Source organism: Triturus cristatus, chromosome 9, assembly GCF_964204655.1.
Source record: "Triturus cristatus chromosome 9, aTriCri1.1, whole genome shotgun sequence".
NCBI lineage: Eukaryota > Metazoa > Chordata > Amphibia > Caudata > Salamandridae > Triturus > Triturus cristatus.
Window position 1 is genome coordinate 818002820 of NC_140592.1, and position 72089 is coordinate 818074908.

Consider the following 72089-nt stretch of genomic DNA (forward strand, 5'->3'; position numbering starts at 1 on the left):
CAAATCTATCCTCTAAACTACATATAAAATATACCAGGCAGCTTAGAAACTACAATATGGTACACCAAAATAATTTAAATATTTTTTCAATATTATTATTATATCAGTGAATAAATAATCCTAGTGTTTGCATTACTCACTGAGATCCTAAAAATATTAAAAGAGAATTTAAAAATAATATTTTACACTATTTAAAAAATAAAACTAACGAAAAAAATAACGACACACATAATTTAAAAATGCGTCACATATTTTCAAGAAACCAACATAATAAATATATTAACATTCTTTTTTTTTAATATATCACATTTCCTGCCCACAGTAAATTAATAAAATAAACTTAAAATTCTGTTGCTGCAGAACTCTATCCAAATCCACATAGTTTAAAAAAGTACTCCACCAAAAAGTAGTTAAAACAATAGTAAAATGTCCCCAAAAATTGCAAAAATGTAGGTTAAAAAAAGCAATCCCTCACAGTAATCCACAATCTGATTGTTCCATAAAAAAAACAAAAATATATAACAAAAAAGAACCACTCAAGGAAATCTAAATATAAAAAATTATTTATAAAGAAAGAATTCAGATTACCTTAAAAATAAAAGGGGCATACGACTTCCCTTAAAAATGTCCAGGAAACGGAAACCTGCATCAAATAGATAAAACACCCTCCAGCACAAAACACTACATTACCAAATTTATACATACATAATATTAAACAACACAAAAATAGTTAGCAATACATATACTACACATAACTTATATAACAAAACACTCTACTACTTAAAACACATTGGTCTTCATTACGAGTTTGGCGGTCCTGAGACCTACCAAACCTGCGGTTGCGTTCTGACCGCCATGACTTCGGTGGTCTGATGCCGTATTACGAGGGGTTGGTCGGAGAGCAACCAGCCCGTTACAATCCTGAATCCCGGGGTGCCGGTGGTGTGTAAGTGGGGAGGAATGGAGGCGTTGCCAATGACCAGCATCGCTGTCCATATTACGAGTAGCCATTCCGCAAGCCTTTTCATTGCGGTGATCCCACCATGAAGTAGCTGGTGAAAAGTCAAGGAGGGGCCCCCAAATAGTGCCCCCAGGCACCATAGCCCATTGTAAAACGTGCCTGGGAGCACATGTTGTGCCTACTATGCCTGCACTCTCATGTGTGCACTGTGTGTCATGCACAACATGGTGCATGCCAACAGAGTGCACATGACAGTGCAGGTGCTGCTGTGCAGGTGCATTGGTCTCAGGTTCACTCAGCGAGCCGAAACATGCACACTACGCAAGACTGCAGCCAGCATATCGCTGGCCCTGAGGTAATTTTATATGATGGCGATCGACAGACAGCCGGCGCTGCGGTCCTCAGGCGAACGCGGAATCAGCGGTCCGGAGGTAGGATGCCGATTTCATAATTAGGAACATAGCAAAACAACGCAACACCAAATAGCATCAAAAAGACAATAAAACACATAAACGTAGCAATCATGCTACACACATCATGTATACAACCTTCCTACATCTCCGCTACCGTTCAAATACCTTAGCATAGGTAAAAGAATGTACTTACCTTTACCGATTAAGAGCAGCACCCAACTGCGGCTTCTTTCTTCCACGCACAACCCAATAATAACACCTATAGACTGCTAAATTTAGAGAGCAGCAGAAAAAATGTCTGCCTAATAAAAGTTAAATAAAAAGATTATCTCCCGATAGGATTGAATGGGAAAAAGAGCAAAAATGTTATAACAAGTTAATAAAATGTTTACAAATGGTAAAAAATATTAGACATGTACAACAATGTTCCAAAATTTATTATGAAAATTGTAAAGTATATCTTAAATAATATTATACCATTTATAAATGTATTAATATATATTGATAATGTTTGTGTTAAATAACACTAAGCAAAATATGTTTGTAAAAAATATGGAAAGTGTTTACATTATTTACAAAAATATAAAAATGTATATAATTTAAAATGTATTTAAAAACTTTTCTGTACCTGTTAAGCAACTATTAAAAATGTGATATATATGAAATAAAAATGTGTCAATTTTTGTTTCTAATAAATATGTATCAATATTATAAAAAATTAGCAATTAGTGTTTTTTTCTTCAAAATAAAATTATGAAAAAATGATATGTGTATTGTGTTCTTCTAATACTTATTAATGTAAAAATAATGACTTAGGAATGTTACACTATTTTACTATACCAATGCAAATACTACTTTTACAAAGTATTTACTACTTCAAACATAACACATACTAGTCCAGCTTCACTACATAGTAAACATACCTATAAGATTAAATATTTAAAATCCACTATTCCCACTCCAATACAACTTACCTTAAGGAAGGTTTTGGACACTTAAAGGGTCACATTTACTATTCTCACTCCACTTAAGTCAGGGAAGGTACTGGACACTAAAGAAGCAACATTGAGGATTCACACTATAATAAAAGGTATCTCAGGGAAAGTTTTGGACACTAAAAGGGTTAAATATACTACTCCCACTCCAATATAAAATAAGTCAAGAAAGGTGTTGGACACTAAAGGGGCAACATTTACTATTCACACTCTAAACTAACTTAACTAAGGGTAAGTGCTGGACACTAAAGAGGCAACATTGACAATTCACACTGCAATAAAATGTATCTCAGGGAAAGTTTTGGACACTAAAAGGGTTAAATATACTACTCCCACTCTGATATAAAATAAGTCAGGAAAGGTGTTGGACACTAAAGGGGCAACATTTACTATTCCCACTTCAACATAACTTAACTCAGGCCAGGTGCTAGACACTAAAGAAGCAACATTAACCATGCCCACTGCAATAAAACTGATCTCAAGGAAGGTGGACACTAAAAGGTTTTGCACATGTTGAAAGTTGCATGGATAGTCCTGAACCATGAGATTGTGAGATTCTCACAAGTCTCCTTTCTGTTAATTTTGCCTTTTTTGAAGCCTCTACGAAGTGGGCTTTTTCTGTTGCTTTAGAGGAGAAAGTGACTAGTTATATGCAAGACATTACTTTTTCTAGGCTATCTTTTCATTGGTAGAAATTCATGTGCTTTGATTTCGACTTATCAATGCCTCATGCCATTACTTTTGATCTTGTATTATTCATTTGCACTTAATTTCTTTTCCAACACTCCACATTCTTGGACAGCAGTTTCCTGAGGCGTTCTGGTGTTTTTTCAACCAGGAGAGAGTGATCTGCATAAAGCATAACTGCTGCTTCATACCAATCCGTTTAGAAAGGCCTTTCTCTGCATCTTTGAGATATGCTGATAGGTCGCCATTTGCCTTGATGGAGGAGAACATGGCGGCTGCCGGTTGAGCTGGCCGCTGCGCGTCAGAGGAAAGTTCTCGCACCGATGCCGCAAGTACAAACATTTTGGAGCAGCAGACCTTAACCCCCCTCATCCTTCTTTGGGGGATGTGCTGCGGGACCGCGGTACTTCCCGGAGCCTTGGCGGTCTCTGGAGCTGGGTCTCGCTGGCAGGAGGCAGCCCTGGAGCACAGGAGGAGCCACAGAGCAGAAGCGCGCTGTCTCCTCCGGGGCGTTAGAGGCAGTGGCAGCACAAGCTCAGTCTGCCCAGCAGAGGAAGACTCAACCCTGCATACAAGTCTGTGAGGAGGCAAGACGGAGGGGAAGGAGACACCCCAGTATATCCTCAAGACTCTCTGCTCCAGACAGCCTTATTTGACCCACCAAAAAAGGGTAAAGGGGTATATTTAAACCCCCAGTTGGCGGGAGTAAGCGGGGCATAACAAGGGGGAAAGGTGCCAAAAGCAGAGGTGGGGGAGGGTATCTCCATCCCTCTCACAGAACCCCATGCAAGACTCAGGGAAAGGAGTAGTTTCACATACATTTCTGCAGTGCGAAGTGAAGGGCCACAGCAGCAGGAGAGGAGGGGAAGCAATAAGCTAGAAAAAGCGGACAAATTTAAAATTACTCCCTCTCTAAGGTAATATTTAAAGGTTCAGCCTTTGTAGTAGACGTTGCTAAGCAAGCAGAGGTACTTAGAAGAGGGGATCTAGCACATCCTAACACCATGGCAGAAAAAGAGTCTGCCCCCGTGTAAATTCCACCGATAGCCAGGGGAAATCATTCCCTGAAGTGAGGGATAAAAACAGCACCCCAGTGGGCTCCAGCGGATACCATCAGACCGGGGAATCAGTGAGAGAGCTAAGCACAGATGGTTTAACCCCGAATGACCCCATAAAGAATCCACTTGTACCCATGTAAGTCATGTTCCATACCCTCTCAGAAGAAATAAAAAGGGCTTTGCAGTTTCTGAAAATAACCAAGGAGAGATCAGGGTGTTCTATGAGTCATTAGAGAAAAAAATCAATCTTCTGAGTTTGAAGACTGAAACGCTTGAGAGTTCAGTGGGTGAACTAAAAGCCGAAATGAGCACCGCAAAAGCAGAAATACAGGACCTAAAAAAATAGCAGTTCGGGAGAAACTAGAACAACTGGAGAATACTTCTAGGAGGACATCAGACACACAGGGATCCTTTTAGAAGAAACCCCAATAAAACTAAACCTAGGAAAATCCTTTTGAACTTCCACACATACTTGTTAAAAGATAAAATTCGGAACATCTCCTTGAAAATGAAGTCACTGAAGGGTAAAGATTTCTCCTTTGAAATTAGATCGGACCTTGCTAGAGCGACCTTGGACAGACAATGGGAGCTGGGAAAAAAGCTGGATGAATTAAAAAAACTAGGGGCAGTGGCCCAACTTAAATTCCCTGCATCCCTGAAAGTCATACACAAGAATAAGATGCACAATGTGCAGTCTAAACAAGAGGCAGAAGAGCTTTTAGAGAGCATTAGGAAGGGAGAGAAATACATCTACAGCCTCTTAGCTAGCATTAGAGCGTTTTCTCGCCGATCCGAAGCTGCTCCTAAATAAAAGATAAAAAAATATATAAATAAAAAGAAAAAAAATCCTTCCTAGGATTCTACGGCCAACAGGGGGTGGCAGGGGACGTAAGTCAAATAAATGTACACAATGGTCTTCTAATACAGTAGAGCGGTAGCAGACGTTACATGTGGGAGGGTGTCAGTGGTGGGGTGCCTCTGATTGCAGCAACCAGGACTTTCATCTAGTCCTGGAAAATGGCAGGTTGGGTTCTCCAGGGTGGAGGGTGGAGGGAGGAGAGCACTTGGTGGGGAGCATATGGGAAAAAACAAACCAATATACCTCTTTCACCTCAGTTAAACATCTTTAAAAAAAAATGCAGCAGCCTGGTTTCTATGGCTCCGAATTCCTTTATGCCCCCATAATGATACAGTTCCTATCGTAGAATGTTAACGGGTTACGCGTTAAAAGAAGAAGAACTAACTGGCACATGTATCAATGACAAATTTGTCGATTCCTTATTTGCGAGAAATAAGGAATCGCAAATAAGGAATCGCAAAAATCGATGCATCAAAAAAATAGCTAATTATTAGCGAATCGCAATAAATCGCTATCGCAAATAGCGAGATCTCAATTTGCGACCTCGCTATTAGCGATTTCGCTAATTGCGAAATCGCTAATAGCGGAGTCGCACATTTGATGCATCTTGATGACATCACTACCAGGAAGTCAGCAGCCCAAGCCTCATTCAGTGCTCAGTCATAGTGAGAGGAGGGAGCTGACTGCAGGAGCTGAACAGGAGTGAAAGTAACATTTGGAACAACACCTTTCCATTTCACAAAAAGGATACAGCTACAGAAGAGAACAGCCAAAGTGCCAGGAAGAGGAAAAATAAGTTTTCTGACAAGGAAATAGACACACTAATCGAGGGTGTGGTAAACAGCCATGACAAGCTGTTTGGAAAATTGTCTTTGAAAGTTGCAGGGCAGGAAAAACGCAAAATATGGATCCGGATCCAAAATAAAGTGAACGCTGTTGGGGTCATACACCGTACCATGGACGATTTAAAAAAAAGATGGTGCGACTTGCGCAGTCGTGCAAAGGAACGCATTGCCGACCGGCTTAAGGAAGCCAAGAAAACAGGAGGGGGAACCCTGACACAGACTGCCAACACACCCATGGAGGACATGGTGGAGTCGACACTCCACCCTGAAGCTGTTGTTGGGGTGACGCAGCTAGACACCTCTGGAGTGGCAAAGACATCTGAAGGTAAGGTGCATGCATGTGGCCAAATGTCATTAAATTGAAAGGTATTACATTAGCTCAGTACAGCACACATGTCCATATTGAAAATCCAGTACATATTTTGGTTAAAAATTCAAAGGGCATTATGGGAGATGCAGGCAGGTCAGACAGGTAGTATGACAAACACACAAATAGGAATAAACTCAAAATTAGTGTAACAGCAAAATATTTATTTATAGGAAAATCATGATTTCTGTGACATGACATCACTAACAGAAATTAATGCTGTTTTGCACTGTTTAACTCACAGATGCAGAACGTGAAGATGCAGAGGACAGTGACCTCCTTGACACCCCGGAAACTAGCACAGTAGAAGCGACGGAAACACCTGTGGTGCCACAAAATCAGTCACGTGCCTCTACCACACGCAGGGCAACTGTCCCACCACTGGTGACAATGAGAACTGAGGACAAGGCACATGTAACACCAGTGGTCAGCCAGGCGCAAGAGACACCCATGCCGACTCCTCAAACACAGCTCCGCATCAGCAATCCCCGAGGCCGGCGGCGTAGAGTGAAGTCACTAATCACACAGCTGGAGGACCAACCTAATGATGCCTGGGTGGTCTTAAGGGACAGATGCTCCGGGTGCAGCGCCTGCAGGCGAAAAACACACATTTAGTGCAGGCACAAATAGGAAAGATGGCAGCCAATTTAGCAGTACTGACGGATTGCGTGAAAGAACTGACCAGGGTGATGCAGGAGGGACATGTGTCACAGACAAGACACCATCGCCAACTGATGCAGCGCATGAACATGTATGCAAAATCAAATAATAGGGTGGCCACAGCCACTGCACTGCTGGCACGTAGGTCTGTGACCATGCAAACTGAGATGTCCCATTGGAGTGGGGATGTGGCAAAGGCACCGGGCCAGGTGACCAATGCAGTGGAAATGATGCAAGCTGCCACAATGGAGTCAAATACTGTCACGCTGGAAGAGTGTAGTGAGGAGGCCTCAAGCATGAACAGTCTGTCTCTGCCTGCAGGAAGGCGCAAGACATGCAGCAGTACCCTCTCTGCTGCCAACATGGGGGATGAAGATGCAGCATCTGAAAAGCATCTGGGTGTGCGTGGGAGGAAGCGATAGACTGCCATTCAGATATGGTGAGGTAACCATTGATGGACACAACAATTTTGACTGACTTTCAAGTCATGATTTAATTTAAAGACATTTATGTACATTACTGCTATTCCTGTGCTACTGGGCACATAAGCTGTGTGCTTCAACATCCAAGTCATTATTTTTTAAGATAAACATACTTTGAAAGCAATATCCGTGTTTTGTCTCATCATTACTCACCTCAGAAATAATTTTGTGTTATTTCCATGCGTCTTCTGCGGCCTTCTGCTGCGCTTGCCCCATGTCCTGCACGGCGGTGTGGCCCTTGCTGGTTGTAATCTTCCGAGTCGCTTTCAGCCACCTCAATTGCTATGCATCCCTTTGTGGCAATATTGCGTAGCATGGCACATGCTGCTACTATCTTGCAGCATTGTTCAGGGTTGTATTGCAAGGTGCCACCGGTTTTATGGAGGCATCTGAAGCGGCTCTTCAACAGCCCAAAAGTGCGCTCTATGATGTTCCTTGTCGGTATATGCCCAGCATTATACCTCTGTTCATTGGCAGTTGTAGGATTGAGGTGCAGCGTCATTAGGTAATTACGCAAGGCGTATGCACTGGCACCTACATGGAAGTAAGCGAAGAGTCAGTGGCAGTATTAGATTTGCATACGTCCAATGTCTGTGAGCATTAATAACACATGTTTACCTAGCAGATGTCCCTCCACAAATTCACCCCTGACAAGACGAGTGTGTATTCCACTCTGGCGAAATATATAGGAATCATGTGCACTCCCTGGGTATTGCGCCACAATGTCAGTTATTATGTTATTGGCATTGCATACTACTTGTATGTTAAGGGAATGGTAACATTTTCTATTCCTATATATGTATTCATTTCCTGCAAGGGGGGCATATTGCCACATGGGTGCAATCAATGCAACCTAAGACTTGTGGGAAGCTGGCTATCTGGTAGAATTCCTGTTTAGTCTCGATGAGGTCATGTGCGGTTGTGGGGAAGCTAATGTGTGAGTTGATCCGGGACATCATGGCATCAAGGAATGCTTTGAAGATTCTTGAAGGTGAGCTTTGAAACACACCTCCAGCTACTGCTATGACCCCCTGGAAACTGCCTGACACCAGTAGGTGCAGGCAGCATAGGACCTGTACATATGTGGGTATGGCTTTGGTCCTACGTGTCTGTCGCTGCAGAATGGCATCCAATTCATTGATTAAATCATGGATCATATCTGCATTGAGCCTATACTTGTCGTATATCTCATCTTCTGTCTGTCCTAGCAAAGTAATGCGGACTCTGAAGATGCGCTCCTGGATTCTCCTCCTTCTGGGTGCTGCTGCCTGGAGCCTCATCCTCCTCGCCATCAGGTAAATCCCCGCCATTTTGAAATGTTTGGCCTCATTCTGTGTGTGTTTAAGTATGTTTCTGTTGACTTTCAGCTGTATCTGATTTGCACTAATTATTACCAACTGGTTGTGATCCTTCTCATTTTGCACTTGCAAATTTGCAATTTTCTACAATATCGCAAATTGCGATTTTTCCTGCATTGAATTTGCGATTCTTTAATTGCGATACGCAGTTTGGTAGACGCAATTAGAGAATCGCAAATTTATTATCAGAATAATTTGAGATTCTTTAACTTTGTGTAAACATTGGTTTTCGCTATATTTGCGTTAATGCATTGCTGCAGGGTGTTTTGCAGTCGCAAATGGTCTATTTTTGCGATTCGCAATTAATGCGATTTTTTTTTACGGTTGATGCATGTGCCTATAAGATCCTGCAATACCTTAATGACTCCCCTGCACAAATAATCATTTTAGAAGAGACCCACCTGACAAAAAACAGTGTGAAGCAATCTTTGAGAATTTAAAATGGGTGGATTATATGATGTGCACTGACCACAGTGCTAACATTAGGGGAGTGGCAATATGTGTAAAGAAGTAGGTTTGGGCACATATAATCGATTCAGTAGTCGACACCAGCGGAAGATGGTTATTGTAAAAATTTCACTCTTGGGAAAACTTTTCACTTCAGTAGGATACTACGGACCAAACTGCAATGACCCTGCACCTTTAAATCCACTAGATTAGCCAGACCCGGTAATATTGGCAGGTGATTTTAATATTGTACTAGTTAATATTGTACTAGTTCCAAAATTAGGCAGCAGCTACATCTAACTCATGTGCATTTCTACACTCAATGATGAAGCAACTGGGGTTGAGCGATATATGGAGGGAAAGATCTGGTCGTCAACTGGGTGTATCCTATTATAATCAGAAATACGGTCAAAAGTCTAGAATAGACTATGTCTTAGTAAGCCTTGGCCTCAGGGAAAAACCCGGGATATTGGGTATTTGACGGCTCATCTGTCAGACCAATTAGGGGTGAACTTAGACCTTGACTTAAAAAGTAAGATGGCAGAGACAGTCTGGTCTCTTGACGAGACATTTCTACAGGAGGCAGAAGAAATTAACTATCTATCTTCAGAGGAAATCTAAAACCTTAACGTTGGAACTGCTTCTATCCCAGTAGTTTGGGATACCTTGAAAGCGTTTCTAAGGGGAAAAATCTCTGGCAGATTATGTTTTAGAAACAGGAGGTACAGGGAGGAGCTTGCTAGAATAGAAGCAAATATGAAAACTATTGAGGTAGATATGGAGCATACTAAGGAATTGGAGAAGAGACAGGAGTACAGGGACAAACTTAAGGAATCAAAAGAACAGCTCAACTCTATTCTACAAACGAGGGTAGTCAAGAGATGGGAAGTGGGTAAGCTGGCTCATTTTGAGTATGGTGAAGGGACAGGGAGAGTGCTTGCCTGGAAGGGAAAAACAGACAAGATCTGAGAAATCTTAGATGAGGAGAGTAAGGTTAAACTGACTACTGAAGCAGGAATAAGGGGTGCCTGCTATGACTACTTCAAGAAATTATATACAGAGGATAGTAAGGTGAATAAACAGCAAATTGTGGAATGGCTGTGTTTGACCACGATCAAACCCTTGACAGCATCACAACAATATATCTTAGAGCAGGAAATATCACAGGAAGAGGTTAAGGGGGTTATATGCTCAAGTAAAGGAGGGAAGGCGGCCGGCCCGGATGGACTGCCAAATGAGTTATACAAAAACGTGGGCGAGGGATTAACTCCAGTTATTACCTTACTCTTTAAAGAGATCTTAAGGAAAGGGGTAAAAATCCCGAACTCCTGGGGCGAGGCTACGATCATCCTAATAATAAAACCTGGGAAAAATCTAGAAAAATGTGAGTCATAAAGACCCAATTTTCTGCTCAACACAGACTATAAGCTTTTCACAAACATTTTAGCGGAAAGGTTGGGCAGAGTAGCTGGTGACATACTACATTCCGATCAGAAGGGGTTTGTTAAAGGTAGAAGTTTGCACAAACTCACATATGATCTTATTGGGGCAATAGACCTAGCTTCAACATTCTCGCTCCCTCTGGCAGTGATGACGTTGGACGCCACAAAGGCGTTTGATAGAGTCAACTGGTTATTTCTGGCGGCTGTACTGGAAAAATACAACATTGGCACGATTTTCAGCAGAGCCATTCAGCTGATCTATCGAAACCCCACTGCAAAAATGTTGGTTAATGGAAATCTAACGAAACCTTTCAAAATTACCTGAGGTACTAGACAGGGTTGTCCCTTATCCCTTCTTCTCTTTGACCTCTATATAGAGCCTTTCACTCAGAAGCTCAGAGCGGAGGTAAATATTCCATCTTTTGAGCAAGAAGGGTGGGAAAGGAAGAAGGCCCTATATGCAGATGACATACTGATCTTTTCATCAGATCTCATACCCACGCTTCCAGCTGTTCTACAACAAGCAGGAGAGTTTGGAAAGGTCTTGGGGTATGAAGTGAACGCAGGGAAGACGGAGGTTATGACTTGGAACTTAGAGGCAACTCTATATCAAACCTCAAAAGAGATGAGATATCTGGGGGTAAAAATAGTACACAAGACTGATAAAATTGCTAGAGTCAACGTGACTAGTGTCACAAGTGAGTGTCGGCGACTTATGAAGAGTTGGGTCCACGCCCCCCTGTCGATCTTTGGGAGGGTAAATTTGATTAAAATGATAATCCTACCAAAAAATCACTTTCATCTTTAATACTATCCCTCTTCATTTCGAGAAGCCCCTCATTGATAAACTCCAGCAGGCCATAAATTCCTAGAATCGCTTGGAAGAAACTAAGATGTAGGAGGGAGAAGAGGGTTATCCCTGCCAGATCTACAGTATTACGCATGGGCATTCCAGCGGACTCACTCCAGAATACTGTTAAAATCTCCTGACGTGTCTGGGGTAGGGTCCATGTTCTCAGCTATGCTGAAGGGGGCTAAAATGGACAAAGATGCCTTCATGTTTAAATACAGGGACCCCAAGTTCTTTAAAAAAGTAAGACTAAAGGTGTTACAGGCTGCAGCTAGAACTTGGGCTAGTATCAGAAGACTGACAGGACTTAATTATTATTCCAGTCTTGCCCCCTTATGGGACTCCCCAAGAATACCGGACTGTATGAAAGACAAATTAGGACAGCCATTAAGAAACGCATGGCTCAGCGTTTGGTGAGACCTCCCCCAAGAGGGCAGAATCCAACCATGGCCAACATTACAGGCCATTCTGGAGGAAGAGCTCTCCAGATTTAAATATATCCAGCTAAAAAGCTGGGCCCAGAAGAAGTTGAAGTGTCCATTAGGTGGGGGGAACTCCTTAGAAGAACACTTGGTGGTAAAACCGGTAGGGAAAAAATAAGTTTCCTGGTGGTACTGGGAGATTGAAGAAACAATAGATGGAGACTTCAGACTGGCCGAAGGACCATGAGGTTCCTGCCTTCCGGGAGTTTGCTGGGAAGATCTATGGCAAGTATCAATGAACACATTATTTCTGACAGTAAAGCCAGCTTGGCTAAGGAGGAATCACTTGTTTTCCATCCACAGGGCTTACCTAACTCCTCAAAAGCTGTCGAAGATAACAACCGGACCTCTGGTAAAATGCAAAAAGTGTGGACTGGAGAGAGCTTCCGATATCCACATGTTCCAGGAATGCCCAGACATTTTGGAGTTTTGGACAAAGGTTGGTTTAACTATCTCCACTATCTTGGGGGCTCAAGTCATGGTAAGACTCTCTATGATTATTTTCTGTATATCGAGCCTTTCTCTTCTACGCTATATTATTAGGAAGAAGGGAAATCTGTCGCAGATGGGTGGAGTGCTGCCCCCCCCCCAACATTCAGACTGGCTGGAATCTGTTATCTCAACATCAAAGTTGGATTTGAGGGTGGCTCAATCAAAGAGGAAGACTGCCCTCTGGAACCTTCTAAAAAGATGGTTGGACTCGGACGCTAGGCAGAAAAACAGCCCCTTCCCCCTCCAGATATAAGAAAAACTTTTGCCCTATGATTATACCCCTCTGGATCTCTCTACACTGCGATGGTCCCCATCCCCATTTTGACATCATGGGACATCTAAGCAGTTACCGATGTATATCGGATGAAACTTGGAGAGTGACCTTTTTCCCGTTATTGGGGTAATACCCTCCAACTCGCAGGTCTACCTGCAGGGGGAAAGACTGTACGTCTTTCCATACCTGCTCCCAGGGTGTGATGGGTATCGACGTTTGGAATGGATATTGCGGGCAAAGGTGAATGAGGACAAAAAACAAAAGTGATATGCTGATAAGTCATTCAAGTATATATTCAAGAGAATAGAGGGCAAGAGAAAATCTTGTTTCACTCCTCTCCTGGTTGGAATTATTTTTAATAAAGCTACCTGTTATCCATCATATTTGCCAAAACCCTCCAGGTTTTTACAGTTTTATGATTTGAAAAAAATATGCAAAAGTCGCATGCTTGCAAAAATTACATGATATTTACACAAGCATGTACAAAATCTGATCGAGCTTCTTGGCTTGACCTTGCTCTACTGTCCCTGTGTTGCTGTTGGGTCAATAAACACAACTGATGTCTTCCTATGGGCCCAAGTCTTTCACCATCCTGTTCCCTCCCTCGTTGTTTGTCTTCTGCCTTCCCCTGTGACAGTCATCTTTTTGTCTGCCCTCCCCACATGGTGCTCATTTTCCTGCAAACCCTCCCTGGAACTTCTTTTCCAGCATTGCCTCCATGTAGCAGTCGTACTCGTTCCCACCCTAACCCCAAGACACTTTGGGCCTGATTATGATAGCGGGCAGTCGGACCAACACCCGCTATCATGGCGGTCAGGAGACTGCCTGACAAGCAGGTGCCGATCTGGCTGCGCAATTAAGATGCGACCACCGGGCTGGCAGTTGTCAAGTGCTCCTTTACATGGTGGCTTGTGCTGCAGCCCAGGAATAGGGTGACAGCACAAGCAGGTGTGTAAAGGACCACTTCCAGCACATCCATGCACCGTGTTCCATGCACCATATGGTGCATGGCACATGGTGCATGGAGGTGCGTGGGTTTGGGCAACTTTACAGTGGCCAACGATGGAATAGGGCCCTGCTTGGGGACCCCAAAATCCGTTTCCGACAGCCTTTTCATGGCAATGTTCCGCCAGAGGTGCAACTGGAGCCAAATTTCGGAAGGGGTTGATAAACCTTTCGGGGGTGGCTAATTCTTCCAGCCATAGGCAGAATGGAGATGCAGGGGCTCTAAGAGGGAGTGAAAAAAACAACAAAACCTCGTTAGTAAGTGAATGGTCTTTTAAAGACCTGTGAAGTACTCGGGTGCGGCTGTGTGTGGGCCCGGGAAGCTGTCCAGCCAGGCCTGACACACACGACGGGTGGGCTGAAGCCTGTTGAGCCCAATGGACTGCTTATTTTTTTACCGTCTGGGCCATCAAAATAATGAGCTGGCAACCCAAACCATAGGACTGAAAGTTTGTTGCAGGATCAGCATATTATTTATTTCCTCCACCCTCGATCCCTGATTAATGCCATAATAGCAATAGTTTAAGTTATATCTTAAGCCATACGCCGCCGTCAATAACATGCTGAGTTACTTCAAGTGTCTGGGAATGCACCCTGCATTCAGACAACTCACTCCTTATTCTCGCCCTTCACTTGCACGCTCACCCTGCACTCACAGCGATCACAATGCACTCACACTGATCACCATGCACTCACACCATTCACCCGCTCACCCTGCGCTCACAGTGATCACTCTGCACTCACAATGCACTTGCGCTGTTCACCCTATACCTTACCCTGCAGTCACACGAGCACACAACTCACCCTGCACTCATGTGACACTTCACTCACCTGTCCACCTCTTGCTCATTCTGCAACTCACTCAAACAAGCTCATCACTAACCATGCATTAATTCATCCCACTTTGCACTTAGATTCGCACCCAAATTCATATGGTCACCTCACTCACCCTGCAGTCACTCCTCTTACCCTACTCTCACACTGTTGCATCGCTCACCATGCACTCACATGGGCATTCCTGTCATCCACACAGTGCAGAGGGTTAATGTGCCTGCTCCAAAGGACATGTATCATGTAGATCACAGAACTGATTGTGAGTAACATATGAGTAGTGCTATAAAAAAATGAAATGTTTGTCAGAAAGGTGTTATAGAGAGATGAGGCGCATTGTTGGTGAGTGGTGTTGAGGGAATTCATGGAGAAGGAGAAAATGAGGGGAGCACCAAAAAAGACTGTTGAAATGTTTGTCAGAAAGATGTTATAGAGAGATGATGCGCATTGTTGGTGAGTGGTGGTGAGGGAATTCATGGTCGGAGGAAATGGGCGGTACCCAAAAAGACTGTTGCACCATGTGCGGCTAGTGCTAGGGCCAGCCCTGGCTGGGAGTGTTATGCCCGACCCACCACTCCGAAGTTCAGGTCTAGTGGCTCCCCTGATTCTGCCTATTGTTATTATTTACATTTGTAGTCCGCTACTGTTACCAAAAGGTTCCTGGGGCTAATAACCATCTGCTGCCTGAAGGCAAATGAGAAACACATTCCCAAAACTCCAGCTTTTGTAAAGGATACTAGACATATTATTAATCTATTGGAAAACACGCCTTTTTGCACAGATACTCAGTATATGGTCACTATGGACATAGAGGCCTTATACAGTAATATTCCCATTGGAGGAGCCATCGCAGCCGTGCACTGGTTCATTAAGGCTTACAACATTGAATGTCCTTCTGTTTTTGTGTTGGAATGCCTTAAAATTGTGTTAGAGGATAATGTGTTTGAATTTAATCAACAACTGTATAAACAGAACCAAGGCGTCAGTATGGGGGCGTCTTGTGCCCCAACTGTGGCGAACATTTACATGACCTTTTTTGAAAAGAATTACATCTACAACGAAATAGCACCATTTTATGAATCAGTAACCAAATGGTCGAGATTTATTGATGATGTCTTTTTTATTTGGTCAGACACATATGAGAAATTGCTTGAATTCATTGAGTGGATTAATTTATGTGACGAGAATATTAGCTTTACTAATAACATTAGTTCCGAACAAGTAGAATATCTGGACATCCTCATTAAGCATCAGATGGGAGTTTTAACAGTCGTGTTGTTCACCAAAACCACTGCCAGGAACACACTACTGCATTACGACAGTTATCACCCCAAGAGCCAAAAGGATAATATACCGTTTGGCGAATTCTTGCGCCTTAGACGAAATTGTACGAATATCAGTGATTTTGATGAGAAATCGGAGGTCCTGAAGAAAAAATTTCATGCCAGAGGTTATCCGAACAAAATTGTATGGGATGCCTATAAACGGGCACGCTACTATGATAGGCAGCATTTACTAACAAATATAAAAACCAAAACAAATCCACCCCTGGTCTTTGCAACACGGCATTCTATGTTGAATGCCAGAATACGTCAAGCAGTATGCTCTAGCTGGCATATATTAAATGTGGAAAAATCCAAAGAAGGGGAAATAATACCTAAACCGCTATTTGCATACAGGCGCAATAAAAGCTTGAGAGACCACATAGTACATTCAAGGATGAAAAATGAGACTACCTTTATCCAAACCAATCTGGAAGGCTCTAAAAAAGTGGTGGGAAACTTTAAGTGCACCACGTGTAAATCTTGCTCAATGGCCATTGAAGCATTGACATTCACTTTCAATGGCGTCAATATTTCTCCCAAGACATTTAACAACTGTAAATCGACAAATGTCATTTACTTGATTATATGTCCATGCCACATGGGATATGTGGGAGAAACAGGGAGAGCCTTTAATGTCAGACTAACAGAGCACAGATCTGCAATCAGAACGCAGAAAACATCGGCACCCATGGTGCAGCATTTTTTAGATCTGGGACATACACCAGATGACATCCAGTGGTATATTTTGGAAAAGATTTGGCCTCGAGCAGGTGTACAGATGGATAAAATCAGAAAAATGAGAGAAGTCTACTGGATGTTTATCCTTAATACAGCTACATCTGGGCTGAACCAAGAAATACCTTGGGATCAAGCTATTAAAAATAATGGATAAACCATATTTGTGACAGAGGTTAGTCCAGTTAAATCTCAACCGGATCTCATGTTGTGCCAAATAAATCGAAAAGAATAGGGAATGGACATAAAACTACCGATTAATAAAATACTGATTTCTCATCTAGTGGTAATATGTCCAAGGAGGTTCGAACATAATCAGCAAATACAGATTAGGTAATAAAAGATAGCAGTCGACAAACCATCAAGAGGATAAAACTGTGAGATTTAGGTTTTAGCTCCATTTATACGTAGAGGGGTTTTACTACCAGCCTTTCTGGACTTATCAGTAGGTAGATCTCGTCATTGTAGTGAATACACGTCACCGACAGTCAGAGTCTATATATAACAAAAACCTATCCATCACCCGTGAGGACAAAGATCAAATTGGGGGTATTCTTGAATGTTCTAAACTAAATATGTAACAGCCGTTATTTGGACGTTTACCAGAATAGATTGGAATAGCAACGAGATAAACTAATCATTCAAACATGGCGCGAGTCCAGCAATCATTATCGGGTATGCCACAAGTCCTATATCTATGCGAGTGATTAAGTGCGTCTAGGAAACGCACGTCCAAACGGCGTACGTAAATAGACCAAAAATGGCCGCGAGCCTGATTACTGCCGAACCAAACGAGGACGCGGAGCACAAGTGAGAGGAGGTAAATGTAGCTTAAGGTTCAAATTATGAGAAGGAAAGATACTAATTAGAGATAAAACTGTATACAGACTCAGGCAGATTTGCAAGCTAAATTAACTTTGGGATACAAGCCGTGTTGACCAGAAGTCTTAAGGAGTGTAAGCCATCATGACACTCGCCTCACAGAAGACTCATATTCCGGTCAATTAGAGATAGGGCGGGTTTTCTATCATATCTCCAGCTACTTGAATCATGGGGAGCACTTTTAAATAGACGTTCAACCTGGTGTGGTTATATTTAGCAAGAATTGACATACATCTATTTATGCCACCAACCAGGAGAACTGAATAGATCGCGAGACGCGGAAGAAAATATATCGCCAGGACAGACGATAAAAAGAAAAAGATTTATCATGAATAGAACAAAAAGATAAGAGCGATCAAGGTATGTGTATTCAATACATACGGGCGAATGAACATGACTATAGCTGAGAATTAGCATTATGTGAGAACAAAAACAATTGACAAATTATAAATGCACAAATGAATTACTTTGTAACAGTGTATACTATATAACCAGCTAGATCTGATATTAATCAAATAGATATATAGTTAACTTGCTAATCATCAACATCAGCTTAGCAAACATCAATAAGTTTATGAACAAGGGTTCTTTTCTATATAGATTTATTAAAAGTAGAGCCTTTACAATATATTCGCTTATATATCTAAACCCGTAGATCTGATCCCTCCCGTGAAGACAGAAAAGAAGGTGTAATCCTCTGCCATATATATTTTTTATTGGAAGTCACATTGATATCCAGAAGAGTACATTTTGAGCAAGTGAGTACTTGAGATATCTTATGGAAGAATGATTATTATCTATAATACAAGCACATGTTAATAATAACAGATCAGGACCGTATATTTACCGGCCTTTAGTTTGTGAGACATACATGTATCTTTCTTGTCCTCAGAGTAGAAATATCATATATCATCTTTCTAAAGAAGAATACAATCTGGGTTCAACTCACTAACCGAGGTCAAGAACGAGAACAGCCAATTGAAAAAGGGTTAGTATAAATTCGTTTTGAATAGATTAACTGATATAAGTGGGCTAGTGATAGAGTATAGATGACACGTATTTGCCTCACATAGGTCCACAAATTCGCTACAATGATACATCCCATACAGTAGAAGAGTACTTATTTCATCGTAAGAATTAGAAGGGCATGTCATTCTCCTGTTAAATTTGATCCTAGGTTATCAGCCTATTGGCCATTTGGAGAAAGGTTACAGCAGATTGAAAGCGACCCCTTCTTAACGGACAATAGGGTTGTTATATTCCACAACTTCATTTAAGGAGTGTTTAGCTCAGTCGACTTTGGAGACTTTGTGCAAAAGTAGGTCGCACACTGCTCGTCACACCAGCAAGTTGCCCCAAAGGACTGTGGGAAATGTAGTGGCGACGGCGGGTACGCCTATGCCACGATGTGTAAATAGAACAGTATGTGTTGCGTTAGCCATCCCTGGACACGTGTTTCGAGGTAGTTGCCTCTCGTCAGCAGGGAGCAGGTCAGTGTAAGGGGGGGCCGTGTGGACTGCCAAAATGTAATTAAAAACAGGTCAAGTACCTCTCCTGGCGCGCAGGTGCAGATCCAAGGCTCGTCAGCCCGTTGGCTCAAGGGAGCCGTAATAAATTGTGCAAAAGTAGGTCGCACACTGCTCGTCACACCAGCAAGTTGCCCCAAAGGACTGTGGGAAATGTAGTGGCGACGGCGGGTACGCCTATGCCACGATGTGTAAATAGAACAGTATGTGTTGCGTTAGCCATCCCTGGACACGTGTTTCGAGGTAGTTGCCTCTCGTCAGCAGGGAGCAGGTCAGTGTAAGGGGGGGCCGTGTGGACTGCCAAAATGTAATTAAAAACAGGTCAAGTACCTCTCCTGGCGCGCAGGTGCAGATCCAAGGCTCGTCAGCCCGTTGGCTCAAGGGAGCCGTAATAAATTGTGCAAAAGTAGGTCGCACACTGCTCGTCACACCAGCAAGTTGCCCCAAAGGACTGTGGGAAATGTAGTGGCGACGGCGGGTACATCCCATACAGTAGAAGAGTACTTATTTCATCGTAAGAATTAGAAGGGCATGTCATTCTCCTGTTAAATTTGATCCTAGGTTATCAGCCTATTGGCCATTTGGAGAAAGGTTACAGCAGATTGAAAGCGACCCCTTCTTAACGGACAATAGGGTTGTTATATTCCACAACTTCATTTAAGGAGTGTTTAGCTCAGTCGACTTTGGAGACTTTGGATTGGATCCGACAATTCATATGAATTTATACACAATGTAATTTTTGTAAATGAATAATTATTGCTATATTGACTCCCAAAAACAATTTTTTAGATTGGTTTTTAATTGGTATATGTTTTTTTTGTTATTATTTTCCACATATAGTGTAAAACTCAGAGCGGGTTCCTGACGAAGGCCTAGCCGAAACGCGTTGTGTCAATCGACCGCCTATGTGCTCATTTATCATCAATAGAGTAAAAATCTGTTAAAAATATGTTTTCACTGCTTTTTGAATATTGTTACTGTCTATTGAATGTTTAAGGAAAAACAATTATAGTAAAAGAAATGAGAAATTATTGTGATATCATAAGCAGGCAATGCAAATTTATCATGAAAAACTAATCATAGTTTAATCAGAACCCACATACAGTATATTGGAATTAACTTGTATGTATATTAGTAACATGATGACATATTGATATATTGCTGCCCACAAATATATATGTTGATATAAAGAAAATAATTCATTGTAAAAAAATAAATTGAAAACGAAAACAAAAAAAAATATATTTATATTTTGTATTAATTAAAGAGATATATCATGAACTTATTAGCCTGTTTGTTTTTCCATATGTAGATATATGTGTGTTAGGCATGTATGCTAACTGTTAGTAAAATTGGAGATAGCTTTGTCCAATTGGGAGTCAATTTGCAACTAGTGTTTACCTGACACTGTGCCCGGTGTTCACTTTTTCCTTTATTGGCAAATGAGAAACACACAGAAGGGGAAGGAGAACCAGCCAAATGGGGTAACCCACAGAGCATAGAGCCAGGTTTTCAGATGTTCCTAAAGGATAATAGATTCTTGGTGGAGCGAAGCAGAGGAGGGTGCACGTTCCATAGCTGTGCGGCCTGCACCAAAACAGCAAGACAGAAAGTGTGTGCCTTCCTGAATTAGGGAACAATAAGCAGATTGGCACAGGTCGAGAGGAGCATACAGGTCCGACCCATATGCTCGGTGAGGAGAGATGAGAGGATGAGAGAGGACAGCAAGGGAGTGAGAGAATTCGATTGAAGAGGTCAGGGATGAGGAGAAATATGAAGTGCCGAAAGGAAGTGTGGAAACGCAGGAAGTGAGTGTGAGCGAAAGGTGAGGGCTACTGTTAAACTGTATGAGAAGATAGCTGAGAGATGATCTGTAACCTAAAAAGATAATTTGATGCGACCTGGGTGAGGGACAGTAGCAATAGGGGAAGAGAGTGAGTATTGGGGTGGGTGCTGAGCAGTGTTAATTTGTAATAAAACATATGCCAGTGCCCTCACCAGTAGGCCACTGCAACTTTAACCACCCACCCATTGCCTTGCCTGCACGGCCAATGACAATACCTATGCAACTACCAACCATAACACTTGTACAAGTGTGACTATTCAAACTATTTCAAGCCCCCAAAGCTATAAGAATGGCATGGGTGTCAGGAGTTTATAGTTTTTAATGTATATTGAATTAATAAACAGCTTTTCTGCTCATCTCTAAATTACACAGACAGAGCCACTATGTGGAAGTCGGTAATAGTGCCAGTATGCACAGTTAGGTGCCAGTGAGGAGCACCGGACACCACCTGCTCAAATTAGGCACGGGTGCTGAGGTAACAACGGAGAGGTACGTTGGTTCAAGAAGGACCACAAGACTGCCAGGGTTTTAAGGGACCTCTGCTGCTCCGGGCCAGGGCCAGGTGACCGTCTAATGTGGCAGCACGTGTTTCTGCAGAGTGGAATGCCCTTCACAAAGGTTGACTAGACATCTTTCTGATGTTAATTGCTGTATTTTGGTTATAAACTGGTACTGATAGGGTGAAATCTTTCATCAGTTTTACTGTGTGTAAAAAATGTCAAACTGATGAAACAATGCTATCCCAAAAGACACTGCATAACATAACATTATTTACATTTTCTTCCCACACAATTTAGTCAAGCCTGTCGCGTAATTTGTTCCTCATCTGCCTCATAATTCTAGTAGCCCTGCCTACAGGTTTAGAATTTTTTTTTCAGGAGGGGTCCTTACACCTGAAAATGTTGACAGGGGGGTCTCGGCATCCAAACGTTTGAAGACCTCTGCTGTAGAGTTTGCAGATTTATGCTGCTATTTGTGGGTTCATAGATGAATTCTTCAATTTAGATTAGAGTCTCTCCCTATTTATCAGGTAAAAGACAGAAGAATAGTCTAAGAAGGCAAAATAGATGTTTGGCTTTTCTGAATGGTGTTTTTGATTAGGGTTTGCTGAAGCATAAAAGCTTGGTCCATTGTTCAGTGGCCTGCTTTAAAGTCTCCTTTGAGCTGGGATAATGCCTTCTCTTCCCCTGCCCAAATGAGTGGGTGATTTAGGATTACTCATTTTTAAATTATTTCCTCAAAGTCAATCAGGTTGATTTAGCACTAGGGCTTTGTATCTTTGAGGTCTCCATTTCTTATAGATTGTAAATATGACACATGTTAGCAGTGATTGAAGAATCTTGTCATGGTCAGCGCACACTCTTAATACTGATTGTAGCACTGGAACAGTTTGGGGCCAAGTTCATTTTTCAGTCTTCAGTACTTTAATGACAGACTCTATTTGATTTTGAAGGGGAATGACTTAGCATTTCTTCTTTTAAGTCCCTTGCGTTGTTAACTGTTAACAGGGAATTATTGTTCTTTCTCCTGCCCACTTCATAGTTTGGAAAAGGGCATTCATAAATGTTGGGGCCATACTTGTTCTATGATGTTATAAAGTGAGGTTTGTTTGGCTGAGATGTATCCTAGTTTATGAGACTCCAAAGGGTCTGCAAGTCTTAGTTATGTGCCATTTCTTTCTGCTGGAGCAATCTTCTTTGGAGGTCTGTTGTTTTTTTCTTGTTGGCTAATGTTTCATATTGGTTCTTTAGTGCTTTCTTGCTTTGGATTTCTTGCAAGGTGCAGAATGTTTTTATAACCGTTACCACTTTTGTTGTTGCCCTATAGATTTAACCATGCAAGCTCCCAGGCTTCCCATCTGCACATGAGTTGTTTCCTCATGCCTCATTTTGGGCCAATGGAAGTTCAATGTGCCAGTGTTTCTGTTAGCACTTATAGGGTTCCAGAATCTCAACCACTCTCTTACAGTTACAGGTGCTTCTCTTATTTCTTTGGTCCAGAATCGATATTCTCAACCCACCAATTCCAAAAACATTTTGATGACAAGAAGAGAAGGTTTGCCCTTGTTTATATCCCAGGCAAACCTTTATAGCTGTCCATCAAGGATCTCTGTATGTCTGGTCATTGACTCATACCCCCAAGATATAGAGAACGCTTACTGGTATTTACAGTCTTTAGTCTGATTGCATTATGGCTGTCATTGCTTCAAAGACTTAAATCACATCCAAAATTCCATAGCTCTCTGCCCAGTCCAGTATCTCCAGGTACTACATTCACCTAACCACCACAGTCTAGTAGATTGGAGCAACTGCCCAAATATGAGATTAGCATTGTCCCGAATTCTGATATTTAATGGAGGGAGTTCCACTACCTCATTGATCAGAAGAGTTACAGGGCTGAAATAGAAACCTGTGAGCCTCTGAATCCAGTCTTTGCACCAAGGGTGTTCCAACAGTTGTTCCCGCTTAAGGTAGACTATAAGACAGGGCCTTGGTGGGGACTTCCCCTGACAGGCATGATAGGGCCCCCATTGAAAAATGTCACAGGAGCAGTGCTTTCCCAGGGACACTAGACCCACTTTGCGCATGATTGTGTTAAATACATGTCATCTTAGGCAGGGAGCTTTGACTGTGATGCAGCAAGTACATGCTAATACCTGTGCTTTTTGTGTCTAATGGTGTGTGACTATTCTCTTTGACCACAGCCCTAGAATATAATTGCAGTATTCATTGCCTTCTGGAAGGTTTCAACTTTGTGGCTATCACTTTGGAATGAGTGCAACATGGTGGCTTGGTTCGTCCACCATGTCAGAGAAGCCGATCATATGGTAAGAATGACCATGGCTACACCATCCCAGCTACGCTCACAGTACACCACAAAAGACCATCATTATGCTGTGTTAACATTACACCAGTGGTGATCCCCATGATGCCAGTTATCTATCAAAAAGTATTACCATTATTCCAGGTCCCACATTATGCCAGTGGGGGGTACATCATGCCAGAGATACTCATATATTTCCAAACAAGACTGCGGTTGTGCGCACAGCCCACATTATTCCAATATTGAGCTTCCTTATGTGTGGTATGCCCACAACCTTCCGAAAAAGACTACGATTATGCCATGGCCTACATTTTTTCAATGGTACACCTCATTTTTCCAGTGATAGTCGTACTCATCCAGGATTTGATAACACTATACCATGAGTGGTCCAAACATACCCTGTTCACCAAGCCTTGGTCCATCTGCTCTATTTTGAATCAAGTGGACTGTAAGTTTTCCAGGAGCAGTGGTCCATTTGCTCTGCAGTCAGAAAACGTAGTGCAATTGCCCCACTGGATAGAGGCTGTCGGAGTAAGGATATCAGACTGCTTGCTCTATTTAGAGTGGCTATATGATTACCGTTTTTTCTGTCTTTTCCCACCATGGAAAACTTTGTTGTCATGAACATACAAAAAATAATGCCCCCTCCCCCCCTACTGTGAAAGAAAACTCCCGGCATGTTAGGGTCACCGCTGGTGCAGTAATCATTGCGGGTTAGTTCCTGGATCTGATTCTTAGTGCTCACCTACAATATATAGCTCTCTAAATTAATTTGCTTTCATGATTGAGGCTACCTAGTATGACTGTCACCTCACTGTATACTTTGTGAGAGTTTGAGACTTGGGCCCTTATTACTTTGGCGGTGCTCCAGCGGTGCTGCCACCATGCCGTCTGCTGGAGGACGCCAAAGTCGAGGTGCGCCTGCCTGTCGGATTACGAGTTAAATCTTGGTCAGGCGGGAGGTGCTGCAGTGGGATTAGAGTGGTGGGTTGTTCGGCTCATAGGAGAGCCTTATATGAAGCCCACCATTGTGAGAGCGCTGACTGCACCTTCCTGCACAGTGTGGCATGCATGCTGCTGGTAGTAAAAATACAGGAGGGAACAACATGTGCTCCGGCATGCATCACCAGGCCCAGGAGTGGCTTCTTTGTTGCCCCTCTGCTACACTTTTCATGGCGGGCTCACCGCCATGAAAGGGGCGGCAGACAGGTAACTCATAATATGCTTGGCAGTGCCGCAGCAGCACCACCAACATATTTCAGCACCCTAACCACTGGGCGACTGCCTCGGGATCCTGGATCCCATGTGAACACAGAGGTCCTCTGGCGGTCTGACCGCCCAACTCATAATACAGAAGGCAGTCCCACAGTGTGGCGGTGGTCAGACCGCCATCGCAAGTACAGTACATCGCATGTCACTGAGATACAAATCTTGCTAGATACACATAATTTGGATGCGCTCTGTTTGACGAAGACCTGGATGGATGCCAGGTCAGACCTAGAACTGGGTTTGGCATGCCTAATTGGGTATAAAGTGTGTCATAAGCCTAGGCCCAGTGGCAGAGGTGGAGGGGTTGGGATCAACTATAAGGAACATTGGGATATCACACCTTTGGATATTGATGAAGTAGTGGGTATAGAAATGTTGGGATTCTTTGTAAAAGATCCTGCAGGCCATATTTTAACAGGCATGGTCTGCTATAGACCTCCAGGGGCAGTCAGCTGACAATTTCAACAATGTCTGGTGGAAGTATTTAATAATATGGCACTCACCCACACCAGACTACTGATCCTAGGAGATTTTAATCTCTGGACAAATGGGAAAATGGACGGAGGGTTTAATAATATTCTTCAGTCCTGCGCAAACTTGAACCTGCTGCAATGGGTCACTGAACCAACCCATGAGGGAGGGTTTATACTGGATTTGGGGCCATATGTATCAAGCAAAATTGCGATCGCAAACGCCGAAATTCGCTGAATTTCGGCGTTTGAGATCGCAATTTTGCTAAGTGGTATGTATGAAAGCAAATCTGCGTGCAAAATAAGGAATCGCAAATTTGCGATGCCTTATTTTGCAATTGCATTTAAGGAATTGCAAATTTTGCGATTCCTTAAATGCAATGTAAGAAGCACCAAAAAAGTGCAATTTGGCCTTAAGGAATCGCAAATTACCACCAACTACAGGGTGGTGGTAATCTGCGATTTCTTTCAAAAATGCACATTTTTGCATTTTTCAAAGTGGCATGTGGCGCACACACATGCCCTTAGGGCATGTATGTGTGCCACATGTGCACCCATGCTCATTTCAGGGGTGCAAGAGGGTGTCCTTTTGACACCCTGGCACACTTGAAATTGCATGCTCAATTTGCGATTCTCTAATTGAGAATCGCAAATTGAGAATGTCTTCCCATTCATTCCTATGGGCCTCTAGGCCCATAGGAATGAATGGGGAGGTAGTCCTTAATTGCGAATTGCAATTTGCAATTTGCAATTAAGGAATATGTAGGATTCGCAAAATGTATTGCAAATCCTACATACATAGCGTTTTGCGGTTCTCAAATAGCGATTCCTAGGAATTCGCTATTTGAGAATCGCAAAACCTAACATTGATACATATGGCCCTTGGTCTTTTCAGGGGAAGATTCAATTATAATGGATAGCGTTCTACCAGTGGGATGGTCAGACCACTATTTGGTCAAGTTTAGAATGACACACACCAGGTTGAACGGGCCTACTCCTAAGGGAGAAAGAAGTTTTCTGGGGAGGGATTGGAAGGGACTTTTGAGGGGAGCAAGTATATCCCCCATCTTTCACCTGGAGAACATCTTCGACCCAAGTAAACAGGTGAACGACAAATATAACAGCCCTGTGTGGGTATATAAATGGAAAGTTAGAGCAGGTTGCCCCTCTTAAAAACATTAGGCTATTGGGAAAACCGTCCACTTTATGGTATAATGAAAATTTAAGGAACCATAAGCTGATCTGCAAACAAGCAGAGAGACAAAGGAGGAAGAAATATGCAGAGGAGGAAAAAGCTATTTGGAAGGAGAAAATAGCCATTTACAAAAGAGCAATTGTTACGGTTAAAGCGGAATATTTTGCTAACGTAATTTTGAAATCAGCCAATAGCACTAAAAGAGTTTTAAAAATAGTAAAAGATATGGTCAGCTCTGAATGTACAAAAAACAAGATTGCGCCCACACTATGTGCTATGTGACAACTTGTCATCCTTCTTTTTAGAGAAAATAAGTAATATTATTGAAGGGATGAGGGTCAAGGACTCATCCGGTACTTTGACGTGGGATGACAGACAAATACCATTGACCACTAGGAGTAGGGACAGTGGGACGATGCCATTGAAGCAGGAAGCCACCCTGGACCACTTTGAACTGCCCTCGGATGAGGAATTTAACAGGGTGGCCTCAGGAGTTTTGTCTTGCTAGCCTCTGGACCCCCTCCCTCATAAAATATGGAGGGAATTAGGACCAGAACTCTTCCTGGTGCTCCGTAAGCTGTGTGATCAATCCTTTGATAGTTGGTTGGTTCCATTTAGCTGGGAGCTAGCGATAATAACTCCCCTCCTGAAAAAAATAACTGTAGATCCTAAATGTCCAAAAAGTTACAGGCCCATATCTTTGCTCCCGTACCCAATGAAGATCGTGGAGCGCCTGGTGAGCAGGTCGCTTTCCCAATTCCTGGAGGTAAATAACAAGCTGGAAGATGAGTAATTTGGGTTCCCCCAGGTCATGGGACGGAAACTGCTCTGGACGATCTACGAATGTGTGCAGACAGGGGACAATTGGCTAGTTTAATCTTGCTGGACCTGTCTGCCGCTTTCGATACAGTTAACCATGAGATCCTCTTGGAAAGGTTGGAAGAAATGGGGCTGGTAGGGGTGGCTCTGAGATGGGTCCAGTCATATTTGACTAATAGACAACAGGCAGTGGCTCTCCCCCCCTTTCCAATCAGATGTTGTGGACATTGAGCATGGGGGTCTTCAGCGGTCCTCTATCAGCCCTATTTTATTCAATGCTTACATGAGGCCACTGATAGGTATCATCAAGTCATTCAAAATTATGTTGGTAAACTATGCTGATGACACCCAGCTCATTTTATCCCTGGAAGGTGACCGCGATGGTGCGCTGGATGAATGCTTGTATGCGGAAAATGGTTAATTGGCTGCGAGATATCTCCCTGCAATTTAACAATGACAAAACTGAAATCCTGCATTGTGGAGTAGGCGGAGTACCATCGGTTCTTCCTGCTAAATTTTGGCCTATCCCCACGGATGCCCCTTTGGTACCAGTGCGGACAGTGCGAAATTTGGGGGTCAGCTTTAATGATAAGCTGAATCTAGAGTCACATATCAACAAGCTGGTGGGGAGCTGTTATACTCTTATGAGAGAACTGCGGAAAGGGTTGCCAGGGCTTCCAGCCCAGGCTAGAGCCTCTGTGGTCAGGAGTGTCATCTTGAGCCGCATGGACTACTGCAATGCTCTGCTACTGGAGTCTCCGAGATATTTGCTCGATAGGCTCCAGAGAATTCAGCCGGCAGAGTAGCAAAACTTGCACTAATGAGACCATGTCGGTCATCTTTGTCCCTGGCTTTGGCTGAGTTGCACTGGCTCCCGGTGGCTCAAAGAGTACAGTTTAAGTCACTGTGCATCATGTTTACGGCTCTACGTGGAATGGGGCCCAAACCATTACAAAATAAGTTTGGATGGTATGCTCCCACATGCAGTCTCCGCTCCTCATCAGCCAATCTGGTAATCATACCCAAAACAAAGAAAGTATCTATAGGAGGAAGAGTGTTTGGCGTAGCAGCTGCGCACCTCTGGAATTGCCTTCCCTATGAACTACGACAGGTCCAGGATCTGATGCTGTTTCACAAAAAAATAAAGACCTAGCTCTTTCCCAGAGTATAATTTTTTTCAGTATGACCTCTCAGCAGTCTCCGATGGTAACACCTGTGTATCTCAGTGCCAGGATGCCCGTAGGGTTACAGTGCGCTTTATAAATGATCATACAATACAATACAATACAATACTCTTATGGACCAAAATACTCATAATAAAGTCCTTGGTAGGTAGTCCCATGGCTGGAATGCATAATAATACGAGTTCTTCTTAATCTGGAACCATCCTCCAAAACTAACATCTGAATTATACAGGTCTCAGCAGGCACATGACAGAATACAGAACTGAATTATACCAAACGAAGTATTCAGATAAGGAAACCATTTACAAAAAAAGCAAACAAACATTGGCAATGTGTTGTGATTTTCCAGTTAATGTTGCTGCATTCCATAGATGTGGCATTCTGTGCTCAGAATGTGCACTTGGTTATGCATTGCCTAGCTACCTAGAACGTTACCTGATGACCATATAAAGCACTGCTTGTCATCTAAGGTAGTTAAGATTTGATCGGTTGACAAGCAGCCCGTTTGGGTTTGTGGTCTGTGAACTGTACTCTGAATAAAACATTTAGAAATCACCAGCGGTATGTTACTTTCAGAGCAGAGCTTAACACAATGCCAATGGGTCTGGCTTTAAAAGTATGTTGTATGGCAATGTGAACCATTCCAAGAGGATAGCATGAAAATGGGAATGGGAATGCCTTTGTGTGGAAGCACAGAACTGTAGAATAATATTGGGGTAGGTTAAAAGCTTAGGTGACAGGTGAACCTGTCAAGACGGCCTAAAGATTCATGAAGGTTAATGACTGACCTCCTCCCATCTGTGCTGCTGACAGAGAAAAAAAAAAACATAATAGCTAGCTATGACACTTTAATCGCATTACTAGATCACATGTGTGCCCCAGAAAGTTCAGGTACAGGCAGCTGGATGAATAAAAAGGACAATCATAGCTTTGTGAAGGGCAACAACCTTTTTGCGAATACACACAACTGTGGTAACGGAGCCATCCGACCCGTGCGGACACGCAACCTACGCATCCACGCACCCGGAGGGCAGGCACGCCCGAAGGGATAAATAAACGGGTGCAAGACCGCTCGTGGTCTTTGGCCCTACCCACATACTAGTGTCTGTGTCCCTGTTATTGTGCGCTCCTCCCTTGCGGCCTACTCTCCCCCCCCCCAGAATTCCACATTGGCGACGAGGCGGTCTAGACCAACGCCCTGCTGCACCCTTGTGCCTACCCTGCCGTGGTGGTGTACATCGAGGCTGCCCCGAGGTCCGTGACAGCAACACGAAGAAGCGGACCACGCGCGCGCCCTCGCGCAGATCGACCAGGAGAAGCAACCGCTCCGAGAGCACGGGAGGAAGGTCGTGACCCCGCCCACAGCCCGTAAGCTCGCTCCAGAGGGGGGGAATTGGCCCTCGTGAGCCCGCGCTGGGTCTTGCTGGGGTGGGAGTGCCCCCAACGCTGTCTGCCTGGCTTTGCCCCTGCCCCGTAGTGTATACACAGAGGAAAGGAAGGACAGGGGTGACAGCACCGGCGCCGGTCAGGGAGGCTCAGCCCACGAGCAGGGAAAGGGGAGCAGCCAGTGGTCTCGCCCACGCGCAGCGCCAGCCAGTTGGGGGAGGGTGTCCCTCGCAAGGGAAGAAGCCGGAAGTGGTCTCGCCAGAGGTCCCGCGCAGCGCCAGCCGGCCGCAGGCAGTTGTCCCACACAAGGGAGGGAATCTACAGCGGTCTCGCCCAGAGGCCCTGTTCGTTGAAACAGGAAGCAGGCCTGAGGAGACGACGCCAGAGGTGCGTGTCTTGACGGAGGGGCGCAGCAGACATGACCACCCCCAGCACCAGCGGAGGAGGCACGCAGCGCCCGCCAACGCAACAGGCCACGCCGCCAGCGCCCGCCCCGCCAGGGCATGGCACGGCTGCCCCGCTCCCTCCATTTAGTGAGCTTTCGGACCCCTCCACGGCGGCGGTGCGATGGAGCTCATGGCTTGGACGGCTGGAACACTACTTTGTTGGGAGTGGGAAACGGATGAAACCGTCAAGAGATCTCTCCTCATGTGCTACGGAGGCGAAGAGCTGTATGACCTCTTCGAGACCCTACCAGACCGAGGGAACGCCGATGACTACGCAGGCGCCGTAAGGGCCCTCAATCGCCATTTCGATCCACAGACAAACCCCGACTTCGAATGGTTCAAGCTCCGTCAAGCGCAACAAAAAGAAACGGAGACCATCGACCACTTCTATGCCCGCCTCCGCAAGCTCTCGCTATCGTGCACGCTGCCGGACCAGAGAGCAGAAATCAGGGCGCAGCTCATTCAGGGATGCCGGTCGGTCCCATTGCGGCGTCTCATCCTACGACAGCCGGGCATCACCCTCGACGAGATCTTGATTCTAGGCCGGTCCCACGAGCTCTCCAATGCGCGTGCGGACGCGATGGAAGCGGCCCTCAACCGGCCGGCAGCAGCCCAGAAAACTCCAGCGATCAAGGAAGAAAGGGTGGATGCACTCCAGAGGCGGCCCACTCAGTCACGTGGAGCCACGAGGGCTCCCCAGAAGAATACCTGTGGCAACTGCGGCCTGAATCACCCACCAGGGGGAAGGTGCCTAGCGAGAGGCCAGACTTGTTTGAAGTGCGGACGGGAAAACCACTTTGCCAAGGTCTGTCGGAGCGGAAGAGGGCGAAGCAATACTGGGGGCACACGAGGTGCAACGGCGAGCGTGCGTCAGATGACGCTGGAAGATTCCCCCGCACAGGGCGACACTACTCAGCCGGAGTTCGATGGTGGGGCGGAGGACGACGAGGTGTTCTTCATCTTGTTTGTCGGCAGAGAAGGCACGAGGCGCAGGCCGCCGCCCATGTGCGACATCATGGTGGCCGGTTCTCCGGTGAGCGCCCTCATCGATACCGGGGCATCAGTGAACGTGATGGATAGCAGTCAATACGAGAGGCTGTCGCCGCGACCACCCCTGCGACCCTCCAAGGCCCAAATATTCACGTATGACAGCGACAAGCCGCTGTCCCTGCGAGGAGTGATTGAAGTTGAAGTCGTCAGCGACGGGAGGAAACTGGCCACAACGTTCCACGTGGCGGAAGGAAAACGGGGCACCCTGCTCAGCTGCCACACTGCCGAGGACCTGGCGCTGGTGTTCTTCGCGAACCAGGTGCCCGACCTGCACGCAAGGGACATGCTGAAGGACTTCCCCATGCTGTTCCGTGGGCTCGGATGCCTGCGCGGGAAACAGTTCAAGCTGCACGTGGACCCCACGGTCCGGCCCATGGCGCTCTGGCATCGGAGGATACCATTCCACCTGCGACCACAAGTGGAGGAAGAGTTGCGGAAGTTGGAGGACCTGGGGGTGATTGAAAAGATGTCGGCCCCACCCCGTGGGTGTCCCCCCTTGTCGTGGCCCCCAAACCCAAACAGCCAGGGGCCATCCGCTTGTGTGTCGATATGCGCCTCCCGAACAAAGCTGTAAAGCGAGAAAGACACCTCACGCCCACCATGGACGACATTGTGGACGACCTCAACGGCGCCCAGTGGTTCACGAAACTAGACCTCAATGCCGGATACCATCAGCTAGAACTTCACCCAGACAGCCGCAATATCACCACGTTTTCCACCCACGTTGGCTTACGTCGGTATAAAAGGCTGAGTTTCGGGGTCTCGTCAGCCGTGGAGGTGTTCCAGAACGCCATACGTGAAACCCTCTCTGGCCTCCAAGGGGTGATAAACCTGAGTGATGATATCCTCGTGTTCTCACAAACTCTGGAAGAACATCACAGGCACCTTCGAGACACCCTACAGCAGCTGGCAGACAATGGCCTAACCCTGCACGAATCCAAGTGGTCTTTCTACCAGGAATCTGTCGAGTTCTTCGGCTACGTCTTCTCGAGGGAAGGGCTGAGAGTCGATCCAAAGAAGGCTGAGGCAATCTGAGCAGCCCCGAGGCCCACATCTGCCACCGAGGTCAGGAGTTTTCTGGGGATGGCAACTTATTGTGGGCGGTTTATCCCCAACCTCGCGTCCCTGTCGGAACCACTCCGCCTCCTCACCAAAAGCGGCCAACCCTGGACCTGGGCAGCGAAGGAGGATCTCGCGTTCCAGGCGGTCAAAGACGCGCTCATTGACGACAAGGTCATGTCGTACTTCAGACCGCATCGACAGACAGAGGTGGTGGTGGATGCCAGCCCCGTAGGGCTGGGGGCAGTCCTGATGCAGGAGACGGAAGCGCGAGAATGGGTCCCCACCGCGTATGCCAGCAGAGCCCTGACCGCCACTGAAATGCGGTATGCGCAAATTGAACGAGAGGCGCTGGCCATCAAGTGGGCCTGCCAGCATTTCCACCTTTATTTGTATGGCCACGACTTCCGGGTGGTCACTGACCACAAGCCTCTCGTCCCGCTCTTCGCTGGCACCGCACGACTGGGCCCGCCAAGGATTGAGAGATGGGCAGTCCAGCTGCAAGCATACAGGTTCGAGGTAGTATTCCGCCCTGGGGCCAACAACCCTGCTGATTTCCTGTCAAGGCACCCGGGCCCATCCCGGTCGGGTCCAGACCCGTCTGAGGAGGACTGCACCGAAGAGTTCATCCGGATGGTGTCACAAGCGGCATGCCCGGTGGCACTCACGCTGGAAGACATTGGTAGAGCCACGGAGATGGACGAATGCCTCATCAAAGTCAAACAGACGCTGATGAACCGGAACTGGCGGAATTTCCTAGACGGGGTGCAGGCCCTCACAGAAGAAGAACGGACATTCCGGCAGCAGGTGTGGAAAGTGCAGAGTGAGCTCAGCGAAGGGCCACAGGGAGTGGTCATGAGGGGAACCTCGCTCGTGGTCCCGAGGAGTCTCCAAGGAGAAGTGGTTCGCCTAGCTCACCAAGGGCATCAAGGCGTCTCCAAGACCAAGGCCAGGTTGCGGAGCAAGGTATGGTTTCCAGGAATGGATGCCAGGGTAGAGGAGGTTGTCCGCAACTGCCACTCGTGTAACATCACTGGGAGTGAGCCGGCGCCGCATCCGGTGATCACAGAAGACCCTTGTCAAGAGCCCTGGTCCAAGCTATGCGAGGACTTCGGATCCTTCCCAGATGGGCGACACACCCTGGTGTTAATGGACTCGCACTCCAAGTTCCCGGTGGTGGAGGTGGTGCCCTCCACGGCGTTCAGCCAGGTGAAAGCAGTGCTGGACCGCGCGTTCGTCATGATGGGTCTGCCCGAGGAAGTTCGATCCGACAACGGGCCGCCCTTCCAGGGCAGGGAATTCCACGAATACCTGGCAGCTCGAGGAGTCTGACACAGCAAGATCACCCCGCAGTGGCCCCAGGCTAACGGAGAGGTGGAACGGTTCATGCGCATGATGAACCGGGCGCTGAAGATCGGAGTAGACCAAGGGGAAGATGCGGAACAATGCCTTTCACAATTCCTCAGCGCGTATCGACGGACACCCCACTGCACCACTCAGTGCGCACCTGCACACCTCCTGTTCCGAAAGGCCCCCAGAGACAACATCCCGGCAAGTCTGTCGTGGCGGCCTCTGCCGTTGGACCAAGATGCAGCTCAGACCAGGAGGCGGATTTCCAACGAAAACGCCAGTCGGGCGCGGAGAGCCCGGGTGAGGAATCTCCAGGTGGGAGACAAGGTCATCATGAAGGATCGCCATCCGAACTGGAAGTATCGCACCCCGTTTGAGCCGGAGGTGTGGGAGGTAGTCAAGGTGCAGGGCACCCTGGTGTCGGCCCGGCGGGGAGCACGAGTGGTCACCAGAAACACATCCTGGTTCAAGCAGGTCCCCACGGCCCCGCGAGAGGCTGACCCGCCGGAGGAGGACTGGGAAGTAGGAGAAGGCTGTAGCTCCCACGGAGGACCGAGGAGCCCGCAGCGGGAGGCGCCCCAACAACCTGGCGCCGAGGGGCGATGGGACGGAGTGAACGGGTCCCCGGAGAGTGCAGGGGCATCCCCGGTGAGAGGAGCCTGCGGGACAGGACGAGGTGAAGTTCCCCGGAGCCAGAAGTATGGCCTCCGGCCGAATCCGGCCCCGAGCCAGAGACTGAGAGACTTTGCGTGGTGTGCGCAAGAGAGCCGAACAGTTCCATAGCAGAGTGGGGCTCTCTGTCTGAAAGATTGGAGGGATGTGGTAACGGAGCCATCCGGCCCGTGCGGACACGCAACCTACGCATCCACGCACCCGGAGGGCAGGCACGCCCGAAGGGATAAATAAACGGGCGCAAGACCGCTCGTGGTCTTTGGCCCTACCCACATACTAGTGTCTGTGTCCCTGTTATTGTGCGCTCCTCCCTTGCGGCCTACTCTCCCCCCCCCCAGAATTCCACAACAACTTCTGCCCAGCCAAAACATGTATACCAGGTTCTCATCATGTAAGCGGAGCCAATGCCACCCTCCTGGTGATTCACACAGAAATGTCTGGCAACCACTGTGCTGTCAAGCCAGAAAATAAAAAGGTAATGTGCAAAAGAAACTGTTGTTTGGAAAACACAAAATTGTAGGAAGTGAACGTAATCTTCATGGATCTTTATGATGCACGTTTTCTCCCGTAAACTTTTGGAGTTTCGGTTTAGGAGAAGGAAGGCTTTAACTTTTGCTCTTGACAGCGAAGTAGTCAGTTAGGGCTTTCCAAAACAGAGCATTACAACAAAGAAGTCACTCTGCCTGAAGCATGTTGCAGGCATGTAGAATGAATAAATCAACTTAAGGGCAACTCGAGCACAACTGACCAGTAAACATTTTGAAAGGTGCTATTATATGACCTTGGTCATGTTACAGTGGAAACCTTTTTCTCTACTTCGGCAACCACACTGGGCGTATACGTTTTTCCATGAATTTCTACTGAACACAGTATTTACACTATACCCATAGAGGCATTGGTCCTCTGATGAATCGTTTTCAGTCGCAGTGAGGGGTGACACTTCAGTATGTTCAAACACAGTTAGCAACCCAATGAGGACCATTAATTTGTGGCCAGCACACAAGTTTGAAATGAGGTTCAAATAAACTACTCTCAGAACCATACTGTAAAGATAAAGTATTGCATTTGGAAGACCTAACCTCCTGAAGAAGTTTAGTCTGACCAAAATCATACAAACCAATAGCTCTGCTGTTGCTATGTAAAATAAAAGCAGCAGGACTTGATGTTCTGGAAACAATCTATAACTATGTCTATTACTCATTTTTGTCTCATTTGTTCGTTTTTGCTGTAGGGCGGAGACGCAGGCCTTCCTGCTCTGCTGCCCCACGGCAAAAGAAAAGGGCGGGAATGCACCGTATCTGTCAGATATGGCACATTCCTGTCCTTTTCCCCTACACCAGCGCACAATGGGCCGCCGTGCGCCAATGCAGGCACCTTTGCACCATGGTGTAAGGGTACCTGCATTGAGGGAATGATTGTTTGTGTGCAGGAAGGGAAAATTATTGTCAGCAAACAAGCAAAATCTGTTACGTCAAAGCTTATTCCTGCCTGTAGGTTCCCTCTCTGGTCCTCACAATGTGTTGGCCAATGGGAAAGCATTATTGTAGTATTGGTGTCAAATAAGACTCCGGTCTTTTGAGCAAGTTTGAGACTCAGGACCCTTTATTTGTGGAAGCTGAACTAAGTAATTGCTGTCCAACTTTAGCATAATTCAGGAGTGTTTGTTTGGTACCCAGGGACTGATCAGTGGGTTGTTTGGTTGGTCATGTAGGATAATAGATAAAATAGTAATAGTAAGATAATACAATATGTTTTGGTAGAATGTGGACCCAGAAGTTAAAATAAAATGAATTTTTGTTGGTCTGCTTTGGACTTTGGTGCCTAACATTATGATGTAGATGCCTAATCCTGGATAGAAGATAGAAGATTTAGATACTTGTAGAGAATAACTTCTGGGGATGGATTTGACCGCCGGAGATTAGTTTATATGCTGGGGTTCTTAGATGAATCCATTTGTTTATATTTAGTTAGGTGTTTAGTGACTGTTGCAAGACATCTCCCTACACCAATTGTGTGTATATACAGAAATTCTACATGTCATAAGGATATATGACACTGTATCTCCATATTAGTGATTTTTTACCCTATCTGCATTTCAGATCATTGTAGGGGGTACTACACCTTGAGAACGTGTTCGAGATCTTGGTTCTTCCACATATTTTTCTACCGCTTGAAGATATATTGGTTATTGGAAGATCATATCCAAGTGAGTGACCATCTGTTTGAATGGAGCATAATACAATCTGTCTGAATATCGCATTTTTGAGGGTTATAATTTGGGCTATCATTGAGAAACCTGTCACAATTTGATTGCTATATGGGAATATATTGTTGATAAAGTATTATGGTTACTATGAAGACGAACAAGTTTTCTCTTTTCTTGCTCTTTTCTAGAATGTATATAGGCAGGGTGTCTTGAGTGTCGGGTTTATAATATTGTGATTGTATGGTGATTTTGGTATTTTTGTAAATATTTTTATAGATATAAAATGTAGAGGCTTATTTGTATATTTTTTTAAATTTTACAGCCCTGATGAAGTCCTGTTGGATGAAACACGTTGGATTGGCAGATGTAAGTTTTTAAAATGACTTCAATAAAGTGGATTTGTATACAGATGAACAAGACTCCTTGATGAATAGAATTTAATATGATGGATTAATGTATCTTATTGTACTTTCAATGAAGTAATCTGCATAGAAAGATTATGCTCCTTTTCACTTTTGTTCAATATTGTAAAACAAGCACGAGTTACACAAGGAAGTACTCATGGCTTTCCTAAAGGTCACGTGATTTCTAAGGGCTTGTGCTGTTTGTTTGAGGCAGGAAATGGAGGTTGCAACCTCCACAATGAGATCTTTTCAACCTTGACTGATATAAAAGCTTAAGTCCACTTGATATCAAAGACCCCACAGGCTGATTATGTTACAGGTCACTAAAGAGATGCAGACCATAGAAAGCTTAATGCACCAGGTGAAGTGACTTAAAGTATGCTCACTACTCTGCCCCCCGGCAGCGGAGATGTTCCTCATTTCCTTAAGTCTTTCCAATCCACTCACAGCCTCCCCATCCCAGAGCCTCAAGACTCGACTCCCTTGTATCTGGTAACAACCATTTCCTAATTTAATATGCTGCATGTTGTCTACATTCCGCAGAAGCACCAAAATGTGTACTCCTGACAGGGTGGGATTTTCCCACCTGAGCCACTGATAAAGTTCTGCACAATATGGTCAAGATTTCTCCCACAATCCCATGTACCCCATTATCTTTAACATTCGAGAACCCAACCGGCAACCAGGTAGCGCATCAGCGACTCCCTCAGGGGATCCATTTATTAAAATAAATAGAGTGAAAGGCTCTAGTGACTATTTGTAATGGAATTTATTTTAATTGCCAAATTCCTAAGGATGCTTCTGTCACAATCCGCTGGCATCAGGTATAAGGCAATTATGAGTGGGCTGGCAACGAGAGAAACAAACACAAATTAGTCCAAGTTGCAGCATTATTCCAATGCATTATGGTTTTGGCGCAATTTCCTAATTACATTCCTACACGTACCTTCCATTTATCAATGTGGTATTGGGTCTGCTACAACAAACATGCAGTTCCTTCTATGAAAAGAGGAGTTCCATTGAAAAGAAGGCGAATCCCTATTTTTCTCAATCAGCTCACTTTCCAGTGTAACATTTCTTCCGCCCATCAATTACATGCTAATCAGTCAGTTTCCTTGTGACCCGTGGCCTTTGCCCTAACTTGCCTTGCTGATGGAAAACCCAAGAATTATGTAGATGTATAAAAAACAAATACACCCTCATTCCATTAAAGTGATGAAACATGTAATTATCATTTTATGGATCTTTCAAAGGAGGCATTTCCAGGTGCCATAAAGGCAAGTATGCAAACTGCTCCAGAAGCCTCTCTCATCAAAGTCCTGCATGCATTATTTTAAAATAGGCTGGATTAGTAACACATTGTAAAGGAGTTCTTTGAGCTGTGATTTTGCAAAGTTATGTTTTGAAAGAGATTTCCCTCGGGGTGAATTTAGGTGCAAAATTGCGCCCTGGGTGATTTGTTTGCAGCTTGTGTGGTAACGTTTGAGAACGCCAATCTGGAAGATTAAAGGAAGGAGAGGTATGTGGGAGGTGGTCCCCAGAGAGAGTTCTCGAATATTACTTGACAAGCTTTGTTGAAGTGTCATGGCGTGACAAACGTGGATAGATTTTTTTAAATGTGATTTTTTTTCTTCCATTTATACATGACTGGATTAGTTGCCTTCCAAACTAACTACCCTAACAGGCAAACTAATACCAATCCGACAATGTAGTTAAATTGTTTAATCATCAAATTAAAGTGATTCGTGTTGATGTACGACAGGTTTTAGACCAATTATATGTTGCATTTTTCTATCTATAACCCTGAGTTACAAAGCATCATGACTTTTAGGGCCTGGTGTACAAAACATTAGTTGCAAAATACTGGTCATAAATTGCAACAAATATTTGTGTGGCTAGGGTTGCTAACGTTTTTTGCTGACCTCCGTAGAAAAGAAACTGAGGTGGCAACCCTATTTGTGACCAGTGTGGAAGTTTTTGAACCACATAAAATAGGGGTGAGGTTGCAATTCCACCTACCTTACGAGGTAGGCTGCAAATTGCAACTCATTACAATTGGTGACCATCAGAGGAATGGTGGCCTGCTAGGGCCTGCTAGGGTCAACAAGCTACCATGCATGTGGTCCTTTTTCAATATATATGCATATATATATTATTTTTATGCACCCATTTTTTCCTTAAGGGAAACATGGCTGCGTTTGGTTGGAGTACACAGTACTTCCTTGGACCATTGCCTATTTCCCAACACACTTTTTTTTCATTCACAAAAGGGGAGGGGTCCCAAGCAGACTCCTTCCCTTTTGTGAATGACTTACCACCCCATGTTGCGACTGTTTTTAAGTCATAAATTGATACATAAAATAATGAACTTATATGGATGGGATCCAAACACATCCCTTCCAATTAACAATTTGTTATCCCCTTCTAAACTCATTTTATGATTTGTTAACCTGTTGCCGAATCACAAGATGGGGTTAGTACATTTCTAAAAGCATTTTTGCAGTCACAAACTCCAAATCAGATCATTTGCAGTCGTTAAAATGTTTTGCACATCTGGCCTTCACTTGCTTGTTTATGTTTGGGCAGATTATCCTGCAATGCGCCTGATTAAAGAAGTTATTCACCATCCACCTCCTTCCCAATCTGGTCAGGGCAGTTAGCAATTGTTCAGTAATTTTTGATGTTATTGTTGTTTGTCACAAACTTAATAAATACATGATAAATAAAACCAAAATCAAACAATTCAAACCCAGCTATTAAAAACCAATGCACCATATGAACATTCCACCCAAACTACCACAGTTAAATAATCTCACATTAAAGTAATGGTTAAAATGCCAGTTAGTCCTTCTTCTATCTGTAAAGTAAGAGACAGAGGGAAAAAGGAAGCAAGACAGATTTACTCAACTTGCTCAAAACATGTCATAAGTTACAAGTTGCCTTTTTGCTTAGAATACCTCAAGAAAAGAAAGGCAAAGTCTATACAGGACACATATTAGCTAGTTTCTCCTAAATCCAATGCCTGAAAATGATTTTAGAGTAAGGTGATAATTTAGAATTTGGTGGGATAAGAGAACTGCTGTAAATCTGTAGTTTTCCAAAATGGCAGCTTCCCTGGCCTTATTTAGAGGTGGTGAAACCACGATTATACCCTCAGTGAAGAAATCATCAGCTCTGTCACAGGCCAATAAAATTGACGACCTGTTACCCACAGGGTCGTTGCCTTTTATGTATTAGGGTGTTGCCACTAATTAGGGTAGACATTCTGAAGCATATATTCTCTGCTTGTGCCTGCCATAGCCAAACCTTGCAGGGAAAATTAGCAATGGCCCTAGCTCACAGAAATAAACATCCCTGTAGTTATGGCAACTGCTCCTTTGCTTTTCAAAAACTCCCTTTCTTGTTGGGAGGTTGTTTCTAAGTAGCAATTCTGAGTGGGCCACATCAACATGACAGTTTTCTTGTCATTTAGTTATGATGAAAGTGCATGTAAATGCTTTCAGTTTTTCACTTCGATTCAATCAAGATGGTGTTCAGATGTGTGACACATATGGCATAAATTCAGAAGTTAGCACTCTAGTTGCTCATTAGAACAATGTAGGTAAAGCTGCTGACCACCAGGGAGTTAACTGGCAGTCTGTTGCTGGTGAAAGTGCATATTTCAGTCTGCATGTTGTAGTGTTGTGTAAATAAAAATGCCAGAACTCATTTGGTTCCTAATGGACTCCGTAGACCTGTGATGTAAGCGTTTGGAGAGTAATGAAGTGAATGCAGGTTTAGAATGTAGAGTTCTTGCGTACACGCTGAAGAATAAAGATGTTCGTACCTATTCTCCATGTGTAGCGTAGTCATTGGTGAGTACCCAGGATGTTTAGGACGCTACAAAGAGTGACGAATAGGGCATAAGTAACCGGAAGATCTACAATTCTCTCTCAGAGATTTTGCTGTGGTCCTGCAAACTGCTTGTGCGTGCCACGTGTGTGCCTCAATCAAAGTGCAGAATCAATGCTGGCACCATGTGGAGGCTCAGCACACCAGCATGTGTAAAGCTTTTGTGAACAAAGAAAGCATCATTGAAAATCTACACATCGGTGGCCGAGAACTAAATGAAAAGGCTGGAAACAGAGGTACTGCGCTACTACGCAAAATAATGCTATAAGTCACAAGGAGTGATAATGCTAAAGGTGCATACCACCAAGTCTAAAAAAACAGCATATTGTGACAATACAGTGCAAGTTAAACTGTGATCTGATGTGCTATGAAGCAGAGATTAACCAGGTGGTTACAAAGAGACATTTAAGCACACAGCAAATTGAATATCATAGCATTATCTGCTTATCAATTCATTCAAATATGAAAAGGCTTGTCTACTTACTGAAACATCTAAAGAATGTAATCAGACCAATGCCTGCTCTGGAGATGATCCCAGAGAGAGAGCCATGGGTTGCGCGTATTGAGCTGCCCATAAACAAAGCATCCCACCATCAAAATCAGCAGAGTGGAGACTCAAAACAGCTTCAAAGATTTCCATCAAAATAAAGAGCTCCACGTATGAGCAAGGGTGAGGCCAACGGTCCTCTAACTGTCAAAGTTGACCCTGAAGCCAGCACGTCGTAAGGCTCTAGAGATGGTTTGCATGAGCAAGTTCACCAAGAAGCGTTAGAGACACCACTGTTGTCCATCACTGGTTATACTGCTGTTGCTCTCTTAAAATCACCATCATCATTTGATACTGCCAATAAACACAATATTGGCAGTAGATGAACTTCTTGGATAGAGACTTTTGAGGATTTCATAGAAGCAATTGGTGAAACAGATGACAAAAAGATTATCAAGTACTTGAAGAACATGGCTGGTGAAGGTGTAAAAGAGGCACTAAAAAGTTACAACAGGATGGTGAAGTGACATCAAAGCAGTTTTGAATGTGAAGTTCAATCCAATTACAAATGTAGATTATGAACGATACGTATTCAGTCAAGAACGCCACAGAGTAGGTGAGACCACTGATGAATTTGTTGAAAGACTGGATCTCCTCATAAAGCACTGTAAGGTTAATTAATTTAATGATAAGGAAGTTACATGTCACAGAGTGATAGATGGATGTCTGTCAGATTGTTTTTAATGCCTAATGCTGAAGCAAACTCTGAGCTTAATGCAAGCGCTCACAGCTACCCACACTGAAGAGTGTGCTAATCGACAAGCGGCTGATGTGCAGGCCAGAGGTGCCCAGAGTGCATCAGTCATGAACATGAAAAGTAAGCCAAGGCATAAAGCTGAGGGATCACACAGTGATGTCTCCACAAAAAAAGAAAATGTGCTTCAGATATGGATTGCCATTTCCACATGACGGTAGATGTCCCGCCATTGGACAGATTTGCAACAGCTGTGGCAAAGCAAACCATTTTGGGAAGGCTTGCAAGGCGAAGGGAAAAGTAAGCGCGTCACAGCTTCAAGATAAAATGGCGGAATGAGCATTGGATCAATGATGTTCAACGCGCTTCCACAAGGCCAAACAGTCACACTAACTGTCATCAAAATCGTTGTAAAATGAAAGTTCCTCAGTATTGATTTCAAGTGAAAGTTACAATTATAACTGCTCATTGTTGATGTTTTCTTCAAAGAGACATGCACATGTGGGGCTAGTCGAATTTGAGAAAAAACACAGACGAAAGAAAGATCAACATGAAAAAGCACCAAAGACCTACAAACATTTCCGAAGATTATCGTGAAGATGAATGGGTGTTCAATACCTTTTATTAGTGATAGCGGTGTGTCAATAAACATTATGCCTGAGGAGAAATATTGTGAATTGTCACAATTACCACAACTTACGCAATCTAAAACTATAGTATATACATGGGCAGCATTGACACCCTTAAAAAGTCAAGGTTAATATGTGGCTATGGTGAAACACAAGAAAACATTGGTCCAAGTGCCTATTCATGTACTTCAAGTTACTGCTTCAAGTGCCTGTCTGCTCAGTTTCAACACCGTTACTGATGCTTTATATCAGTGAACTACAATCTGAATGTTCATCGTGAAATAGTCTGTCAATTTCCTTCATTATTTCGTGGGTTAGGAATGTTCAAGAATATGAAAGAACAGGGACATATAAACAAGGATGTTCATCCTATTGCCTAAAGACACAGATGAATTGCATTTCACTTGCAAGAAGCTGTTGAAAGAGAACTTAATTTGTTGATCTAACATGATATAATTGAATGCTCCACTGGTTTATCGCCAAGGGTTTCTCCCATAGGGGTAGTGCCTAAAAGAGACGGTGGAGGAGCTGCACGCATTCGTGCTGAAATGCATCAGGCCAACAAGGCATTTGGGAGAGAACAACATCCAGGACTGCACATTTCTGTAAAGATAACTCAATTGAATGGTGTCAAGTGTTTCTGTTGACTCGATTTAAACAAAGGATATTATCAATTGGAATTTCAAGAGAATTGCAGGTATATTACATCCTTTTCTACAAACATTGGTCTACTTCGCTATAAGCAACTGAGGTTTGGTGTATCCTCTTTTACAGAACATTTCCAAGACGTCATTCGACGTATCATCCAGCCTGTTGTAAATGCCTTCAACTATAGTGATGACATATTAGTCTTCTTCAGAGCTACTCAGAGAGAGCATGACAAAGCTCTCATGCAAGTATGTAATTTGCTAAATGATGCTTTTTTTCACTTTAAATGCTGACAAATGTGAATTCCACAAGACAAAATTTAAATTCTTTGGCCATATCTTTTCTGACGGGGTATGGCACCTTGCCCAGCCAAAGTGCAAGCTCTTTCTACTGCTAATTTCTCACAGGACATTTCTATGTTAAGTTTATTCCTTAGGATGGTCAGTTACTGTTCTAGGTACATACAAGACCTTGCCATGGTGAAATACGAGAATTGATAAAAAATAATGTGGTGTTTCAATGGTCACGTGAGTGAGAGGAAAATTTCAAGAGAATCAAGCAAGCCATTGAAAATGCCATTGAAATGGCCTACATTGATCCCAAGCTTCATACAGAGGTTGTAGTTGATGATAGCCCAGTTGGGTTCGTAGTAATTCTAGGACAGCACAATGGACAGCCAAATGTCTGAAGACATAGCATGGCTCACATCAGTAAAAGCTTGTCACAAATTGACTGTGATTATTCACAACCTGAGAAAGAAAGCTTGGCAGTGGTGTGGGCTTGTGAATATTTTTATGTGTTTTTATACGGAAAGCTTTTAATAGTAGTGACTGATCATCAAGCACTATTCAAAATATTTGGCGAGATGGCCCCTCATATTGAACACTGGTGTCTGAGATTACAATAATGCAACTACACAGGGAAAGATAAAAATTCTGCTGAAAAATTTTCAAGAGTGCCATTCAATGCCCTGGAACCCCATCTAAAACAGCTGAAGCCTACCTACATTTCATTGTAAATTTGAGCACACCAGCCGCCATGTCATTAGAACAAATTACCAATGCTATGAGCCAAGATAGTGACATGAGCTTATTGCTCATCAATCTTGGAACCAGCAACCTCGAACGCTTACCAGTGACAATGAGTACCTAAAATTCAGAAATGTCAGAGGTGAACTGTCTGTACCTCAAGAAGGCCTCATCTTGCAGGGCACAAAAATTGTCATTCTGGGGAGTCTACAAAAATACATACTAGAAGTAGCCCATGAGGGACACCGAGGAATAGTAGTCACAAAGAGAGCTCTTTGAGACAGAGTCTGGTTATCTCATCTCGATGAAAGGGTTGTAAGGGAGTTAAGTTACCTATGCAGCTGCCTCGCATAACACATTACTCAGCACACATTAAACATGTCTGAATTACCCAACCAGGTTTGGGAGAAAATTGCTGTTGATTTCTTTGGTCCTTTTGAGAAAAGACGTCATATTAGGGTCATTGTTGATGAATTCTCCTGTTTTCCTCAGGTAGAAGATCTTTCATCCATCACTCATGAAAAGGTTATTGAAAGATTAGATGTCATCTTTACAACATGGGATGTCCCTGTAATCTTGAAATCTGACAGTGGCCTGCCCTTCAATAGTCGAGAGTTCAGAGACTTTATCAGCCATCTCAACATAAACCTTCAGAAAAGTGCCCCTCTTTGGCCCCAGGCCAATAACCTGGTAGAACGAGTCATGTGTACTCTAAAGAAAGCTGTGCAGCATGCTACATTAGAGAAGCTCGACCTCAAAGTTGTTTTGAATACCACACTTCGAGCTTACCAATTGACCCCTCACTATGCTACAAGGAAAAGCCCTGCAACCTTAATGTTTGGGAGAGCCATGACAACCAAGTTACCACAATGGACCAAACTTAGATCATAGACAGAAAGACACTTGCACACAAGATTCTGGTCATAAACGGAAAATGAAAAATTATGTTGACACGAGACGTCATGTGAAAGATATCACTTTCAAGAGAGGAGATAGAGTCCTAGTTCGACACTCAAGAAAAGCAATATCTGATGCTCGTTTTGAGGCTGAGTCCTTTACTGTCACAACCATAAAAGGACACATGATGAGTGCCCTGGGAAGTCCCTTATGAGGGATTCTTCTCACTTCAGGTATGTGGCTCATTACTCATCAAACATCAATGTCGCTGTAGAGACCGGGTCCAGACAGACAGTAAATGATCTTGCAGATGCTGTTGTTTTCACCTCACCTATGCAGATCACTGACACTTCAACTGCCAACTGCCAGCTCCCGTGTTCTGATGAGGACGAGTGATACAAGTGCGACAAAGACTCATTGAAGAGTTATAAGTGCATATGTATTTGTAATTATTTTTGTATTGATTTATTTATTTATTGTAAAAAGTTGTAACTTTTTATTTAACAAAGGGGGAGATGTAGTGTTGTGTATATAAGAAATGGCTGAACTCTTTTGGTTCCTGATGGACTCTTTAGACCTGTGACATAAAAGTTCAAGAGTAATAAAGTGAATGCAGGTTTAGAATGTAGAGCTCTTGCCTACACGCTGAAGAATAAAGACGTTTATAACTATTCTCCATGTGTGGTGTAGTCATTGGTGAGTATTCAGGCTGGATAGGACACTACACATGTCAGAATGTTTTAATGAAGTTGAAGATATTTGAGAACTCATTTAAAATGTGTCCTAATTTTGCTTTCTACAGAAATAACCATAGTTTCTACGACAAAATGAATCCCCTAAATTTGTTCCTTTCTAAATGAATGTTTTAGGTTATACCAGTTTCATTCAATTAAGATGGCTTTAGAACTGCTACACACTGGGAGGCTGCAGTATAACACAGGGGAAACAACTCATTTTATCTTCTGGAGCACCTTCCATAACCACTATGAGAAGATCATGAGAGAAAACAGTTTTCTCTTAAACATATTTCGGGCTTCTGGTTTTATGGTACTTATTTGTTTAACATTTCCGTCTGTACTTATCCATATTTATTTTTTAGCCCTCCTAGCAGTCTTTATCAATATTTATTTTGTGTTCCGTGATTAAATGAAGCTGTAAAATAGCATATGTCCACATTTATTTAATTAATAAATGCACACTAATTCTTAGACACCTATGGTGTTTTAGCAAATTATGCACTCAAATATCACATAACATAACCATTCATACATCCATACAAGCACTCAAACACCTGCTAACTCTACCATACATCCATTCACACAGACACTTACTTTACAATACAGTCACTCACAGGCCCATCCTGAAATTCAAGCACCCACTTACAGACCTACTCAGACACTCATGCATCCACTCCCAAACCCACCCAAACACTCATGCACCCACTCACAGAGCACTAAGACAATCATGTACCCACTCACAGACCCACTGAGAGACTCAAGCACCCACTCACAGACCCACTTACAGACATGCTTAGACACTCATGTACCTACTTATAAACCCACTCACGGACACACTCAGTGACACACCCACTCATAGATCTACTTAGGCACTCATGCACCACTCACTCATCGATACAGCCACTCATGCATCCACTCACTCACCCATGCCGTCACTCATGCACCCTCTCACTAACTCATACAAGCACTTATACATTACTCACTCATACAGCCACTCACACACCTACTCACTCATACACACACCCATTCATTCATCTATACTCCACTAAAACAACCTCTCACTCACTTATACAGTCACTCACACACCCACTCACTCACCCATATAGCTCCTCATGCACTCAATCACTCCAACAGACAGGCCCTGACACAGCCACTCACTCACCCATACAGCCACTGACTTACCCTTGCAGCTACTCACACAATCACTCACCCACAGAGGCAGTCATGCGTTCATTTACTCACTAAACAATACATTCTGTCACACACTGTCTCACTCACTCATACAAGTACTCACATACTGCCACTTACACACTCATTATCTGACTCATACAGCAACTCATATACCAAGTTGTTCACTCATAAACCCACTTACACTCACTCACTTAATCATGCAGTCTCTCACAGACTATTGTAGGCACTTATGCACCTAGTCACTCACTCTATATAGACATTTACACACCCAATCAATCACCTAGGCAGCCACTAACACACTCAGTCACACACTTATACAACAACTCCTCTTTATATATACAAAGGCATACAGTTTATCTTAAAAGGCAGTTCTGACTTTTTTTCTTCTTTTTTTTCTGGAACTGTGTTTATTTTGATTTACTAACATTTTGTAATTATTCTTTATTTTTTATCAAACAAAATGGCAACAAGGGGGAATTTTGTTTTAACCAGACATACAAAAACAGTGCAAAAACTGGGATAAATTAAAAAAAAAAATAGCAAGTATGTTGCCTTGCTGCCTCCAAGATGGCATCGACAGATTGCTCACCAGCTGTCGGCATACTGCGGCAGTAAAGGCAATATGTCCTGATGCATCTTAATTCAGGAGCAATTTGTGGTTGACGTCCCTCCACTTCTGATGGCACTCTCCCCAGGAACTGTGGTGCAGCCTGGATGTGGCTGGCTCCTCTCCAGCTCTCTCCTTCTGTGCCCTCTTCAAGTTAATCCTGTGGTAGGTTTTCAAGTGGTACACCATATTAGTTGTACCACAGGAATATTATTTGACTGTTCCTCTTGAGAGGGTCTTGTTACACAGGCTGCATTTCACAAACTTTGCAAACGTTTTTGGTTTCCTAGATGGGATTGTAAAAAAGTTCCAGGCAATACTTTGCCTTTTAGGGGCTGGTCCCTCTTCACCTGAGTCGTCCAGATGTTCTTTCTGCTCCTCTGGGTACTATGGCACCTCCTGTTTGTCACTGCCTCCTGTTATCATTTTAGATTGTAAAAAATGACCAAACAAAATCCCTGAGCACAGTTCTGCATTAGTAGCACAAAACAGCTCCAAAGAATGATCTAGATATGAATTGGAAGATTCAAGAAGAGAGAAATGGGGGGGAACTTCCTTTGAAGATTAATGAAAACTGTCTTCTCCAGTAGAATCTCTTTCTTACATAGTCACATAATCTTCACGAATACCGACATCAATGCCAATACTGGCGTCATCGCTAGTACCAGCGTCATCGAAAAGATGTGAAATACAATTAAAAAGTGCTTTACATTTAAGTTGATTATAAAAATGTAAGTTTAAACACTATATTAGTAAACTCCTACTGTCAAACATTAATTACAATATGTGTATATGTGTGTTTTACATTTTTTTAAAAACAAACATTTTTGCGACTATTCTGCAAAACCAGAACATATGTATTGCGATAATTTGCGACAAATTCACAAAGAATACAATTTTTTGACAAGAAAACACAGTTATTTATCCACTGAAACAAATGACAAAGAGTGACACGGACAAATACATAAGAGGGTGGTCCATTATGAAGGTGTAGTGTATAATATGCATTAGATATTTGCACAATGACAAAATAGTAACTAATTTCCCCGTACAAAGCAACTCAAATGATTACACATTTTGCAGAAAACTGTAGACTCTATTTTAAAAATTTTTGATTCCATTAAGATCCTGATGTTCATTTCAGATAAATTATACCTCACCTGGAAACACTTACAACTATAAACTTAGCAGGTACCCCAGGTAAATATCTACTTGAGTAAAACGGAAACTGATCTAACTTCTTAGGCTTGGCAAATAGAAAGCAAAAGTGTTTCCACTAAAATTCTATATTGAAAAATGTTCTGAAATCCTCAACTGAAGTGAATGCATTGTAAATATATTGGACCAAAATCTGAACTTCAGTGAGTGTGACGAATGAATTCTTTAATGGCATCTCCTCGTAAGAGCAGAGAGTGTGGTTCTGTCCTTTAAATACACTACGTATTGGACATTTGCAAACACCATACCACCACTCACACCCTCACTCATAGACCCATAAATTCACTAACATACCCACCGACATATTCAATACAGCACTCACACTACCACTCACAGACATATGCAGGCACTGGCACAATCAGTGACAAACTCACAGACGCACTCACAGACCCACTCATGCACTAATTGACCACCTCAGATAGCCACTGACACACTCACACTCACAGACCCACAAACACACTCATATGCCCACTAACAGACCCACACAGGTGCCCACACATCTCCTGTGAAACATTACAGGTTACAGTTATGAAAAGATTTTTCAGAAAAACCTTAGAAAGTCACTGAAAAAACCTAAGGTTACAGGGACATTATAGTTAGTAAATAGAATTTAAAAAAAAACTTAGAAATTCACTGAAAAAAACAAAGGTTACTGGGACGTTATAATTAGGCTCAGATTTCACTCTTACAAAACCATAGAAATTCAGCAGTTATAGTTACCTGAGCTAAATATAATTTATACTTTCACAATGCACTGCTTATGACCTCACATATTACATCACTCATGATGTGGTCAGTGACATCACTGATGGCATCATCCACAGAATGACTCACACACCCACTCCACCCCTATACAACCTCCCATCACCCAGTCACACACCCATGCAACCATTAACATACCCATTCACATATCCATACAACCACACACACACCCACTCACTCATCCATGGAGCCACTCATGCACCCACTCACACATGAATACAGGTACTCACACATCCAGTCACACAGGCATGCAGGTACTTACATACCCACTCAAACACCCTTACAGCCACCTATACATACACTTAATCACCCATACAGAAGCTCACACAGCCACTCACTCAACAATACAGGTACTCACACATCCACATATACTCCCATACAGCCACTCACACTGCCACTCACTTACTAATGCAACCACTCACACACCCACTCACTTACACATACAGCCTCTGACAAAGCCACTCACTCATCCTTATAACCACTCACACAACCACAGAACCACTTACATACCCTTTCACACATCCACATGAGCCTAACTATAACGTCCCTATAACCTTAGTTTAATTCCGTGAATTTCTAAGGTTTAAAAAAAAAATCTATTTCCTAACCATAGTGTATAAATACATTAAATTGAGAAATACTGACAATGATTAACTTAGAACTTGGAGATTAACATCGTTATAAGAATTCTTTTTGTGGAAGTACAAGTGCTAACTTTAGAAGATGAAAAAAGAATAGCAAAATCAAGAGACTATAAAAGCCCTGAAGAAGCACAGTGGAGTGTGAAACACGTGTTCGCTTTGTACAGACTGCGGCTATGTTTTGACTGTTTAAGAAAAATAAATAACAGCAAAAAGAAATGAACTAAGAAGATTTGATTCTTATTGATGTCTTTTGTGTGTATATCTCAGTGATGGTTTTTGATATATATATATATATATTACCTACTGGCGGTCGCCAGTAGGTAGTTATAGTTAGGACCCTGTTTCCATAGGAAAACCGCAACATTCTATTTTGAATAACTTTGGCGCCGGTCGACGAATCCTCGTGAAATTTTCAAAATAGGTGGGGCGCTACGCTCCGCTCCTACCCTGAAAGTCTCGGGGGGATTTGTCAAGCGGGGCTGAGATAAAAGGGGGGTCCCAAAACGCGTTTTTCCCATGCATTTTTCCATAGGACCTTTAGACACAGCTACAGCCCGAACGGCTGAACAGAGTTCCCTGAAATTTGGCAGAGAGGTAGTCTACAGGTCAAGGAAGTGCCTTTTGTAGGTCTGGTGTAAATCTGTTCAGTAGTTCCTGAGAAAATAGCATTTAAATCAATATATATATCTGTGGCAGCTTACGGTGCGCTTACGGTGCGATTACCGTACGCGCACGCCGCCGTGCGCGAGCACGATTCTGATTGGCTGTTAGATCTTAGTAAACATTCGAATCGGTCGAAACCAGGAAGCGGCGGCCGCCATTTTCTCTCTCGCAGTCTGAGGGGGTGTAAAACAAAGGTGGATAACGTGAAAAGGGGGCAGGCTGGACAGTTCCTGACCCCCTAGCCTTTGTCAGGGGGTCTCAGAAGGACCCCCAAGGGCAAAAAATTAATTTAAATTTTTTTGAAAAAAGCGCCGAATGCGCGCAGCGTACGCGCATGGCGTAAACGGAGAAATTTTGCGAAATTCGCGGAATTACGCGTACCGTGCGCGCACGGTTAAAAATTTTTTCCAAAAAGGAAAGCTTAAAAAAAAATAAAAAATTGTGAGGTAAGGTTGGCTCTTAAAAGAGCCGTTGGGTTCATAGAGGGATGGAGGAAAGAAAGAATGGGAATATTATGAGCGTCTACAAACGTGCTGGTCTATCTTATTGTTAATAAGGGGAACACTGGTCTCCCCAAAAACAATAAGACCAGAACACGTTATACACCTCATTACAACCCTCCCAAATCGAGGGTTGACGTCCAGAGGAGCAGAAGAAGGTGATGCTCCCACCTCAGAGGAAGGGCTCAGCTGAGCTGCCGATGATGTACTTGGCTGAGCTTCTGAGGCTGGGCTCTGGTGACTTACTGAAGAGTTTTCTCCAGTATGTCTAGCAAAGGTCCTGGGATGTCTATCCTGAAGGTGTCTCATCATAGAGTGATTTCCAAAGGAATATTTCTTCCTTGGATTCCCTCTAGATAAAACACGGTCACAAAGTGTGCAAGTGACCAGTGGAGCATTGACCTTTTTCTCCCCCTCTGGAAAAGTAAAATACTCCCATACAAAAGAAGTCTTCTGTTTCCTCCTTCTCTGGATGATGGTGGTGCTGCTAGCCTCACTCTCAGAAGAGGTCTGCTGTTCTGCCATTGTATCCCAAAGACAATTCAGCTCCTGCTCCTAGAGAATCACAAGCAGTAATGAGGGGAATGGGTGTGGTGTGGGAAGTTTCTGGAACTGAAAGTAGTTTCAACCAATGAAAAGTGTTCTTTCAAGCAGTAATGAGGGGAATGGGTGTGGTGTGGGAAGTTTCTGGAACTGAAAGTAATTTCAACCAATGAAAAGTGTTCTTTGTGGATCATATGACCTACCGTGCGCGCTCCGTAAGCTGACGGTACGCGCTCGTAAACAAGTACGCATGCGCAAACGTGACGCTTACGGAGCGCTTACGGAGTGCGTACGTAAGATGCACTCGCGCATGCGCATTACACGCCCCTGTGTAACCGCGACGTTGCTTCCGCGTGTACGCGTACGTCACGCACATATCACGTAGGCGCGCTGTACTTATGACGTGCTGAGCACGTAGCGTCAGCTTACGGTACGCGTATCCTATTACGTACGCGCACCGTACTTATGACGTACGGAGCGCGTACCGTCAGCTTACCGTACGCGCACGGAAAAAAATGCATTAAAAAAAAAAAAAACTTTCCATAATGCAGGATATAGTACATATATTATTTTATACATAGGTTTACAAAAAATGTCAAAAAAAATTTGCATTTTAAAAACCGTACAAATTCACTGAAAAAACCATGGGTTTCACACACGTTATAGTTAGGAATTAGCATTTAAAAAACCTTGCAAATTCACTGAAAAAACCATAGGTTTCACACATGTTATAGTTAGCTGGAAATTTTACTGATAAAAAACCAATGAAATTCCCCCGTTATAGTTAGTGCAGGCAACTATAAATCACGCGACCGTAATCCTCTGCTGATGCTAATACTGTATTTAGACACTTATTTACCCATGTCTTCTTCCATACATTTTTAGCTATACATATATTACAAATATTTTTTTTTCATAAAGACACATGTGTCATCAGCAGAGGATTGCGGTCGCGTGAGTTATAGTTGCCTGCACTAACTATAACGGGGGAATTTCATTGGTTTTTTATCAGTAAAATTTCCAGCTAACTATAACATGTGTGAAACCTATGGATTTTCAGTGAATATATATATATATATTACCTACTGGCGGTCGCCAGTAGGTAGTTATAGTTAGGACCACGTTTCCATAGGAAATCCGCAACATTCTATTTGGAATAACTTTTGCGCCGGCTGACGAATCCTCGCGAATTTTTCAAAATAGGTGGGGCGCTACGCTCCGCTCCTACCCTGAAAGTCTCGGGGGGATTCGTCAAGCGGGGGCTGAGATAAAAGGGGGGTCCCAAAACGCGTTTTTCCCATGCATTTTTCCATAGGACCTTTAGACACAGCTACAGCCCGAACGGCTGAACAGAATTACTAGAAATTTGGCAGAGAGGTAGTCCTCAGGTCAAGGAAGTGCCTTTTGTAGGTTTGGTGTAAATCTGTTCAGTAGATTCTGAGAAAATAGCCTTTAAATCAATATATATATCTGAGCCAGCTTACGGTGCGCTTACGGTACGCTTACCGTACGCGTACGGTGGCGTGCGCGAGCGCGATTCTGATTGGCTCTTAGATCTTAGTAAACATTCGAATCGGTCGAAACCAGGAAGCGGCGGCCGCCATTTCGTGTGTTTCACTCAGAAAACAAAGAGTGATATCTTGAAAAGGGGGCAAGGAGGAGAGTTACAGACCCCCTAACATTTGTAAGGGGGTCAAAGAAGGACAGAAAAGTACAAAGAAAACATTTATTGATTTTTAAAAAAATCGCGGGGTACGCGTACGGTAAGCTTACCGTACGCGTACGGTAGAAAAAAAAAATAAAAAATGAAATGAAATGCAGATTTAAGTGTTTAGATATTAGGGGGCTCTAAAAAGAGCCGTTGTGTTTATGAAGTGATTTTTTAGTGGTACCTACAAGTAAGTACCGATGCAGAGTCTAAGGTTCAAGAGGAAGACTCTGTTCCCTTCATCATTGAAGTGCACACCATCTCCTCTATAAATGTCTTGCATGTCGTAACGCAAGTTGTTGTGGTAAATGGAACCCATACCATAGTCACGGAGGAAAGCAGAAACAGATTTGTTGACGTGCTTTCTTGCTTTGTCAATCTGCGGACAGAAATGATTGGACCAGTTCCATTTTTGCCTTTGGCATATGTTAGAAAACACAAAGGCAGTTTTAGGGAAAAGTGAAAACAGTTGTGCAAAGGTGTCCTTCATAAGCATTTCCAGACCTACCCCAGTCAAAGTGCCTAGGTCATTGCCACCACAGTGCACTATTATGAGGTCAGGGTGTTGGATTTGCATGAAGGATTTCACCAATGGCATCAATTGGTGCCACTTTAACCCTCTCCGACCAATCCATTTAATGTCTACATTTGGTAAAGCAAGGTCTCTCACCATACCTGTTTTCTCTGCATACTTTTCACTCCAGAAGACATAGCTGTGCCCTACAATCCACACTGTGAACATCTTCAAAGGAGAACTGGATGCACTCAGGAGGTGTAATTCAGTAGAATGGTAAAAAGAAATGAAAGACAGTTTGGAAATGGAGGCATACATATTTTTTTCATAAAAAAAAGAACTGATTGGCTGTTTCATACCATTCTAGAATAAAAACTAGGCTGTATGTGTAAATTAATAGAAGCATGTTTTGTATTGGTACAGAAAAATGTGTTACCAAAGAACAGTACTATGGATTTGCTGTTAGGTTTGAAAAGTCAAGCACTCTTGCTCTGTGGAATTGAAACATTGTTTGGTGAACTTCTGACCTAACTCCACACAGCAGTGTTCCATGAGCTGTTGCTATGGTAGCAGGCAGAAGTCAAGTTGGGGGAAGGGTACTAGGCAGAAGTCAAGTTGGGGGAAGGGTACTTTTGGAAAAGGGTTGGTTTTCAACCAATATAAATGTGTGATTACATTTGAAAAAAAGGGGGAAGCACTGAGATTTGAAATTAACATGTATATGTGTGGAAAAAGAGAGGGAAAGTTTGCCATTATCTGGTTCTGCTGAGAGGAGAGAGGTGTAAAGAACAGAGATCCTGGCTCTGATAATCTGCTGTTTGAGTGCCACATTTCTTTCACAGCTAACTAATTTTAAAGATGAGTTTAGAGTTTGAGAGGGGATGTATATGGTAAATTAAGAAATGAATAATAGAAATGGAATTCCTTTTGTTGAAGTTGTGTTTATTATTTTCTGTTTTGGGAGAAATTTAAATGTGAGGAACATGTAAAATAATATGGACTATGTTTTCACGATAAATTAAGGGGTACTGGTAAAAATAAAGATTTAAGGTTGGACTCAGTAATGCAAATACATACAGCATCAGTAAGGCTAGTTGCCCTTGCTGGAGTGTAGGCAGTCACCCAGGTTACACATGGTGCTGGTCTGAAAAAGCAGTTTGGACATGTGCTTTTTTAAGAATCTGAAAAGTGGATTCATAATGTGTCAGTCTGTAAAAGTGTTTATCACTTGCCAAAAAAAAGAGTAGTAAGTGTGCTTTCAAATTGGCAAAGAAATTTCGTTTTGTGACTAATGTGAAAACATGACACTGTGTGCAAATAGGAATTACAGGCAGAGATTTATTGCGTATTGCTCTGGTCATTTCACAGTTGCATTAGATGGAAAGGGGGAGACATTTTTTGGTGGAGAAGCAGACTCTTAGCACACACCCAGCTGCTTACCCTGTGGAATCATGCACAGTATTCACAAGCGAGTGGGGTTTGAGGTTTCAGTCAGTAATGCAAATACATTCAGCATCACTAAGGCTGGTTGCCCTTGCTGGAGTGTAGGCAGTCACCCAGGTTACACATGGTGCTGGTCTGAAAAAGCAGTTTGGACATGTGCTTTTTTAAGAATCTGAAAAGTGGATTCATAATGTGTCAGTCTGTAAAAGTGTTTATCACTTGCCTAAAAAAAGAGTAGTAAGTGTGCTTTCAAATTGGCAAAGAAATTTCGTTTTGTGACTAATGTGAAAACATGACTCTGTGTGCAAATAGGAATTACAGGCAGAGATTTATTGCGTATTGCTCTGGTGATTTCACAGTTGCATTAGATGGAAAGGGGAAGCCATTTTTTGGTGCAGAAGCAGACTCTTAGCATACACCCAGCTGCAACCCTGTGGAATCATGCACAGTATTCACAAGTGAGTGGGGTTTGAGGTTTGAGTCAGTAATGCAAATACATTCAGCATCACTAAGGCTGGTTGCCCTTGCTGGAGTGTAGGCAGTCACCCAGGTTACACATGGTGCTGGTCTGAAAAAGCAGTTTGGACATGTGCTTTTTTAAGAATCTGAAAAGTGGATTCATAATGTGTCAGTCTGTAAAAGTGTTTATCACTTGCCAAAAAAAAGAGTAGTAAGTGTGCTTTCAAAATGGCAAAGAAATTTCGTTTTGTGACTAATGTGAAAACATGACTCTGTGTGCATATAGGAATTACAGGCAGAGATTTATTGCGTATTGCTCTGGTGATTTCACAGTTGCATTAGATGGAAAGGGGGAGCCATTTTTTGGTGGAGAAGCAGACTCTTAGCACACACCCAGCTGCTTACCCTGTGGAATCATGCACAGTATTCACAAGCGAGTGGGGTTTGAGGTTTCAGTCAGTAATGCAAATACATTCAGCATCACTAAGGCTGGTTGCCCTTGCTGGAGTGTAGGCAGTCACCCAGGTTACACATGGTGCTGGTCTGAAAAAGCAGTTTGGACATGTGCTTTTTTAAGAATCTGAAAAGTGGATTCATAATGTGTCAGTCTGTAAAAGTGTTTATCACTTGCCAAAAAAAAGAGTAGTAAGTGTGCTTTCAAATTGGCAAAGAAATTTCGTTTTGTGACTAATGTGAAAACAGACTCTGTGTGCATATAGGAATTACAGGCAGAGATTTATTGCGTATTGCTCTGGTGATTTCACAGTTGCATTAGATGGAAAGGGGGAGCCATTTTTTGGTGCAGAAGCAGACTCTTAGCACACACCCAGCTGCTTACCCTGTGGAATCATGCACAGTATTCACAAGTGAGTGGGGTTTGAGGTTTCAGTCAGTAATGCAAATACATACAGCATCACTAAGGCTGGTTGCCCTTGCTGGAGTGTAGGCAGTCACCCAGGTTACACATGGTGCTGGTCTGAAAAAGCAGTTTGGACATGTGCTTTTTTAAGAATCTGAAAAGTGGATTCAAAATGTGACAGACTGTAAAAGTGTTTATCACTTGCCAAAAAAAAGAGTAGTAAGTGTGCTTTCAAATTGGCAAAGAAATTTCGTTTTGTGACTAATGTGAAAACATGACTCTGTGTGCATATAGGAATTACAGGCAGAGATTTATTGCGTATTGCTCTGGTGATTTCACAGTTGCATTAGATGGAAAGGGGGAGCCATTTTTTGGTGCAGAAGCAGACTCTTAGCACACACCCAGCTGCTTACCCTGTGGAATCATGCACAGTATTCACAAGCGAGTGGGGTTTGAGGTTTCAGTCAGTAATGCAAATACATTCAGCATCACTAAGGCTGGTTGCCCTTGCTGGAGTGTAGGCAGTCACCCAGGTTACACATGGTGCTGGTCTGAAAAAGCAGTTTGGACATGTGCTTTTTTAAGAATCTGAAAAGTGGATTCATAATGTGTCAGTCTGTAAAAGTGTTTATCACTTGCCAAAAAAAAGAGTAGTAAGTGTGCTTTCAAATTGGCAAAGAAATTTCGTTTTGTGACTAATGTGAAAACATGACTCTGTGTGCATATAGGAATTACAGGCAGAGATTTATTGCGTATTGCTCTGGTGATTTCACAGTTGCATTGGATGGAAAGGGGGAGCCATTTTTTGGTGCAGAAGCAGACTCTTAGCACACACCCAGCTGCTTACCCTGTGGAATCATGCACAGTATTCACAAGCGAGTGGGGTTTGAGGTTTCAGTCAGTAATGCAAATACATTCAGCATCACTAAGGCTGGTTGCCCTTGCTGGAGTGTAGGCAGTCACCCAGGTTACACATGGTGCTGGTCTGAAAAAGCTGTTTGGACATGTGCTTTTTTAAGAATCTGAAAAGTGGATTCATAATGTGTCAGTCTGTAAAAGTGTTTATCACTTGCCAAAAAAAAGAGTAGTAAGTGTGCTTTCAAATTGGCAAAGAAATTTCGTTTTGTGACTAATGTGAAAACATGACTCTGTGTGCATATAGGAATTACAGGCAGAGATTTATTGCGTATTGCTCTGGTGATTTCACAGTTGCATTAGATGGAAAGGGGGAGCCATTTTTTGGTGCAGAAGCAGACTCTTAGCACACACCCAGCTGCTTACCCTGTGGAATCATGCACAGTATTCACAAGCGAGTGGGGTTTGAGGTTTCAGTCAGTAATGCAAATACATTCAGCATCACTAAGGCTGGTTGCCCTTGCTGGAGTGTAGGCAGTCACCCAGGTTACACATGGTGCTGGTCTGAAAAAGCAGTTTGGACATGTGCTTTTTTAAGAATCTGAAAAGTGGATTCATAATGTGTCAGTCTGTAAAAGTGTTTATCACTTGCCAAAAAAAAGAGTAGTAAGTGTACTTTCAAAATGGCAAAGAAATTTCGTTTTGTGACTAATGTGAAAACATGACTCTGTGTGCATATAGGAATTACAGGCAGAGATTTATTGCGTATTGCTCTGGTGATTTCACAGTTGCATTAGATGGAAAGGGGGAGCCATTTTTTGGTGCAGAAGCAGACTCTTAGCACACACCCAGCTGCTTACCCTGTGGAATCATGCACAGTATTCACAAGCGAGTGGGGTTTGAGGTTTCAGTCAGTAATGCAAATACATACAGCATCACTAAGGCTGGTTGCCCTTGCTGGAGTGTAGGCAGTCACCCAGGTTACACATGGTGCTGGTCTGAAAAAGCAGTTTGGACATGTGCTTTTTTAAGAATCTGAAAAGTGGATTCAAAATGTGACAGACTGTAAAAGTGTTTATCACTTGCCAAAAAAAAGAGTAGTAAGTGTGCTTTCAAAATGGCAAAGAAATTTCGTTTTGTGACTAATGTGAAAACATGACTCTGTGTGCATATAGGAATTACAGGCAGAGATTTATTGCGTATTGCTCTGGTGATTTCACAGTTGCATTAGATGGAAAGGGGGAGCCATTTTTTGGTGCAGAAGCAGACTCTTAGCACACACCCAGCTGCTTACCCTGTGGAATCATGCACAGTATTCACAAGCGAGTGGGGTTTGAGGTTTCAGTCAGTAATGCAAATACATTCAGCATCACTAAGGCTGGTTGCCCTTGCTGGAGTCTAGTCAGTCACCCAGGTTACACATGGTGCTGGTCTGAAAAAGCAGTTTGGACATGTGCTTTTTTAAGAATCTAAAAAGTGGATTCAAAATGTGTCAGTCTGTAAAAGTACTTTTCACTTGCCTAAAAAGTAGTAGAAAGTATGCTTTGCAATTGGCAAAGAAATTTCGTTTTCTGCCTAATTTCAAAGCATGACTTTGTGTGCACACAGGAATTATTTTTAGAAATTTAATTTGTGAAGGTGTTATTGTGATTTTCATTTATAGGAAAGGGGTTTATAGTATTTTAAGATTTCTAAAGAACATAAAAAATGTAGTAATATATTTAAATAAAATAAAGGAATTTTTTTTTAGTTTTTTTCAGGTATTGCTGAAGAGCAGTGAACAAAATTTAAGATGCCTACAAAATCCAGAGTAAAGAAAGACCACAAAAAAACCTATATTTGAAGACAACTGGAGGACCTAAGTTAGTTGGAGATGCTCATGTTGGGAAAAAGAAAAAATCTTCTGGTAAGCAAACAAAAGATTTTTTAAAGAACATATTCAAAAAAAGGAAAAATGTACAAAATGTCTGTACTGGAAAAAATGTTTTCAATAGAAAAGGAGAGGAAAAAATTGAGCATTTAGTTAATGCAAATATACCTTCTGCAACTAAAAAGATAAACTTAAACAGAAAAACAGCGTTTAAAGAGATACGTAGAAAAATGTTTCAGAGAAGAGTTATGTCCAATTTGATAAAGGATGTGAAGAAATATAAGCAAAAGGCTAAGTTTTATAAGAGAAAAAAAGAAATTGAAGCCATTGCAGCAAAGGCATTAGAATTAAAAAGGAAACTATTCATTTTAATTTTGAATAGGATGCGTACATTAGATAAAATGGTTAATGTACTGAAATCACAAAGCAAAAGGAAAAGAGTAGTGAACAGAACAAACTTTTGTAAAGTGTTTTTAGGAAAATGGATGCATAGTTCAAGTAGTGAACCTTTTTTTAATGAAGAGAGCTATTTTCAAAGTAATAGTTTGCTGCATGCAGTTGACACCAGAGGTCGTGCTTACGAAGTGAAAAATGGTTGCATAATGGAGAAGGAGATAATGGTTCCAAGAGATGAGGTACAAGTGATGGCGGATGAGGCTATGGGGAGACGTCCTAAAGCCCCAGTGTACACTTGGAATTGTAGTAGTATTTGCACTGTACGTCAGGAATCTATTGATAAATTTCGTGAGTTTCTAAGAGAATATAGTAAAAAAAGTGTAAAACAGAAGATTAAGGTGCTTCAAAGTCTGGATCCATGCAGAGTGAGAGAGAATACTGGTTTGCAGGGTCATTCTCTGGCTTGTCTATCTAGAAAAGTGTGTAATAGTGTTTTCCATCATTTTAGGATGCTGGCTGTTCATCATACTGAAATGAGAAAGTTTGTGAGACGGTTGTATTTTGCTAAAAGTCCAGCAATAAAGTTAGATGAATTGAATAGGGCTCTGTTCCGTGGATCGGTATCAGATGTAGAGAAGGTTGTTGATGAAATTCAGTTTTGTTACTTTGGTCCTGAACAAAACAGTGCAGAAAAGGACACAGTAAATGAGGAAGAAGTGGAAGAGAATGTAGAACCCTCTGTAAGTAAGACATTTAATGATCACATAACAAAATTTGCAATAATCTCTAATGAAAGACCAAATATTACTTGTATTTGTTGCCGCAGAACTCATTATAGAAAACAAACCAGGTATGTTGATCTCTATAGAAAAAGTGAAAATGAAGATAATTATAAGTGGAAGGATTTTGCCACATATATATTTCTTGAAAATTGTTTTGAATTGGGTGAAGTTCAGCGTATTTGTAAATACTGTTATAATAAGTTAGAAGAAAATAGAATGCCGACCAGAGCTGTACATAATAATTTAGAATTGGATGCAATTCCTGCTGAACTTTCTGAATTAAATCCATATGAGTCTATACTCATTCAATGTGTTCATCCGTTCCAGACCATAGTACGTATGGAGCCCAAAACTGGTAAATTACCTCCTTCAGATTTACTGAGAGGTTTAAAAGGTAGAGTGGTGTATTTGCCCTTGGATTTGAAAAAGATATGGAAACTATTGATGCGGATACTTTGGAAACTGAACCATTAATTATTCTGGTTAATGGTGTACCTACAAAGAATAAGAAGATTTGGCAGGAGCTGGTAGATGTACGGAAAGTACAAAGAGCAAATTTGTATTTGAAAAGGAATAACAAATGGTATGAATCAATTTATATAGAAGAAGAAGAAGAAGAAGATTTACAAGAAGACACAGAAACACCAACTGGACAAATTGAAAAAGTGGACAAGTCAAAGGAAGAAGAAATTTATGAACATTTTAGCATACATCCTCTTCATTCAAAAGAAGTTATGGGAGACAATATTGATCTGTTTCAGATGAAGAAAGCAAAAGGAACTCCCGTGAGTGTATGGGAGGAGAGCTTGGAAGCTCGATGTTTTCCCCAGCTGTTTCCTACAGGAAAAGGAGGACCATACGATGAACGTCCGCAACAGATTCCAGCTTCTGAGTATCGGACTACAAGACTATATGCTGAAGATCCCAGATTTCGACAAAGTATTCCTTATTTGTTCCATCTTTTATTTGAAAGCGACTTGTCTGCACTGTCTTATGCAGTAAATCACATTTTAAAAAGTGGAGTACATTTACAAAATGTGTCTGCTAAGGATTTTATGGAGAAAGTGCAGCACCGAGATGATCATTTGGAAACACAACTGATCAATCTGATGGCTTGTCAGCGTGGGACAAATGAATATTGGTACCGACGTCATGGTGAATTAAAATGCATGTTACGGAATTTAGGAACACCAACATGGTTCGTTACCCTAAGCTGTGCTGAGTACGGATGATTTACTGGATTTTCTACGAGAGGCAAATTCAAACATTAAAAACATCGAATACAAGACAGCAGGAGAACTGTGCTCATTGGATCCGGTTAATGTTTGCAGATATTTCAATCATAGATTTGAGGCTATGATGTCGTTCATCTGCAATAAAAAAAATCCACCTCTAGGAGAAGTAGTGGATTTCTTTTGGAGAAAAGAGTACCAGGCAAGAGGTGCTCCTCATATTCATATGCTGTTGTGGATCAAGGATGCCCCAAAGTTTGGAACAGATGCTGATGAAGCAGTGTTATCTTACATTGAAGAATATGCAACATGTGCTATACGAAAAAGCACAGAAGATAAAAAGTTAAAGGAGCAAGTTTTACGTTTCCAAAGTCATCGGTGTGGAAAATACTGTCGACGGAAATACAAGAGCAAAGATAAATACTACACTAAATGTCGATTTGGATTTCCTAGACCTGTTCTTTCAAATGGAAGAGTAAACAGTTTTATGTCATCTGTGAGACATACTATCACAAGAAAATCACCTAAGAATACCTACAACCTTAAAAGAAAAGAAGAATCAAAAAATATAAATGACTACAACCCAGTCATTTTATCCATGTGGAATGCTAACATGGATATACAGTATGTAGCTGACAATTCCATTGCTGTTGCTCGATATGTAACGTCTTACATTACGAAATCAGAAAAAAGAGAATTGAAGGAAATGTGGGAAGAGATTTCTCACGAGAAGACTGTCAGTAAGAAGCTGTACAGTTTCAGTTTGAAGATGTTATCGCATCGAGAAATTGGATCCTACGAATGTTCAGATAGGTTATCTTCTGCAAGTCTCTACTCGAAATCAAGAAGAATAATTTGGGCAAGTTTAGGCCTTGCAGCAATGAGAAATCGGGTACTGAAATCTGTTGGAGAAATTGAATATTTGGCCGAGAATGACCCAGAAAGTACAGATATTTTGAAATCAAACATGTTGGACACATATTACCCCAAGAGAAGTCATCATCTGGAGAACATGTGTCTCTATGAAGTGCTGCAGAACTACATTTATTCACGGAAAGCCACAGAAGACATCAACAATGGAAAATATAAAGTTATTGGTGAGGAAGGATGTTTGGTGAAGCAAACAAAAGGAAGTTTGATAAATCACAGGAAGCTGAGTTGCGACACTACTGACAAAAAGGAATTTTACTACTTGGCTCTTTTACAGCTGTTTAAACCATGGCGTACAGAGGATGAACTACTGGGAGAATTTCAAAGCTATGAAGATTCTTTTAATGCTTGCAAAGACAGCATACAATGCAGTACATTCTCAACTTATCTGCAAATGTTAAATGAAGAAATTGAACAGGAAACTACAATTGCAGCAGAAATAGCTAGAGACAGTTCTCAGGACAGCCAAAGTTCAGGAACACTCAGTCAAGATCCCCTAGGACAACCAATCGTTGAAAATGAAGCATCAATAGCCATGAATGAAGTGGAAACAGCTATGAATCAAGCTCAAGAAGAATTTATAGACTTACAAAATTTGGAAAGACAACTGAACGAAGAGCAGCAACAAATTTATGAAGAGATCAGAAACAAAATTGATCACGGATTTCTACATGAAAAAAAAGAGTGCTCATGCACATCATTTCATCCAATCAGGATGTATGTAAGCGGACAAGCTGGAACTGGAAAAAGTTTCCTTATAAAAGTCATCAGAAGCTACCTACAGCAAAAAACGGATTCTACTTTGTCTTGTGTGGTTACTGCTCCAACTGGGTTAGCAGCATATAACATAAAAGGAATCACTTTACATCGTTTGCTAATGTTACCAGTGGAGCATGAGAACAAAATACAATACAACAAGCTAACTGGAGAAGCATGCTTGGAAGTTTCAAGAGTATTGAAGAAGATGCAACTTCTCATTATTGATGAGGTGAGCATGGTATCAAACTTAATGCTTGCCTTTGTGCATTTAAGAATGCAGCAAATTCTGAAGACAGACTATGACGTGTTATTTGGAGGAAAACACGTCATAGTTTTTGGAGATCTTTTGCAACTTACTCCAGTTAAAGGACAACCAGTGTTTAATACTGTGACACATGAAGACACAAAGAAGTCATTGGGAAGCATCGGTAATGCAAATATTTGGTCCTTCTTTGAGTACAAGGAACTTACTACTAATATGAGGCAAGCAAACGATGAAGAATATGGAAGTATTCTGAAAGATATCAGAATTGGACTACTCACTGAAGCTGGCAAAAAAGCATTACAGAGTCGGCTGCTACATAATTTATTTCCAAAGGAAGAAATAGTTGCAGAGAAGATATACAAGAACATTGCAGAAAAGAAAAGTGTCATCTGCTTAATGCCAACTCTACGTGAATGCTCAATATTCAATGAGGAGCTTTTGAAATTGGAAAAGGAAGATATCAGGAAATTGGAAGCAGTGGACAAAATTGAGGATGGAAGAATTACTGTCACATTAACAGGCACACTGAAAAATAAATTGGATTCACTAGAGAAGAACATTTCCAAAACAGCTGGATTAGAAAAAAATCTATATGTTTGCATGAACTGTAGAGTATTTTTAAGGAGAAATTTGGATGTTGAAAAAGGTTTAGTTAATGGAGCTATGGGAAGAGTTGTGGGTTTTATTAATTATCAGAAAAAGATGGAATTGAATGTTTAAAAATAAAATTTGATCAGATAGAAGAAGTTAAAGACATTTGTCGTTGTTCAGTTCGTTTCATGCTTGTGAAAGATTTATATGTACGTAGGAAGCAGTTTCCGTTTTCTCTAGCATATGCTGTAACTATTCACAAGTCTCAAGGATTGACTGTAGATTGTGCATTTGTGAACATTGGTTCAACTGTGTTCAAGGAAGGTATGGCATATGTTGCTTTGTCACGAGTGAAAACATTATCCGGTTTATTCATGATAGACTTTGATGACTCAAAAGTTAGTGCTGATGCAAATTGTGTAAAGGAGTATAATAGATTAAGAAGAAGCTATGCTCCTCATTTAGGTCAGTATCCTGTGTTGGAGAAACGTGTAGTTTCTCGTAAAAGGAGAAATGAGAATATCTGTAATGAAGATGTAGAGAGGAGGAAAAAAAAGAGGAGTGATGTAATTGCAAGCAAAAAGAAAAAGGAAAATGAAGAACAGGTTGTAGGATGTCATTTTGAAAATAGCTCTGGTGTCAACTGCTACGCTAATGTAGTGCTGAATGTTGCATTTTATCTGGAAAGTGTGCAAGAGCAGATAATAGTAAATCAGGGAAAAAGATTCTGTTCTGAGTTGAGTCTCCTTTTTCAAAAGCTGAGTAATGATAAAACTCAAATAGAAAGTGCTACTGAAATTAGAAAACTTTTAGATGTATGTTCAGGATGAACACAGTTTTCTCAAAATGTACAGCAAGACGCACAGGAATTCTTGATGTTTTTTCTTCAGGTACTGGAAGAAGAAGGGGTTCCCATTAAAAATTTATTTGGTCTCTCTTATAAATGGGAACATAGTTGTGAAAACTGTTATAATATATGTGGCTCTAATGTTGATTCTGAAAGGTTTATTTATTTAACATTGCCAGAAAGTAAAACAGTCACTTTTGCTAAATTAGTTAAAGATGCTAATCATAGCATGGAATGCAGTGAGTGTCAATCTGACATGTTTTCAACGTTAATTTTAAAGGAATACGGACAGTATGTAATTTTAATGATGCAACGCTGTAAAGCTGATGGTTCAAAATTAGATACTTTAATAAAGAAGTTTACAGGACAGCAATTATCAATTTCAGGAAAAACTTTTGTAACAGTTGCAATAATTTTCCATGATGGACCTACTGTAACTTCTGGACATTACACAGTTTATCTTAAATGTGAAAAAGGCTGGACACTGTGTAATGATTCCCAATTGATTTTTAAGCAACGTTTGCCTTTTGATTTAGCAAATTCCTATCTAATCTTCCTGAAACCTAAATTTTAGAGAGATTTGGCAACATCTGGACAAAACAATTTTACCATTTTATTGGATTACCAGTGGAATTTTAAAAAAAAATGATTTTACAAATTACCATTTGGCCTAATGGAAAGGTAACCAATTGTAATGTGGACTTTTTCAATTTTAAATGAAACTTTGGAAAACCAAAAATTTTGAAAAAATCGGTAACATCTGCACAATTTAAATTTTGGAATGTTATTGGATTGCCATTGGAAATTTATTCAAAAAAGATTTTTAAAATTACTATTTGGCCATGCGGAAAGGTAAACAATTCTATTGTGGACTTATTTAATTATTAATAAATCTTTCGGAAACCAAAATGTTACAGAGAATCGGTGAGATCTGTACAATTTAAACTTTAGATTTTTATAGGATTAACATTGGAAATTTAATCAAAAAAGAATTTTAAAATTACTATTTGGCCTAAAGGAAATGGAACCAGATGTATTGTGGAGTTATGTGAGATATATTTTTGTGATTATACTTCTGAAACAAAAATATCAGACGGTATTTTAAAGAAATAAGTATTGATATTAGATGATATTTTTTAAGAATATTATGCATTTCTATAAAGTTATGTTTATGCAAAAAGAGATTGTGGGCTTTTTTAAAACAATCTTTGAGATTGTTAATTTTTTTTTGCCCGCTGTTAAATGATGAATGCAATTGCTTTCACAATTTATAGTGAAATGCAATATATTCTGAAAACAGCAAAAAACATTTTTTTTTTGAAAAATATGTAAATATGTGTACTGTATTATACAATGTTTTATTAAATATTAATACTTTTTTCTTTTTTTTCAGATTGAGATAGAAAATTTTCGAAAACTAGAACCATTTTTAAAGCAATTAAAAAAAAATTTAAATGAATAAATATTTTTTTGAGTGGGTATGGTAAGTCAAAAATATCATGGTCCCTTTTTTCCACTTCTCCACAATCACATTTTCAGTTTTTCATTGTAGTCTCTCAAGGACCTTGTAATGTGATAATTGATTTTTAGTGTTTTTTAAAAAAAAAAAATAATAATTACGCGTACCGTACGCGTACGGTAAAAAAAAAACAAAAAAAAGTTTTAAAAACATATATAAAAAATAGATGAAAGGTAAGGTTGGCTCTTAAAAGAGCCGTTGTGTTCATGCAGGGACAGAGGAAAGAAAGAATGGGAATATTAGACGGTACGACAAGTGTGCTGATCTATTTTATTGTTCACTAGGGAAATACTGGTCTCCCTATAACAAATTAGATCATGACAAGTGGCGCACCGTATTTCAACCCTCAGAAACCGAGGGTTAATTTCCTGAGGAGAAGAAAAAGGAGATGCTCCCCCCACAGATGAAGGGCTCACCTGACCTGCAGAAGAAGGACTCGGCCCTGCAGATGATGGTCCAGGCTGAGCTGCTGTGGATGTGCTTGGTTGATTTACTGAAGGGTTACCTTCAGTAAGTCGAGCATGTGTCCTTCTGTGTACATCCTTAAGGTGTCTCAACATGGTGTGATTCCCAAAGGAATACTTCCTGTCGGGATTCCCTCTTGAAAGTACACGGCCACACAGCTTACAAGTCACTAAGGGTGCATTTACCTTTTGCTGGCCCTCTGGAAAAGAAAAATACTCCCATATGAAAGAGGTCTTTTGTTTCCTCGCTCTCTGCCTCAAGGTAGTGCTGCTAGCCTCACTCTCAGAAGGGCTCTGCTGTTCTGCCATCGTATCACAAAGACAACCCAGCTCCTTCTCCTAAGGGATCACAAGCAGAAATGAGGGGAATGGGTGTGGTGTAGGAGAGTTCTAGAACTGAAAGTAGTTTCAACCAATCAAAAGTTGTGTTTCATGATCACATGACCCACCGTACGCTTACGGTGCGCTTACGGTGCGCTTACGGCAAAAGTACGCATGCGCGTAAAAAAGACACGCGCACGCGCGCATGCGCAAAACAGGCACGCCCCTTCACTTCCGCGTAACGTGCGCGTGCAGCTTACGCGTTACGCGCTGTGCGCGCGTGACGTGCGTCTACGCAAATTGCGTAAATGAACGCAAACAGCGTAGAAATCTAACGTAATTACAGCAAGACGTGCGCTTACCGTACGCGCACGGTAAAAAAAAAAAAATAAAATAAAAAAAAGGAAAAAAAAACAAATATATGTAATACTAATAAATTTTACCTGTTTATTTTAAAAAAATGGTATAATAAAAACATATTGTAGAATTTTTAAAATTTAACCATAGTCTTTAAAAAAGGATAGACAATTAAAATAAAAATATGTAAAAAAAAAAAGAAGAAAAAAAAAAAAAAATTAGCATTTAAAAAACCTTGCAAATTCACTGAAAAAACCATGGGTTTCACTCACGTTATAGTTAGGAATTAGCATTTAAAAAACCTTGCAAATTCACTGAAAAAACCATGGGTTTCACACACGTTATAGTTAGGAATTAGCATTTAAAAAACCTTAGAAATTCAATGAAAAAACCAAAGGTTTCACACATGTTATAGTTAGCTGGACATTTCACTCGTAAAAAACCATTGAAATTCCCCCGTTATAGTTAGTTCAGCTAACTATAACTCGCGCGCCCGCAATGCACTACTGATGACGTCACATATTACATCACTCATGACATGGTCAGTGACATCACTCATGACATCACTGATGACATCTCAAATGACATCACTGATTGATGACATCATCCTTGTGACAGAGTGGTAGACCTCCTCTCACCCTAATATAACCTTTGATACAAACATTCAAAAAAAGAGACTGAAATTTTCAAAAAAATGGACATACCAATACCAGTTACAACAACCTATTCAGTAATTCTAAGATCCACATACACATCCACTCATCCACCAACAGTCCTATACAGTCACTCATACATGTACTCACACATCATATGTACTCATACACCTAAACATCCTGTAACACAATGCCACTCATCCATAGAGTTACTCACACATAGTCACTCATGCTAATAAAGAATCAAACATCCATTTACTTGCATATACAGTTATACACACACCACCACACTTACTTTTACAGAAACTTACACATACTTAGTCTTTTAAACAATCACTTATAGAAACACATACTTATTCATACAGGACCTCTTCCAATCTCTCACTCTAACATATACTCACTTATAAACACCAATAGTCACATATACTAGTTTAAAACATATGTAGTTACTTATGAAGACACTATTGAGACAGTCATTCACTCACTAACACACCCATGCACACACTCATCTACCCATACAGTCCTGCACACATGCTGTCTTCAACACATACAAACAGTGAGTCACTCATTCATGCATCTATGCACTACGTAATACCCCCCACCGCACCATGAAGACACTCAGACACTCATACTGAGACTCAAAAAACCAAATAATAACCTATATAAACACCCATGTAGCTACTCACCAACCCATGCAGACACTTATACACAAAGTGAGAGACTGATACAGGTATTTACACATTTAAACATTACTCACTTAGCCATGTATTCAAAAAGATACACTTAATCAGTCAGTAATACAATCAATTTTTCAAAAACAAATCATCAATTTAGACACTTATATACTCATTTATTCTTCCATCGACCTTGAGATATACATATATTAAACATATTTAATTTTCAGAAAAACACACATTCACTGGATGATGTCATCAGTGATGTCATTTGAGATGTCATCAGTGATGTCATGAGTGATGTCACTGACCATGTCATGAGTGATGTAATATGTGACGTCATCAGTAGTGCATTGCGGGCGCGCGAGTTATAGTTAGCTGAACTAACTATAACGGGGGAATTTCAATGGTTTTTTACGAGTGAAATGTCCAGCTAACTATAACATGTGTGAAACCTTTGGTTTTTTCATTGAATTTCTAAGGTTTTTTAAATGCTAATTCCTAACTATAACGTGTGTGAAACCCATGGTTTTTTCAGTGAATATATATATATATGTATATATATATATATATATATATATATATATATATTTCCACAAACGTCCTGCCACGAAGGGAGCGCTTTCACAGCCGGTGCTCACGTCGAGATCAGGACAGCGATCTCGTACTCAATATCAGTCTCAAAGTCAAAAGAATGACGCGGCACTCCTCTCGGCAGAAAAGATGTTATTTAATTCCAAATCGTAATCCTCCCTACGCGTTTCGAACCGTAGTTCCTGGTCACGGTAGATTATTACATTGGTCCTACTTTCATTTTTAATTTTTATACTCATACATCAAGGTGCCATTGTAGTGCATTATGGGTATAGTAGTTTACATACTTGCAAATGCAAGGAATTACATTCATTCCTATGCCAAGGTTTAAGTTTTAACATACTGCCACACACATGTGATCTGGTTAATGTTACACTGGCCTTGACTGGCGCGCTGGTCATTAAAATAATGGCTAGACAATTATCATCGCATATACAATGATAAAACTTGCGCATGTAATTCGCTAATGAAAATATAACATCACATTAATGGCCTGTGAATAAATTGACAGCGTGTGACATAATTTACGCATTAACTCGTTTTGAGTGACAATTTGAAACTTAGTGTGACTTCACATTTCAGGGCTGAGTGCCAATTATTCCATCTCACATTCTGGAGTATGTTGTAGTAATTCAAATTAACATGCACTATGTATTACAGATATATTGATTAAAGCTGGCTGTTAGAGAGTTCGGTTAGAGTTCAATCAATCAATCAATCAATCAAGGAATTTATATCGCGCACTACTCACCCGGAAGGGTCTCAAGGCTCTTGGGGGAGGGGGTCTGCTACTGCTCGAACAGCCAGGTCTTGAGCTGTTTCCTGAAGGCGAGGTGGTCCTGGGTCAGCCGCAGGTGGACGGGCAGGGAGTTCCATGTCTTAGCCGCCAGGTAGGAGAAGGATCTTCCTCCGGCGGTGGCTCTCTGGATGCGAGGGACGACGGCGAGCGCGAGGTACGCGGATCGTAGCTGTCGGGTGGGCGTGTAGAAGGTCAGGCGGTCGTTGAGGTACCTTGGGCCCAGGTCGTGGAGGGATTTGTGTGCGTGGGTGAGGAGCCTGAACGTGATCCTCTTGTTGACAGGGAGCCAGTGCAGGTCTCTTAGGTGGCTCGAGATGTGGCTGCGTCGGGGGGCGTCCAGGATGAGACGGGCGGAGGCGTTCTGGATACGCTGAAGTCTTTTCTGAAGCTTGGCTGTTGTACCGGCGTAGAGGGTGTTTCCGTAGTCTAGTCTGCTGGTGACGAGGGCCTGGGTGACAGTCTTCCTGGTCTCAGTCGGGATCCATCTGAAGATCTTGCGGAGCATGCGGAGGTTGTGGAAGCAAGATGAGGAGACGGCGTTGACTTGTCTGGTCATCGATAGGGAGGAGTCCAGGATGACGCCCAAGTTGCGTGCGTGGTCCGTTGGCTTGGGTGCGGTGCCCAGGGCCGGGGGCCACCAGGAGTCGTCCCATGCAGAGGGCGATGGTCCCAGGATGAGGACTTCTGTCTTGTCCGTGTTCAACTTCAGGCGGCTGATGTTCATCCATTCGGCGACATCTTTCATCCCTTCGTGTAGGTCGGCTTTGGCGGTGTCGGGGTCTCTGGTCAGGGAGAGAATCAGCTGGGTGTCATCGGCGTAGGAGATGATGTTGAGGTTGTGTTG